This window comes from Pseudophryne corroboree, chromosome 3 (assembly GCF_028390025.1).
Source record: "Pseudophryne corroboree isolate aPseCor3 chromosome 3, aPseCor3.hap2, whole genome shotgun sequence".
Lineage (NCBI taxonomy): Eukaryota > Metazoa > Chordata > Amphibia > Anura > Myobatrachidae > Pseudophryne > Pseudophryne corroboree.
The window spans coordinates 373912870-373984958 of NC_086446.1; the positions used below are offsets into that span (position 1 = coordinate 373912870).

General features: G+C 45.8%; 1 protein-coding gene across 3 annotated transcripts; it reads left to right on the forward strand.

The window, feature by feature from the left end:
* Positions 1-207: 207 nt before the first annotated feature.
* Positions 208-34753, forward strand: HROB (homologous recombination factor with OB-fold). 3 transcript variants are annotated; one of them, XM_063959914.1, is made up of 10 exons: positions 208-323; positions 1559-1612; positions 2866-3726; positions 5021-5104; positions 5268-5408; positions 5892-6000; positions 6138-6223; positions 24760-24861; positions 33313-33652; positions 33811-34753. In XM_063959914.1, exons 1-10 carry the CDS (start codon positions 321-323, stop codon positions 33858-33860), a joined length of 1830 nt encoding a protein of 609 aa, XP_063815984.1. In that variant the 5' UTR covers positions 208-320; the 3' UTR covers positions 33861-34753. The 3 variants fall into 3 exon arrangements, with proteins under 3 accessions (XP_063815984.1, XP_063815983.1, XP_063815985.1); XM_063959913.1 differs by lacking the exon at positions 208-323 and adding an exon at positions 434-469; XM_063959915.1 differs by lacking the exons at positions 208-323; positions 24760-24861 and adding an exon at positions 434-469.
* Positions 34754-72089: the final 37336 nt, after the last annotated feature.

Genomic DNA, 72089 nt, shown 5'->3' on the forward strand with positions numbered 1-72089 from the left:
AAAATGGATTTAGGACGCCCAAGGAAATAAGGCACTTTTAAGAATGCATCTGGATGGAAAATATCAACCATCGAAGGTCTGGGACAACATAGAACGATCCAATCCAGCATAAGCTAACAGCATGTATCTACTACACACGTTAAAATAACTGGGCGTGGCGGCCACGGGGACAGCATTTTGATTGCACAGCTAGAGATGCGTGCGTTGCGTTCCAAACGCCGGAAATGTGCACTCGGGACTGCTGTCGTTGTCCCATCAGCAGATTGGATTGAACCGTCGGGTTGTGCGGTTTAAACCGTGGCGGTTTTTTCTCGCACTCCATGGTGATTTGTCTTGTTTTCCTATCCTTGTGGGGACATAGGTCATATTCCATTTATCTGTGGATACATGAGTCGTATGAGGTCTACTTTTGTGAAGTAGAAGAGCTAGCATAGCATAGCCTGCATTTATGCAGCCTTTCCTACATCATGTATCTGTATTTTAGATTACCCTTTACAATCATGCCCTCTAATGCTTTTTTATTACAACTGACCCACATCCTTTTAACTATGATTGAAATTTATGTTGTATGCTGTTCTTAATCTAAATTTTCTTTTGTGATATTCATCTCTAAACCATACCTCCCAACATGACCCTCTCCAGGAGGGACAGAATGCTCTGCTCCTGGACTTTTCTCTTAATTTATGATTGCTATCACCTGTGCTGAAACACCTTTCTCATCAAGTAACTAGTTCAACACAGGTGAGAGCAATCCTACATTAAGAGATAAGCCCAGGAACAGAGCATTCTGTCTCTCCTGGAGAGGGTCATGTTGGGAGGCATGCTAACCTAATAGTGCGTTATCCTTGTTCAGTACTGTTTTTTGACACTTGCTCCTTCCCTTCTGCACTAGGGGCCCCTTGCTCCTTCCATTTCCCACTGTTTTCTTTGAAAGAATTTTCTCATATACTTCCAACTGCAGTCACCAGATAAATCTATGAACACACGTAAAAAATGTTACTGCCTTTTTCATTGTATAATAATCTTCTTATCACACATAATTTCCAATTAAAATAACCAATGCAGTGGTTTATTTACCTGATTGCTTAAAATGTTTTTAGCGCAATTAACTGAAACTTAAGTGTATACATCAGTAGTAATTGCATTGCTGCCAGGTAGCATTTTTAAGTCATTGACTGACTGATGTGTCTTAACCCTACTGCGTTGCTTCAACACTTCTTGAGTGCCGTTTCATCATTCTGCTTTCTCATCCTGCCACCTCAGTCTTTATCGCATACTTGCCTGACCCTCTCCATGAGGGAGAAAATGCTCTGTTCCTGGACTTTCCTGGTAATGTATGATTGCCATCACCTGTGGTGAGCTAGTTAATTGATAAGAAAGGTGTTTCACCACAGGTGATGGCAATCATACATTACCAGGAAAGTCCAGGAACAGAGCATTTTCTCCCTCATGGAGAGGGTCAGGTAGGCAAGTATATCTTTATGTTGTCTACTCCCACAGCCTTTTTTCCTCAGTGCTATACATGTCTTTCTTACATGTTAAATATGTCTTTTACTAGGCTGTAGGTTTCCACAACCTCTTTTGCTCTGGATCGGAAGACTTGGATGATGAGGTAAGCATGTAATTTTTCTTTAGTCACTATGGTGGTCATTCCGAGTTGTTCGCTCGCTAGCTGCTTTTAGCAGCATTGCAAACGCTAGGCCGCCGCCCTCTGGGAGTGTATCTTAGCTTAGCAGAATAGCGAACGAAAGATTAGCAGAACTGCTACTAAATAATTCCTTGCAGTTTCTGAGTAGCTCCAGACGTTCTCCTAGATTGCGATCAGCTCGGTCCGTTTAGTTCCTGGTTTGACGTCACAAACACGCCCTGCGTTCGGCCAGCCACTCCCCTGTTTCTCCAGACACTCCTGCGTTTTTACCTGACACGCCTGCGTTTTTTAGCACACTCCCGAAAAACGCTCAGTTACCACCCAGAAACGCCCTTTTCCTGTCAATCATTCACCGATCAGCAGTGCGACTGAAAAGCGTCGCACGAACACCAGCAATTCTACTAAGTTTTGTGTTAACTTAGCGCATGCGCTCTGCGTACCATACGCATTTAGCAACAAATCGCAGCATAGCGAAAATCGGCAACGAGCGAACCACTCGGAATGACCATCTATACCTGGACTAGTGATTTTCTGTGTGATAAACAGGGAAGGCTTATCAGAAGGGGAAAAAAAAATGGTCTTACTGTGGTATCCGGTCTTTAGGTCGACATGGTCACTAGGTCGAAACATGAAAAGGTTGACATGAGGTTTTTTTTTTTTTTAAATGTTTTTTTTTTTTCTTTAAAAAAAAAAAAACTTTTTCATACTTTACGATCCACGTGGACTCCGATTAGGAAAAGTAACTTGCCCGAAGCATGCGAGGGGACACTGTGCACTAATCGGGGTTCCCGGTCACTTTACAAGAAATCACCAAAAAAACAACAACTTGTCAACCTTTTTCCATGTCGACCTAGTCACTGCCGACCCAACGATCCACACCCTTACTGTAGGGGAAAGGTTTAATAATGTGTTTGTCGATGGACAAAATACTGTCTGTCTGCTTGGGGAAAAGGCCAGGTAGAGAGAAAAGTCTCCCTGCTCCTGATAATCTCGTCTTTTGCCAGGTAGTCATTGTGTGTTGTCCTCCAGTGCTAGCGGAAGTGTGTAAAAGTGAGTTGACACAGATGTGCATATTCTAGAGGTCTGGGGATCTGTAAGAGAGCATGAATTCTGGACCCTGTTTTTAATATTTTTAAATCAAGTATTTTCAGTTTTAGATGGACTCCTCCTTTAAGAGGGATATTCAGTTAACTAATGTGGATTTCTTTTAATTGTAGGATTTTCTGTCTGTACTGGAGGGTACAGAGTCCAAGCTCTCTGTTCATGAACCTACAACTGACCAATTCAGATCCATCTCAAAAATCACTACTAAAAACTTAGAGGAAGCAGGAAACTATTCCCATGATACAAAACCCTTATCAGTGCAGGAAGCAACAAGTGCACCTTCTCTGGTCCAGGATGTGGATGATGAAGAATTGTTATCTGCTTTTAGTGAGTTGGAATCAGAGATATCAGAAGAGCAGTGCCAAGCTCCAGAACCTCAGCTGCTGTTGAGGCCTATATATCATACTTCACAAAGGAATAGCACAGACTCAAATAACTCTGCTTCCTTGCAACTGCGTCCATCTCGAAGTGGCTTCTTCCAAGATCTGGAAACTAGGCAGTGTACAAGGGGTATCCCTCAGCAGCCACCATATTACAATTGCAGCTCTAGCTCCCCCACAGCGTCTAGTTTCCAACTAAGTAGGGGGGGGAGTGTACAATGTCAGTCATCAGAGCCCACTGCCAAAAAACCCTGCTTAAGGCCTAATGTTGAAACACAGCCTGTTACGCCTGTGAGAATTGGAAATCGCCCCTACACATCTATTTCTACCTATCCACATTGCAATATGTCAGCCAGCGCATCAATGCCATCAAATTCATGGCAGAATCCAATCAACAATGCCCACCCAATGCCAAGAACTCCCCTGTCCTCTGCACGCCCACATCCACCCAGCACTCTACAGACTCCAGTGGTAACCAATCATCTTGTACAATTAATGACGGCAGCTAATAAGACTCCAAGGAAGTTGTCATGGGAGACGCCGTCGCCCAAAGAGAGGAGATTTCCCGGGCCAGCTGGCCTACTGCCGCATCAGGTAACCTTTTTATGGAAGGGCTGTGGCCCAGTGCTAACTCAGTGGTAGGACGTAAGCCAGGTGGAACATCACGTAAAAATGCACTGGTAGAGCGTAAGTTTTGGGAAAAGGTCTGTAAACATTAATAGTTTTGTACCTTTTTTGATTGCTAATATTACATCTCTCAAGGCATTTTATGAATACTGATGGGACGCAAAACATTGTCTTCCACTATCTGTAGGTGACAAGTTCACTTTAATGGAAATTCGTCATCCGATTACAGGTTTCTTCATTTGTGGTGTAAAAATAAGTATAATTAACTTTTTACATATTTAATTATTTTTTTTATAATGTATCCCCCTTTTGTGTTACCCTTCTGCCAAGTTTTTACTGGCATGACATTTACTGTGGGGCTCAGGGAGTTTTATTTTTACCGCTTTTCAAGCTATATTGCTGCAGCTCCGGGGGAACATACAGCAGTCTCCTGTGTGACAGAATAATAACGGACATCAGGTATTACCGTAGTTATCCTTCCCCTATCATAGGGCGCCATTGGAGCATAACCCATGGAACATGTATACAGTATTTAAGCATGTGTCTTTGTTCCACAATGCAACTCATTGGCTTGTTGCAAGAAGCAGAGGTTCTAAGATGAAATTATTTGAAGACTGGCATGCAAAAGACACTTATTCAGCAGGACAACACAACTAGCTGCACACTAAACATTATTACAATAACCAAGGCATCGCCATACTGAGACTTGCAGTTTGTCCTACAAGATCTGGAGTGTCACAGAGTGCATGGCATAGCTATAACCCTAAGTTGTCTGTTGTTGTAGGAGACTTCAGTCTGTTAGCATTGGTTTATATAGTTATTTAGACGTAGTGATATTAATAGACACCTGTTATCTGGCTTATAAAATTAGGTTTTTATTTTATTTTAGATAGAATCAGTTACAATTTAAGTTGTTTGGTGAATTCATGTTAAAAATAGGGACAGATGCTCTGTTTGCATTTTTATAATGAAGACCACCAGCCATGCAATCCAGGCTCCGGGTCTTCCTCTGCATAGTGATAAATCAAACTGAGCTAAGGGACTCTGAGTAGACCCACTATAAAGAGGCAGACAGCATGTAATGAGACGGTTGGATGTATACTGTGATGTTACTAACGTACCCTGCCATCTGCTGGTAAATGATGTACATGCAGGAACTGCTAATAAACTTCTTTATATGCTTTGTGATTGGGTGGTGTTATAGTATTACAGTATTTCTTACGTTGAATAATAAAACACTTTTGTGTTTATCTGTTCCCAGGGCAGTAACAGAGGACTTGATGACATCCTAGTTTCCACTCCTCACACTCCAAATCATGGGGCGCGAGCAAAGCTCCGAAGCAAGGTATGTTTCTTTTTCACAGACCTAGAATTTGTCTGCTTGTATGTTGTTCTTTGCTATGTTCAACCTCCAGCTTTCTCTCAATAACTCAACAGCGGGTCCTTATCCACTCCAATATTAGTTGCTGCTGTCTGAACCTCCATGAATCAGGTTATTATATTTGCAGGAAGGCACGTCCTCCCAGCAGCCATTGGCAGAAGAGTTTATCAAGGGTCCTTGGGCCACTATGAAAGCGGATTGTTTATTGGATGAGAATGACCCCGCCAGCTTCCTGAGGACATACAGTGTGGTCATGGTTTTGCGCAAGGTGAAAATAGCATTACTGACTCATGTGATCTACGGTGCTGATTCAAAGTTGTATGCAAGTTGGCAATTCATTTGTGCCCATATTAAGTGTTGCATGTGTCTTTGCAGCTCCAATGCCCATCACTCTCGGCGTGCATTTGCACCAGCAATATACCTGATGTAAGAGTTCCATCCGAGATCGGATGGATCTAGCTCTGCACTGAATGTCCCACAAGACACTTATCCTTACATTTTAATGTCCAGTTGTTGCTAGGTTACACCCACTCAGCTGCAAGTCGAGATGCAGTCAAGATGCGTACAATTCTGAGTTACCTGTAGTTGCTCCAGGTTGTGTTTGCTCAACTATGGAACATAGGCAGTGCAAAAAATGTCAAGGTCCATCCACAAAACAGACTTTAGTGCAACTCCTAAATGAGCCCATATGTGTCTTAAGACAAAGATTGATTTACAGTGCATCTTGCCTTTTTCCCTTCAATATTTACAGGCGGCTCTCAAGCAACTTCCGAAGAATAAAGTCCCACAAATGGCGGTTTCTCTCAAGAGCCTGACACCAGCTAATGGAGATGCTAGTGCTGTATTCAGAGACCCAACCGGTAATATGGAGAACTGCTTTCTTTGTTTCCCTCCAGGATCTCAGTCTGTTCATCTTCTGCTCATCTAAGCCTGGTACATCTCTCAGCTATGTCCCAGTCATCCCAAATAAAGTACAAATGTCTCTTCCTTTCTCTAGGGGACATTCAAGGCACTGTGCATCATATGTTATTAGAAGAGCGAGAGAGTGAGCTGAAGATTGGTAGTGTTCTCCTATTGCAGCAGGTACTGTGTTTATGTGACTATGCAGGACCTGTTCCTGCAAGGCTTGCAAATATTGCTTCCTTTCCTCTGCTAATGCAAAATATAGACGGTATATGTACAGTAAAACCATAAATTTATTTCTCTAACGTCCTAGTGGATGCTGGGGACTCCGAAAGGACCATGGGGAATAGCGGCTCCGCAGGAGACTGGGCACAAAGTAAAAGCTTAAGGACTACCTGGTGTGCACTGGCTCCTCCCCCTATGACCCTCCTCCAAGCCTCAGTTAAGATTTTGTGCCCGAACGAGAAGGGTGCACACTAGGTGGCTCTCCTGAGCTGCTTAGAGTAAAAGTTTAAATAGGTTTTTTATTTTCAGTGAGACCTGCTGGCAACAGGCTCACTGCATCGAGGGACTAAGGGGAGAAGAAGCGAACTCACCTGCGTGCAGAGTGGATTGGGCTTCTTAGGCTACTGGACATTAGCTCCAGAGGGACGATCACAGGCCCAGCCATGGATGGGTCCCGGAGCCGCGCCGCCGGCCCCCTTACAGATGCTGAAGCAAGAAGAGGTCCATAAATCGGCGGCAGAAGACGTCCTGTCTTCTATAAGGTAGCGCACAGCACTGCAGCTGTGCGCCATTGCTCTCAGCACACTTCACACTTCGGTCACTGAGGGTGCAGGGCGCTGGGGGGGGGCGCCCTGGGAAGCAATGAATTTACCTTATTTGGCAAAAAATACATCACATATAGCTCCTGGGCTATATGGATGTATTTAACCCCTGCCAGTTTTCCAGAAAAAAGCGGGAGAAGAGCCCGCCGTGAAGGGGGCGGGGCCTATCTCCTCAGCACACAGCGCCATTTTTCCCACACAGCTCCGCTGGTAGGAAGGCTCCCAGAATCTCCCCTGCATCCTGCAACTACAGAAACAGGGTAAAAAAGAGAGGGGGGCACTTATTTGGCAAAATAACAGATATAAGCAGCTATAAGGGATAGACACTTATTGTAAGGTTGTCCCTATACATATATAGCGCTCTGGTGTGTGCTGGCAAACTCTCCCTCTGCCTCCCCAAGGGGCTAAGTGGGTCCTGTCCTCTATCAGAGCATTCCCTGTGTGTGTGCTGGGTGTCGGTACGTGTGTGTCGACATGTATGAGGAGGAAAATGATGTGGAGGCGGAGCAATTGCCTATAATGGTGATGTCACCCCCTAGGGAGTCGACACCTGAATGGATGGCCGTAATTAAGGAATTACGTGACAGTGTCGGCACGTTACAGAAAACTGTTGACGACATGAGACAGCCGGCAGCTCAGTTAGTGCCTGTCCAGGCGTCTCAAACACCATCAGGGGCTATTAAACGCCCGTTACCTCAGTGGGTCGACACGGACACAGACACTGACTCCAGTGTCGACGGTGAAGAAACAAACGTATTTTCCAGTAGGGCCACACGTTACATGATCACGGCAATGAAGGAGGTTTTGCACATCTCTGATACTGCAAGTACCACAAAAAGGGGTATTATGTGGGGTGTGAAAAAACTACCCGTAGTTTTTCCTGAATCAGATGAATTGAATGAAGTGTGTGATGAAGCGTGGGTTACCCCCGACCAAAAACTGCTAATTTCTAAAAAATTATTGGCACTATATCCCTTCCCACCAGAGGTTAGGGCTCGTTGGGAAACACCCCCTAGGGTGGATAAGGCGCTCACACGCTTATCAAAACAAGTGGCGTTACCGTCTCCAGAAACGGCCGCCCTTAAGGAGCCAGCAGATAGGAAGCTGGAAAATATCCTTAAAAGTATATACACACATACTGGTGTTATACTGCGACCAGCAATCGCCTCAGCCTGGATGTGCAGTGCTGGGGTGGCTTGGTCGGATTCCCTGACTGAAAATATTGATACCCTGGACAGGGACAATATATTATTGACTATAGAGCATTTAAAGGATGCATTCCTATATATGCGAGATGCACAGAGAGACATTTGCACTCTGGCATCAAGAGTAAGTGCGATGTCCATTTCTGCCAGAAGAGGATTATGGACGCGACAGTGGTCAGGGGATGCGGATTCCAAACGGCATATGGAAGTATTGCCGTATAAAGGGGAGGAGTTATTTGGGGGCGGTCTATCGGACCTGGTGGCCACGGCAACGGCTGGGAAATCCACCTTTTTACCCCAAGTCACCTCGCAGCAGAAAAAGATACCGTCTTTTCAGGCTCAGTCCTTTCGTCCCCATAAGGGCAAGCGGGCAAAAGGCCACTCATATCTGCCCCGGGGCAGAGGAAGGGGAAAAAGACTGCAACAGACAGCTTCTTCCCACGAACAGAAGCCTTCCCCCGCTTCTGCCAAGTCCTCAGCATGACGCTGGGGCCTTACAAGCGGACTCAGGCACGGTGGGGGCCCGTCTCAAGAATTTCAGCGCGCAGTGGGCTCACTCGCAAGTGGACCCCTGGATCCTGCAGGTAGTATCTCAGGGGTACAAATTGGAATTCGAGACGTCTCCCCCTCGCCGGTTCCTGAAGTCTGCTTTACCAACGTCTACCCCCGATAGGGAGACGGTATTGGAAGCCATTCACAAGCTGTATTCCCAGCAAGTGATAATCAAGGTACCCCTCCTACAACAGGGAAAGGGGTATTACTCCACGCTGTTTGTGGTACCGAAGCCGGACGGCTCGGTGAGACCCATTTTAAATCTGAAAGCCTTGAACACTTACATAAAAAGGTTCAAGTTCAAGATGGAGTCACTCAGAGCAGTGATAGCGAACCTGGAAGAAGGGGACTACATGGTGTCTCTGGACATCAAGGATGCTTACCTCCATGTCCCAATTTGCCCTTCTCACCAAGGGTACCTCAGGTTTGTGGTACAGAACTGTCACTATCAGTTTCAGACGCTGCCGTTTGGATTGTCCACGGCACCCCGGGTCTTTACCAAGGTAATGGCCGAAATGATGATTCTTCTTCGAAGAAAAGGCGTCTTAATTATCCCTTACTTGGATGATCTCCTGATAAGGGCACGGTCCAGAGAACAGTTAGAGGTCGGAGTAGCACTATCTCAAATAGTACTACGACAGCACGGATGGATTCTAAATATTCCAAAATCGCAGCTGATTCCGACGACACGTCTGCTGTTCCTAGGGATGATTCTGGACACAGTACAGAAAAAGGTGTTTCTCCCGGAAGAGAAAGCCAGGGAGTTATCCGACCTAGTCAGGAAACTCCTAAGACCAGGCCAGGTGTCAGTGCATCAGTGCACAAGGGTCCTGGGAAAGATGGTGGCTTCTTACGAAGCGATTCCATTCGGCAGATTCCACGCAAGAACTTTTCAGTTGGATCTGCTAGACAAATGGTCCGGATCGCATCTTCAAATGCATCAGCGGATAACCCTGTCTCCAAGGACAAGGGTGTCTCTCCTGTGGTGGTTACAGAGTGCTCATCTCCTAGAGGGCCGCAGATTCGGCATTCAGGATTGGGTCCTGGTGACCACGGATGCCAGCCTGAGAGGCTGGGGAGCAGTCACACAGGGAAAAAATTTCCAGGGCTTGTGGTCAAGCATGGAAACGTCACATCACATAAATATCCTGGAACTAAGGGCCATTTACAATGCCCTAAGTCAGGCAAGGCCTCTGCTTCAGGGTCAGCCTGTATTGATCCAGTCGGACAACATCACGGCAGTCGCCCACGTAAACAGACAGAGCGGCACAAGAAGCAGGAGGGCAATGACGGAAGTGGCAAGGATTCTTCGCTGGGCGGAAAATCATGTGATAGCACTGTCAGCAGTGTTCATTCCGGGAGTGGACAACTGGGAAGCAGACTTCCTCAGCAGACACGATCTTCACCCGGGGGAGTGGGGACTTCACCCAGAAGTCTTCCACATGATTGTAAACCGTTGGGAAAAACCAAAGGTGGACATGATGGCGTCTCGCCTCAACAAAAAACTGGACAGATATTGCTCCAGGTCAAGGGACCCTCAGGCAATAGCTGTGGACGCTCTGGTAACACCGTGGGTGTACCGGTCAGTGTATGTGTTCCCTCCTCTTCCTCTCATACCAAAAGTACTGAGAATCATAAGAAGGAGAGGAGTAAAGACTATACTCGTGGCTCCGGATTGGCCAAGAAGGACTTGGTACCCGGAAATTCAAGAGATGCTCACGGAAGACCCGTGGCCTCTACCTCTAAGACAGGACCTGCTCCAGCAGGGACCATGTCTGTTCCAAGACTTACCGCGGCTGCGTTTGACGGCATGGCGGTTGAACGCCGGATCCTGAAGGAAAAAGGCATTCCGGATGAAGTCATCCCTACCCTGATCAAAGCCAGGAAGGATGTAACCGTACAACATTATCACCGTATTTGGCGTAAATATGTTGCGTGGTGCGAGGCCAGGAAGGCCCCTACGGAGGAATTTCAACTGGGTCGATTCCTGCATTTCCTGCAAACAGGACTGTCTATGGGCCTCAAATTAGGGTCCATTAAGGTTCAAATTTCGGCCCTGTCGATATTCTTCCAAAAAGAACTAGCTTCTGTTCCTGAAGTTCAGACGTTTGTCAAGCGAGTACTGCATATACAGCCTCCTTTTGTGCCTCCAGTGGCACCTTGGGATCTCAATGTAGTGTTGGGATTCCTAAAATCACATTGGTTTGAACCACTCACCACTGTGGACTTGAAATATCTCACATGGAAAGTGGTAATGCTGTTAGCCCTGGCTTCAGCCAGGCGTGTATCAGAATTGGCGGCTTTATCCTATAAAAGCCCTTACCTAATTTTTCATACGGACAGGGCAGAATTGAGGACTCGTCCTCAATTTCTCCCTAAGGTGGTTTCAGCATTTCACTTAAACCAACCTATTGTGGTGCCTGCGGCTACTAGGGACTTGGAGGATTCCAAGTTGCTGGACGTAGTCAGGGCCCTGAAAATATATGTTTCCAGGACGGCTGGAGTCAGAAAATCTGACTCGCTGTTTATCCTGTATGCACCCAACAAGCTGGGTGCTCCTGCTTCTAAGCAGACGATTGCTCGTTGGATTTGTAGTACAATTCAGCTTGCACATTCTGTGGCAGGCCTGCCACAGCCAAAATCTGTAAAAGCCCATTCTACACGGAAAGTGGGCTCATCTTGGGCGGCTGCCCGAGGGGTCTCGGCTTTACAACTTTGCCGAGCAGCTACTTGGTCAGGGGCAAACACGTTTGCTAAATTCTACAAATTTGATACCCTGGCTGAGGAGGACCTGGAGTTCTCTCATTCGGTGCTGCAGCGTCATCCGCACTCTCCCGCCCGTTTGGGAGCTTTGGTATAATCCCCATGGTCCTTTCGGAGTCCCCAGCATCCACTAGGACGTTAGAGAAAATAAGAATTTACTTACCGATAATTCTATTTCTCATAGTCCGTATTGGATGCTGGGCGCCCATCCCAAGTGCGGATTGTCTGCATTACTTGTACATAGTTATTGTTACAAAAATCGGGTTATTGTTGTTGTGAGCCATCTTTTCAGAGGCTCCTTCTGTTATCATGCTGTTAACTGGGTTCAGATCACAAGTTGTACGGTGTGATTGGTGTGGCTGGTATGAGTCTTACCCGGGATTCAAAATCCTTCCTTATTGTGTACGCTCGTCCGGGCACAGTATCCTAACTGAGGCTTGGAGGAGGGTCATAGGGGGAGGAGCCAGTGCACACCAGCTAGTCCTAAAGCTTTTACTTTGTGCCCAGTCTCCTGCGGAGCCGCTATTCCCCATGGTCCTTTCGGAGTCCCCAGCATCCACTACGGACTATGAGAAATAGAATTATCGGTAAGTAAATTCTTATTTTTCTTAAAAGTTTAAATTAAGCCAGTAGTTCCCAAATTTTCTTGAATCATAGCGCCCTAGAGTATCAGCATTTTTTTTTTTTCACAGCACCCCTAGGACAAAAGTTAATTATTGCTATATTTGGGGGTGTACAGTTGTGGTTCTGATTGTCCACATATTTTAGGATTGGCAGCCACTAGTGCTGCCTATAATTTAGACCATAAATAATTTGATTTGGTCCTGGACTACCAACCCGAGACACCCCAGGGTGCCTAGGCACACCGTTTAGGAACCACTTAATAAAGCATTGCATATAAACAAGGCCTGTTTTGCCTTTAGTATGAGATCCTAGTCCAACAATTCAACAATACTTCCATTGAAGTTACTGTACAGTTGGTAATCTTGTCTGATTGTACCAGCTCTATTTTACCTCTTCATAGCCTGGTCCAAGAGTGATAATTGATGAATAGATTTTTCTGCAGCGGGGTACATTGGTTTCCACAGGAAAACATCGGGGTGTAGAGATGGATCTTGATCCAGGCACCAACAGGCTAAAGCTTTAGACCAGGCATGTCCAAACTGCGGCCCTCCAGCTGTTGTGAAACTACATATCTCAGCATGTCCTGACACAGTTTTGTTGTCAGAGAATGCTAAAGCTGTGTCATGGCATGCTGGGATGTGTAGTTTCTCAACAGCTGGAGGGCCGCAGTTTGGACATGCCGGCTTTAGACTGTCCCAGGATGCATTGGGGCCTCCTCTATATCCCCGCCTCCATGCACTGTGAGCTCAGTTTCGAGTTGGTGCCTGCAGAAGCAGGTCACTTAACAGGGGCGCTGCACTGGGCAGCCCTGAAAAAGCTTTTAGAAGACTTCAAGGGCCGCAGCACTTACATGTCAGGGTGACGTTCTGTGCTGCGGCTCTGTCACCTCCCCAGTGGCGTGGCATACTCCCGCTGGCTCTGTTCCCGGGTACTTGCGGCGGAGACGCTCCGGCTCTAGGCACATGGTCGCAGACGCTCTCCAGGTTCGCGTGACTGCTACTGAAGGGAGGAGGTAAGAGAGTTCCCCAGGCGGGACCCGCCATTAAATTGCGTTCCGGTTGCAATCTAAGGAGATGGACTGCAACGCTGGCGTGGACACTGTAACAGAGCAGGGACCCCACTATATCCACCAGGGCATAGGCGTACAGGTCGGATATATAAATATCCTCTTTATTAAGACTCCATAGTACCAGGTGGTGAGGACCAGCATAGGGGAGAAGACGCTTGACCTGTAGCCCCTCCCCCAGCTCCGGGCACCATCTACTGCTGGTGTTCCTGCCCTGGAGCTGCCTCACACTCTCCCTCACTCCCTGACTGAGACGCTGGTCTCCTCTGTAAATCCGCCTGTACATCAGCACCATGATTTTACAGACACTTAAGTATTCTACATGTCATTATTAAGACCGCGTTAGTTAAGAACAAGTGTACCAGAATATATTGTACGAGTATTCTGATACATACATCTGGTCTCATACCGCACATTTGTTTTTATATATATATATATATATATATATATATATATATATATGTATATGTATATGTATATATGTATGTATATATGTTCTAGTGATAAATCAGTTGCGCCTTCAGTGTTTGTGAATAGAACGTTGTAAATCCTTAAGTGGTAATAAGAATATGCGTACCAGACATATGTAGAGTATTCGCTTTGTTAAAAAAGTCTTTGCATCTGGATGTTCTTTATTCGTACTGGCTCTCCATTCCCATCCGTCCAGGCATTGGTGTGGAGTTTGTACGTATATGCAGAAAACAGTGTGTCAATGTACTGCTCTTAGAGAAGTGACTTAGTGCTATTTTTGTGCAAAGTTAGCAATAAAGTGAGTATGTGCAAAGGAAAGTGCTGTGAGTGCTTGTTAAAAAGCATGTGAATAAAAAATGAGTTTTATTACTGGCAGTGTGCTGATTCCCTTTTTTCCTTAGGTAATGTGCTCAAATACCATTTCTTAGGGGTGCAGCACCATATAGCTCAGTGTTTTAAATGAAAGGTATATATTTATATGAGACACTTACATCTAGGGTTGCAGTAGATTAAAAGGATGCTGCCATCATTCCGTCATCAGACCTATATACCTTTAAAAAAGTCCCATATGGGAAGGAAAGGCCTCTGATAGTGCAGTATTATTTAAAAAGCATTTAATAATACATAAAACGACAAAAAGACATACAGATGGACTCGTACAATTTAAAAGTGCATTTAGGCTTATCTGTTATTTCCTTAGATAGGAGCGGAGTGCCGGTATGTGCCCAACGCGTTTCGTCCCTTAGATCATCTCTGGGGAAGTCCCAGAGATGATCTAAGGGACGAAACGCGTTGGGCACATACCGGCACTCCGCTCCTATCTAAGGAAATAACAGATAAGCCTAAATGCACTTTTAAATTGTACGAGTCCATCTGTATGTCTTTTTGTCGTTTTATGTATTATTAAATGCTTTTTAAATAATACTGCACTATCAGAGGCCTTTCCTTCCCATATGGGACTTTTTTAAAGGTATATAGGTCTGATGACGGAATGATGGCAGCATCCTTTTAATCTACTGCAACCCTAGATGTAAGTGTCTCATATAAATATATACCTTTCATTTAAACACTGAGCTATATGGTGCTGCACCCCTAAGAAATGGTATTTGAGCACATTACCTAAGGAAAAAAGGGAATCAGCACACTGCCAGTAATAAAACTCATTTTTTATTCACATGCTTTTTAACAAGCACTCACAGCACTTTCCTTTGCACATACTCACTTTATTGCTAACTTTGCACAAAAATAGCACTAAGTCACTTCTCTAAGAGCAGTACATTGACACACTGTTTTCTGCATATACGTACAAACTCCACACCAATGCCTGGACGGATGGGAATGGAGAGCCAGTACGAATAAAGAACATCCAGATGCAAAGACTTTTTTAACAAAGCGAATACTCTACATATGTCTGGTACGCATATTCTTATTACCACTTAAGGATTTACAACGTTCTATTCACAAACACTGAAGGCGCAACTGATTTATCACTAGAACAAATTTGAAAACTAAGTTCCTTTGGGAATTGGACATTTTGAAATCTGGTTGCGACACTATTTATTTTGGAGTGTTTTTAAATAATCTGTCTTGCACTAATAATTGTGTAATTTATGATCTCCCATCTTAGGGATATCTGGTTATATAGTATTCAGGTTGTAGCGCTGTTTTGCACCTTTTTGTACACAAAATATATATATATATATATATATATATATATATATATATATTATAAAACAAATCTATCTATATCCTTGCAAGGCAGTCGGCACTCCCAAACTCTTTATGACAACGTGCTCCGTGCCAGATCCAAAAGTAACATACAGCTCCAACAGATGAACGGCACTGGAGACAGGTAATTGCGGTAAAATTGTATTTTACCGCAATTACCTGTCTCCAGTGCCGTTCATCTTTTGGAGCTGTGTGTATATGTATGTATATATGTATGTATGTATATTGGTGCTTTACAAGTGTGTTTTACTGTGTAAAAAGCGCTGCATATCAGTGGGCATTCTGTGTTCACAGGCATTAGATACTGGCGCTGGGGTTGTGAACTGGCTGCTCCTAAACTGTGTCCCTCTGACAGATTTTACTGTGGGTCTGTCCCCTATAAGTCCCAGTGTGTGTGTGTGTGTGTGTGTGTGTGTGTGTGTGTGTGTGTGTGTGTGTGTGTGTGTGTTGTACACGTGTGTAAGACATGTCAGAGGCAGGGAGTTTCTCCCCGGAGGAAACCATTTTAGGGACACAGAAGTGTAATGTGGTGGCGCTGCCGGCACACCAAGAGCCTGCATGGATGAAAGAAATACGTGATAGTATGCATCATATCAATAGGAGATTAGATAAGTCTGAATCTCATGCTGAGTGCTGGAGAAAATCTGTGAAGGGTGTGATTTTTCAGGGCTCTGTTCTTCCATCCGCAGGCGACCCCTCTGGGTCACGTAAGAGACCTTTTGCGAATATTGTGAATACTGATACCGACACGGACACTTATTCTTGTGTCGACGATAGTGACTCCAGAGAAATAGATCATAAATTGGCAAAAAATATACAATATGTGATTGTGGCTATAAGGGAAGTTCTGGAAGTCACGGAAGGCGCTCCTGTACCTCAGGAGAATGCTTATTTCTATAAAGAAAAGAAATCTAAGGTCACTTTCCCTCCTTCCCACGAGCTTAATACACTCTTTGAAGGGATGTGGGTGAATCCCGAAAAGAAATTTTGTATTCCCAAGAGAATTCAGATAGCTTATCCTTTCCCGGTGGAGGACAGGAAAAAATGGGAGTCACCCCCTGTGTTAGACAGTGCACTGTCCAGGTTGACAAAGAAGGTAATTCTCCCTGCACCTGGCACGGCTTCACTAAAAGAGCCGGCAAACCGAAAGATGGAAACTACATTGAAATCCATTTATGTTGCCAATGGTACGCTGCTCAGGCCCACAATTGCTTGCGCGTGGGTGAGTCGCGCTATTGAAAAATGGTCAGAAAGCGTGTCATCAGAAATTGACACGATTGATAAAGATGAGATACTCCTTAAGTTAGGGAATATCAAAGACGCTGCCGCATACATGCTAGAAGCAATGAAAGATATTGGACTCTTGAGTTCACAAGCCGCTACCGTGGCAGTATCGGCTCGGCGGGCGTTGTGGATTCGCCAGTGGAACGCGGATGCAGATTCCAAAAGAAATATGGAGGCTCTCCCATATAAAGGTGAGGCCTTATTTGGCGATGGACTGGATGCGTTAGTCTCGGCGGCTACCGCAGGTAAGTCGACATTTTTGCCTTCTGCACCGGCAAAAAAGACATATCACCCGCACATGCAGTCCTTTCGGCCCAATAAATACAAAAAAGCGAGAGGTTTCCCCTTCTTTGTGGGTAGGGGAAAGGGAAAGAAGTCCACAGCAGCTTCAGGTTCCCAGGAGCAGAAGTCTACCCCCTACTTCTGCCAAATCTTCAGCATGACGCTGGGGCTTCTTTGCGGGAGGCCGCTCGGGTGGGGGCACGTCTCAAACTGTTCAGCCAAGGTTGGATTCTGTCTGGCCTGGTTTCCTGGGTGTTGCAAATAGTGTCCCAGGGATACAAGCTGGAGTTTCAAGACGTTCCCCATGCCGATTTTTCAAATCGACCATGCCAGCTTCTCTTCCAGAAAGGGAAGCAGTAACAGCGGCAATCCAAAACTTATGTTGGGATCAGGTCATAGTCCTGGTACCTGTGTCACATCAAGGGGAGGGGTTTTATTCAAGCCTTTTTGTAGTTCCGAAGCCGGTCGGCTCGGTCAGACCGATCCTAAACCTGAAAATCTGAATCTCTACGTGAAACGATTCAAGTTCAAAATGGAATCACTGAGGGCAGTGATTTCCAGTATGGAGGAGGGGGACTACATGGTGTCTGTAGACATAAAAGATGCTTACCTGCATGTTCCTATTTATCCTCCTCACCAGGCTTATCTGAGATTCGCGGTTCAGGATTGCCATTACCAATTCCAGACGTTACCTTTCGGTCTCCACGGCGCCGAGGGTATTCACCAAGGTGATGGCGGAGATGATGGTTCTCCTGCGTCAAAAAGGAGTCAATATAATTCCTTATCTAGACTATCTCCTGATAAAGGCGAGATCCAGGGAGCAGTTGTTACAAAACATCACACTCTCCCTGTCAATACTCCAACAACACGGTTGGATCATAAATGATCCAAAGTCACAGTTGGAACCAACGACAAGATTGTCTTTTCTCTGGATGATTCTGGACACAGAAGTTGAGAGTATTTCTCTTCCGATGGAAAAGGCTCTGGAAATCCAGAAAATGGTAAAACAGATATTGAAACCATCGAGTGTGTCGATCCATCAGTGCAATCGGTTGTTGGGGAAGAGGGTGGCGGCCTACGAGGCCATACAGTTTGGCAGGTTCCATGCCAGGGTATTCCAGTGGGACCTGTTGGACAAGTGGTCGGGATCCCACCTACACATGCACCGGAAGATAATCCTGTCGTCAAAAGCCAGGATTTCGCTCCTGTGGTGGCTACACAGTTCTCACCTACTAGAGGGACGCAGGTTCGGGATTCAGGACTGGGTCCTAGTAACCACGGATGCAGTCTCCGAGGCTGGGGAGCTGTCACTGAGGGGGAAAGCTACCAAGGAAAATGGTCAAGTCGGGAAGCGTGCCTTCACATAAACGTGCTGGAATTGAGAGCCTTTTTCAACGGCCTTTAAGCGGTACATCATCTTCAAGATCATCCCGTGCAGATCCAGTCGGACAATGTAACAGCGGTCGCGTACATAAACAGGCAGGGCGGAACGAAAAGCAGAGCGGCAATGGCAGAGGTGACGAAGATCCTCCTCTGGGCAGAAAGACATGTAAAGGCTCTGTCTGCAATTTTCATTCCAGGAGTGGACAACTGGGAAGCAGACTTCCTCAGCAGACACAATCTCCATCCAGGAGAGTGGGGCCTCCACCAAGAAGTCTTCGCAGAGGTGACAAGTCTTTGGGGAGTTCCTCAAGTAGACATGATGGCATCTCGTCTAAACAAGAAGCTTCAGAAATATTGTTCCAGGTCGAGAGACCCTCAAGCAGTAGCAGTGGATGCGCTAGTGGCCCAGTGGGTGTTTCAGTCGGTGTATGTCTTCCCTCCACTTCTGCTGATCCCAAAGGTGCTCAGGATCATAAGGAAAACAAGAGTTTGAGCAATCTTCATTGCCCCAGACTGGCCAAGGAGGGCTTGGTACCCAGATCTTCAGGAGTTGCTCATAGAAGATCCTCGTCCTCTTCACGAGGACCTGCTGCAGCAGGGCCGTGCGTGTATCAAGATTTACCGCGGCTAAGTTTGACGGCATGGCTGTTGAGCACCGGATCCTAGCCCGAAAGGGTATTCCCAAGGAAGTCATCCCCACCCTTATTCGGGCCAGGAAAGGAGTAACGTCGAAACATTACCACCGTATTTGGAGAAAATGTGTGTCTTGGTGTGAATCCAAGAAGGCTCCTACGGAAGAGTTTCAGATGAGACGTTTTCTCCATTTTCTGCAGGCTGGTGTGGAGGCGGGCCTCCGATTGGGGTCAGTCAAGGTCCAGATTTCGGCCTTGTCAGTGTTCTTCCAAAAACAATTGGCCTCTCTTCCAGAGGTTCAGACCTTCGTGAAAGGGGTTCTGCACATCCAGCCTCCATTTGTGCCTCCAGTGGCACCATGGGACCTTTAATGTGGTGTTGCAGTTTCTTCAATCGGATTGGTTTGAGCCTCTACAAGAGATAGAGTTGAAGTTTCTCACGTGGAAAGTGGTGATGCTTTTGGCATTGGCATCCGCACGGCGGGTGTCTGAGTTGGGGGCCTTGTCTCACAAGAGCCCTTACCTGATCTTCCATGAAGATAGGGCAGAGTTGAGAACTCGTCAACATTTTCTTCCAAAGGTGGTTTCAGCTTTCCACATAAACCAACCTATTGTGGTGCCAGTAGTTACTGACACGTTCACGGAGTCAAAGTCTCTAGATGTGGTTAGAGCTTTGAAGATTTATGTCACTAGAACAGCTCGAATACGGAAAACAGAGTCTTTGTTTGTCCTGTATGCTCCCAACAAGATTGGCTGTCCTGCTTCCAAGCAGACTATTGCGCGTTGGATCAGAAGTACGATTCAGCACGCTCATACTACGGCTGGATTGCCGTTACCGACGTCGGTGAAAGCCCATTCCACTAGGAAGGTGGGCTCATCCTGGGCATCTTCCCGGGGGGTCTCGACATTGCAACTTTGCCGAGCAGCTACTTGGTCGGGGTCAAACACATTTGCAAAATTCTACAAGTTTGACACCTTGGCAGATGAAGACCTCAAGTTCGGTCAATTGGTGCTTCAGGGTCATCCGCGCTCTCCCGCCCTTACTGGAGCTTTGGTATAAACCCCATGGTCATGAAGTGGACCCCAGCATCCTCTAGGACGTATGAGAAAACAGGATTTTGATACCTACCGGCAAATCCTTTTCTCCTAGTCCGTAGAGGATGCTGGGCGCCCGTCCCAGTGCGTACTTTACCTGCAGTTTTGTTTATTAGAGTTACACATGTTGTGTTTTATTAGTTTCAGCATGTTTGCTGTAATTGGTTCATGCCTGTTGGCGTGTGTTATGTTGAATGCCATGTTGTGCGGCATGGTTGAGGTGTGAGCTGGTATGTATCTCGCAATTAGTATTAAAGTAAATCCTTTCCTCGAAATGTCCGTCTCCCTGGGCACAGTTCCTATAACTGAGGTCGGGAGGAGGGGCATAGAGGGAGGAGTCAGTTCACACCCATTGAAAAGTCTTAAGAGTGCCCATGGCTCCTGTGGAACCGTCTATACCCCCCATGGTCATGAAGTGGACCCCAGCATCTTCTACAGACTAGGAGAAAAGGATATTTATATATACACATATTATCCAGTGCAGTTTTATTGTCTTACTAAAATAATTATCTACATTGTCACTGTGACTGTGTGTGCCTGTATCTGCTGTGTGGATTTCACTTTTCAGTGTCTCCCAGCTAGGTGCGTCAGGGTCACATATATAGTGCTTCACAGTATTTACCGTCGAGTGTATTCTACTGTGTACTTAGTCACCTAATACCGGATTTATTCGCTGGTGTTGTGTACTATGGGGGTAATTCCAAGTTGATCGCAGCAGGATTTTATTTAGCAGTTGGGCAAAACCATGTGCACTGCAGGGGAGGCAGATATAACATGTGCAGAAAGAGTTAGTAAGTTGGTGAGAGTGTCCAAGTTCCATATGGAAACACTGCGCTCAATTGTTCTGGCCATGGACCCCGGAGACTATATGGTATCCCTGGATATACAAAATGCATATCTGCATATTCCTATTGCCATATAGCATCAGCAGTATCTGTGGTGTGCTATTGGAAACCTCCACTGTCAATTCTAGACTCTGCCGTTTGGACTGGCAACGGCACCTCGGATCTTCACCAAGGTTATGGCCGTGATGACTGCTCATCTCCTTCGCCAGGGAGTCAGAATCCTGCCATATCTGGACGACTTGCTGATTCTGGCAAACTCCCAAGATGTCCTCCTCAGTCATCGGTAAACTTTCTACAAGCCCACGGGTGGCTAATCAACTGGAAGAAGTCCTCGCTGGTCCCTGCTCGGAGCATGGTGCACCTGGGGGCACTTCTGGACACACACACAGCCAACGATTGTTTCTGTCTCCAGAGAAGGTACTGAAACTTCAGGACAGGATCAGATGCTTCCTCTCTCTCTCAAGAGTGTCCATACACTCGGCGATGCAAGTACTAGGCCTCATGGTGTCTGCTTACGACATGGTGGAGTATGCTCAATTTCATTCCCGTCCTCTGCAGAGGTTAATTCTTTCCTAGTGGGATGGCCTGCCTCATCGGTTCAGGTCTCGCATGATCTCCTTAACTCCGGAGGATTGTCTGTCGCTGACCTGGTGGCTATAGGGCCAGCAGTTAAGCAGGGGCCGTCCCTTCTGGATCCCCAACTGGGTCCTGCTGATGACAGATGCCAGTCTAAGGGGTTGGGGCGCGGTGTTGGAGCAACACTCCTTCCAGGTTCGGTGGACCAAGGAGGTATCGCTTCTCCAGATAAACATTCTGGAATTGTGGGCAGTGTTCAATGCTTTGTCTCTCGCCCTGCCTCTGTTACAGAACAGGCCTGTTCAAGTACGGTCAGACAATGTCACCACGGTGGCATTCATAAACCATCAAGGAGGCACTCTAAGCCGCATGGCAATGGTGGAAGTGTCAAAAATCCTTTGTTGGGCAGAATGCCATCTGCCAGCAATATTGGCAGTATTCATTCCAGGAGTCCTCAACTGGGAAGCGTATTTCCTCAGTCGTCAGGACGTGCATGCCGGAGAGTGGAGTCTTCATCAGGAAGTCTTTCAACTCCTAGTGGACAAGTGAGGCCTACCAGATGTAGACCTGACGGCGTCTCGACACAATCACAAAGTTCTGGTCTACGGACCAAGAACCAGGGATCCTCAAGCAGCGTTTGTGGACGCACTAGCAATTCTATGGAACTTTCAGCTGCCCTACGTGTTCCCTCCAGTGTCACTCCTGCCCAGGGTACTGCGTAAGTTCAAACAAGGAGGAATTCTACTTCTAGTCGCTCCAGCGTGGCCCAGAAGGCATTAGTTCTAAGACCTACAGGGTCTATCGATAGTGTCCTCTTACACTTCCTCAACGCCCATACCTCCTCGTTCAGGGCCCTTGTGTCTACCCAGACCTGGCCAGACTAGCTGTGACGGCGTGGCTCTTGAAGCATCACTCCTGAAGACAAAATAATTCTCTGAGGCAGTTATCCAAACTATGTGGAAGGCCTGCAAACTGGCATCTGCACTGATTATTTTTTTTTATTTTTATATGGTCTGGCATTCTTACTTCACCTGGTGTGCTGCTAAGAATTACGATGCATACTCATTCAGAACTTCCAGGCAACTTGGGCAGTACGGATGGTGTAATGGTTAGCATTACTGCCTCACAGAACTGAGGTCATGGGTTCGATTCCCACCATGGCTCTAACTGTGTGGAGTTTGTATATTCTCCCTGTACTTGCGTGGGTTTCCTCCGGGTACTCCGATTTCCTCCCACAATCCAAAAATATACTGGTAGGTTAATTGGATACCAACAAAATTAACCCTGGAGTGAATGTGTGTGCGTGTAAATGTGGTAGGCAATTTTAGATTGTAAGCTCCACTGTGGCAGGGACTGATGTGAATGGCCAAATATTCTCTCTGTAAAGCACTGCGGAATATGTGTGCGCTATATAAATAACTGGTAATAAATAAATAAATAACTTCCAGACTTCTAGCTTTTCTGCAACAAAGCCTGGACTTAGGCCTTCGTCTGGCCTCCCTCAAGGTTCATATTTCTGCCTTGTCTGTGTGGTTTCAGAGAAAAATTGCGTCTATTCCTGACGTTCATACTTTCACTAAGGGTGTGTTACGGATTCAGCCTCTCTGTCCCTCTTGTGGCTCCATGGGATCTGTCTGTTGTCCTGAATGCTCTGCAAAATTCTCCATTTGAACCTCGAGTCGGTGAACCTTAAATGGCTTACGCTCAAGGTCTTGTTCCTACTGGCTATCGCCTCTGCTAGAAGGGTTTCAGACCTAGGCGCTTTGTCTTGTCGTCCACCCTTCCTGATATTTCACCGTGACCAGGCAGTTTTTAGAACTCGCCCGGGTTATTTACTTAAGGTGGTGTCATCCTTTCACCTTAATCAAGAGATTGTGGTTCCAGCTTTCATCTCTTCTGGTTTGTCCTTCAAAGAGCGGTCTTTGGATGTGGTCAAGCTCTCCATATATACGTGGAGAGGACTGCCTCTATCAGGAGGTCATATACCCTTTTTGTACTTTTTGGTTTTCCCAAACGTGGCTGACCTGCAAATAAGCAAACCTTGGCCAGATGGATTAGAATGGTGATTGCACAAGCCTATGCACAGGCTGGACTCCCAGCTCCTGCTGCTATTAAAGCCCATTCTACTCTGTCTGTTGGACCTTCTTGAGCGGCCCACCGAAGCGCGTCTGCTGAACAATTGTGCAAGGCGCCTACGTGGTCCTCAGTGAACACGTTCATTAGGTTTTCTGCCTTCAATACTTCCGCCTCCCAGGATGCTTCCTTTGGACGCCGGGTTCTCTTACCTGCTACGGCGCGTCCCCTCCCATGAGGAACTGCTTTAGGACATCCCCGATGTTTCCCTGTGGAAACCAATGTACCCTGCTGCAGAAAAGGAGATTTATGGTAGACTTACCATTGTTAAATCTTTCTGCAAGGTACATTGGTTCCACAGGGCGCCCACCCTGACGCTACTAGCTTCTTTGGGTTTGTATGGCATTAGCCGCTAGTCCCTTCTCCTGTCGTGAGAACGTGGTTCTATGTGACTAACATCTACCTGCTCTTTTACCTGCTCCTGCATTGGACTTGTTAACGAAACTGAGCTCACAGTGCCTGGAGGTGGGATTATAGAGGAGGCCCCAATGCATCCTGGGTCAGTCTAAAGCTTTAGCCTGTTGGTGCCTGGATCAAGATCCATCTCTACACCCTGATGTTTCCCTGGGGAACCAATGTACCTCGCAGAAACAGATTTAACAATGTAACCTGGCCACCCTCGACAAGTTTATTTTTCTTTACCTTCTGTGCATCATGCCTGAGTAAAACACTTTAAGTATCTGCATTAACAGGGCCACAAACAAGAGGGGTAATTCAGACCTGATCGCTAGGCTGCGTTTTCGCACAGTGGGCGATCAGGTCTAAACTGCGTATGCACTGCAATGCACAGGCGCGTCGCACGGGTACAAACTGGATCGCACAGGCGTTCGCAAGGAGATTGACAGGAAGAAGGCAACTGACCATTTTTTGGGAGTGGTTGGAAAAACGCTGGCGTGTCCAAGTGTTTGCAGGGCGGGTGTCTGACGTCAGTTCTGGTCCCGGACAGGCTGAAGTGTTCGCAGCATCTGAGTAAGTCCTGGGCTACTCAGAGACTGCACAAGATCGGTTTGTACAGCTCTGCTACACTTGCGTTCGCACACTTGCACAGCTAAAATACACTCCCCTGTGGGCGGCGACTATCTGACCGCCGCAGTGCAAAAATCGCTTGCTAGCAATCAGGTCTGAATTACCCCCATTGTCCTGTGTATGTTATAATCTACATTATTAATTAAACCGTTCACCCTTGTGAAAGATAAAAAGTTTATATTACTCACATTCAACTCGCACATTTTTGCTTAAATAATTTACAGGTTGGCGTTTTTTCACCATCCTATCGTAACCATTATCTCAATGTGACCCCGAGCAACCTCGTAAAAATCTACCCCCCTATAGAGGAAGGTGGGACATCTATGGTAAGAAATAAAATGAGGAGATGAAGAAATGACACGCGTTCTTTTTCACTTACTTACATCTATATATTTGGCTATGGCATGTTCTGAGATCAACTTGTGCAGGGTTAGTGAGGGAGCATGCCTTCCTATCCTAACGTCTCACTGTGGTGGACTGAAAGATGCGAGTCATAAACTGCTGGAAAGTTTGTCTGGGGTGAGGGTTAGAGAGGGAAGACCCCTTGACCTGGGTCCAATATGTTAGTTTCTTACAATATTAGAAACTAAGACAATACACCATGAGTGTTGTAAATGAATCTGCTTCTCTCGGAGTAGACTATAACAGGCCATTGAATTAACCACAGCCAGCTCTATTTGGGACTTATATAGGACTCTTTAATAAAATACATAAAAACAACAGGTTCTTTGTATACATACTCCTGTATGCTTTCATGTGGTGCTTGTATTACAGTCTGCCTGAGCTGCATTCACCTCTGTAATTTTAGAATTTCATGATCACCACTATGAAATAGGTTCCTGGATCCTGTTTTAGGCTAATAACTAGAGGCTTGGAGGCCCCTGGCAAACGCTCAAGGTGGGCTGCCTATTTGATTTCTTTAAACCCTTTCGTCTACATGTTTTATCTTATCCAAATTATTTCTGTATCATGCATATTAGAAATGTGTGAGGCGGCACAGCAAGATACTGTCGAAGCTTTGTAAGTGTATCGGCTCAGCTTAGCCAGCCTGCTAGTCATTATCCGTGATGGCTGCTGCCCCTGGGCTGCAGAACACACTACACATAGCGAGGGGGAGGGGCGGGGGTAGTTAAAACATATAAATATACCTTTTAATGTTACTTGTGTGACAGTTGCTGTACCAATGGGATCAGCAGGGACTTTGCTTCACTTTTCCTTTCTGTATGAGTCTGCCCCAGACTACCATTGGCTAGTTACACAGGAGGCTGGGCTTACACAGGAAGCATAAGCTGAGTGCAGCGGCTGCTGTGATACACCCAGCGCTGCTGATCCCTGCGGCCATCACATTGCTTTATTAGAAGTCACAACTCTGATTGAACTGAATAGTAACTTAATTTTACTGTGTACACATAAATGAATTACCAAGCCATCATATTTAGTGTCTGGCAAATGTCCGGGGGCCCACCACAAAATCAGTCTAGCTACCCTGTAGTTACATCAATGCCAATAGACAGCGTGCATAAATGGTGTTTCTCGCTGTTAGGATGCATGAACTCTCACGCCTTTGCAGAGGAAGGATTTCCTTCACTTTGAGGAAGTTGATACATAATTATAGAGTGAACCTAAGCAAGATTATATTATTAGGTTACATTGTGAATACATGATTGTTTATTAATGCCAATGATAAAGTGTTATTAATTATAAGGTTATAACCATTTTTCTGTGTGAGCTGATTTATCATTCCTACTAAATACATGATTTATTTGAGTTGTATTTATCTTTAACATTTAATTCCTTTTTGATAAGCATTTTAAAAATAATCCATTCTGAAGTATATAGGTATTATGCCATTTGATAAGTACATATCACTATGAATACAGAGTCGTATCATGCTTTCTCTTTCATCCACTAGGGGACACTGGAGTCCTATACAGTAGGGGTGTGAAGCCTTGAACCGGAGGTGTGGCACAATCTTAAATTAGCATTGTCTGCACAGCCGGCTCCTCCCCCTTCACATCCCTCATCCCCCAGTTTGAAAAATTGTGCTGGAGGCACAATACGTGGAGCACTTGAGCTCCTGACAAAAACTAACAGGGGGGCTGCGTAACCCTAATAAAGGGGGGATAAAGCTACTTCAGGTCAGAGAGACAAAGATCCCTATTGAAGGGACCTGCATCTCTCCACAGGAGATCCTCCAAAATAGTGAGTACTGGTCGTATAAATTAGACTAGGGTCTTTCAGTAGTAAAAGTTTTTTTTTTTTTGTCCTTTCTCTTCCTCTTATAGCTTGCTGTTAACTCCCCTTTATAGAACCTGATAGGAAAGGGCAGAGCAGACAGAGTATGGCCGGCGCGTGGGAGCCCTAGTGCGGCGCGGGAGCTCTCTCAGTGACTCACTGTCTTTCCCTGTCAGCAATAGCAGCAGGTATTTAAGCCCATCGCCGGAGGTGAACACAGGCGCCGCTACGGGAGACGGACCCGTCGCGCGCGCCAGCCGGCGGCTCCAGGGTGCGCTGCACATGGGGGAAGACTCGGTAAGAGAGAGAGCACAGGCGCCGCTACGGGAGACGGACCCGTCGCGACCCAGCCGGCGGGTCCGGAGCGCGCTGGGTAGCGGACACAAGGACCAGTTAAATGCAAAGGCACTAGATGTAAAATCAGTGCGGCACACACATATATATATATATATATATATATATATATATATATATATATATATATATATATATATTATTATTTTATTATAGGACATTTTACGTTTTGGCGCCAGGCTGAGGTGAGGGATGGGTCCTCCCCCTCCCCCACCAGTAGTGTACATAGGAAGTAGAAAAACTCCCCCTGCTGCACGGCCTGGATAGAACAGGCATTAAAATAGTAGAGAGAGTTAGGCAACAGCTCCCTCTGCTGGTGAAATGTATATTATACAATATGAGGATCTCCTGAAAAGTAATCAGACTTTACAAATTTATATTTTCAAGGGACGTCTGTTTCAAAGATCCCGGAGAAAATACACGGAAGCAAGCCAACTCTAACATCGTAGCTGATTTACAGTTGGGGTGTGAGGGTTGCAAGTCGGCTGGTGTTTTATTTTTTTATTTTTTGAACTGTTCCTTTTATAAAAGGGGACAGGTAATTCCAGCCGTATCCAATACCTTCGCTTCCGTCATCTCCCAGTCTTTCTCTTCCTAGTTTAAAGGGTGAAAGCGCTGCGTAATACCCTGATAAGGGGTTTTAAAATAACAAAAACAGCATGTCTAAGGCTACCAAGACCTCAAAGACCTGCTATGTTTGTACGAAATGTAACAAGAAGAGCACGCGGGTCGGCAGCTCCGGGGTGTGCGACTCCTGCTTAGACAAGGACGCTCTACCTGGGAGCAGTGCTCTGGCTAAGGCATGGGAGGACGACCTTGCTGATAGAATCTCCAAGGAAATGGCAGAATCCCGCAAACAGCAATCGGAATGGGCTGCGGGATTCTCAAAGACAATGGAGGAATTTCTCATCAAGTTAACGCCGCCCGCACACGCTGAGACGACTGTGCGCAAGGCTGTTAAAAGAACTCTTCCTATTATACCAGAATCGGAGGAGGAAGAGGGTTTTCTTCCGGATACGGAAGAAGGTGAGTTAATTGAACCCATCCTAGACGCCGATTTTCCTGAAGAAGACTCGGCGATCTCGGGTCTGGATTCCTTAATTGACGCAGTAAAGGACATCCTAAGCTTTAAGGAAGCGGAAATCCTGGAGCCGGAAGAATTCGATTTGTTCGAATCCCAGAAGCTGCGTTCAGAAGAGTTTCCCATTCCTAAATCCCTCCAATCTCAGATGGAAGAGGCTTGGAAACAACCTGACAAACGTTTTCAATTTCCGAAACGGTTTCAGGTAACTTACCCCTTACCTAGGGGTGTAATGGACAAGTGGGAATCTCCGCCGGTAGTGGATGCTTCCCTAGGAAGGTTGTCAAAGAAGACAATCTTGCCAATTCCTAACGTAACTACTTTAAAGGATGCGTCCGAACGTAAAGTTGAGACTGCGTTAAAATCAATATTTGTATCAGCAGGTGCAGCGCAGAGACCTGCGATCGTCTGTGCTTGGGTCAACAAGGCCATGGGTGCATGGTCCGGCCGTATAGTGCAAGCTATTGAGGAGGAAAATAGCTTAGAAGAGATTACACAGTTGGCGGAACACATTCGGGAATCTGCTACATACTTGTGTCAAGCTTCTAAGGATATTAGCAGAATAGCATCACGCATATCTGCATCGGCCATATCGGCTAGGAGGATTTTATGGCTCAGAGAATGGCAAGGAGACTCTGACACCAAAAAGGCGGTAGAATCCATTCCCTTTGGGGGTGAAATGCTGTTCGGACCAGAGCTGGACAAGTGGATTTCGCAGGCTACAGCTGGGAAGTCCACTTTTCTGCCTACGCCTTATACGAGAACCGCTCCACAAACTAGGAGAGGTTATTCGGGGCCATCGTTTACTTCATTTAGATCACAGTCCTTTCGAGCCCGAGGTAGGGGTTTCGGTACAAAAGCACGCGGGGGCAGAGGTAGAGGCCGCTCGCAGGCAGCAACAAGAAAGCAGGATAAACCTGCTGACAAGACCGTGGCATGACGGCCTCCCAGCTCACCTGGGGTCCCCCTTGGTGGGCGGCCGACTGGAAGGTTTTCAGGACATCTGGGCCAAAACCTCACCGGAGCTTTGGGTGAACAACTTAATCTCTCAGGGATACAAACTGGAATTTCAACAGAGGCCTCACAGTCAGTTTTTTACAACAGGATTGCCTCAGTGCCCTCAAAAAGCAAGGGCACTACGGGCAGCAATTCAAAAATTACTACAAGCAGAGGTCATTATTCCGGTTCCCGCTTCTCAGAGAGGAACGGGGTTCTATTCCAATCTTTTTGTCGTGCCAAACCCAGACGGGACGGTCAGACCAATTCTCAATTTAAAAGTTTTCAACCAGTTTTTAAGAGTCTACAGATTCAAGATGGAAACAATCCAATCAGTTATTGCAGGCTTAGAACCAAGCGAGTTCATGGTATCCATGGACATAAAGGATGCATATCTGCATATCCCAATCTGGACTCCTCACCAGGCTTACTTACGGTTCGCACTGGTGGCGGAGCACTACCAATTCCGGGCCTTGCCGTTCGGTCTAGCGTCAGCCCCAAGGATTTTCACAAAGATCATGGCGATCATGGTGGCAGGACTAAGACTGTTGGGGGTCACGATTATACCTTATCTGGACGATTTACTGATCAAAGCTCCATCTCAGAATCGACTGCTCAAGGATGTTCAGACATCCCATCAATTTCTAATTCAACATGGATGGATTGTCAATTTCAAAAAGTCCAACCTCATACCGACTCAACGGATCCAATTCCTCGGTCTCATCTTGGACACGGTCCTCTTACGTGTGTCCCTCCCAGAGAACTAGGTACAGGACCTACAGAGATTAGTGGCTCAGGTACTGAGGACGCAGACCGTTTCTCTGCACCTCTGTGTGCAACTTCTCGGGAAGATGGTGGCGTCGTTCGAAGCTCTCCAGTACGGCAGACTTCATTCACGACCATTCCAAATGAACCTCATTGCTCAGGGAGCAGGCTCACACTGGCTTCTCCATCGGAGAATTCGACTTCAACCACAAGTAAGGGTCTCCTTGATATGGTGGTCTTCACACAAGAACCTTACAGCCGGCAAGAAATGCGGCATTTGGGATTGGAAGATCTTGACGACGGACGCCAGTCTCAGAGGTTGGGGAGCCGTCCTAGACGACCGTCAGTTTCAGGGACGATGGACGCTACAGGAAAGCAAATTACCCATAAATATCCTCGAACTAAGAGCAGTCTACAATGCCCTTCTCTTAGCAGAAGACCTAGTCATGAATCAAAACATCAGGATTCAGTCAGACAATGTCACGACGACGGCTTACATAAACCGTCAAGGAGGAACAAAGAGCAGGATGGCGTTAAAGGGGGCCACAAAGATCTGGTTGTGGGCAGAAAGACGAGACATCATTCTCTCCGCAGTGTTCATTCCAGGTGTGGAGAACTGGGAAGCAGATTACCTCAGTCGCCAGGACATGCATCCGGGGGAGTGGTGCCTTCATCCACGGATTTTCAACATGATTGTGAGAAGATGGGGCCTACCTCAGGTGGACCTAATGGCGTCTCGACAAAACCATCAGCTGCCCAGATATGTGTCAAGAACTCGAGATCCAGCAGCAGAAGGAGTGGACGCATTGACACTTCTGTGGTGTTACAGAAAGGTTTACATATTTCCACCATTCCCACTCATACCCAGGGTTCTGAAAAGAGTAAAGCGGGAACGAGTGTGGGTTATTCTAATCGCTCCAGATTGGCCCCGCAGGAGTTGGTACACCGACCTGCGAGGGTTACTGGCGGAGGATCCTTGGAGGTTACCTCAGAGAGAGGACCTGCTATCTCAGGGACCGTTCCTGCACCCCGACCTAAACAGGCTGCGTTTGACGGCGTGGCTATTGAAACCTGGATCTTAAGAGACAGAGGGATCCCACGAACGGCCATTCCTACAATGATTGCCGCTAGGAAGCCGGTCACAGCCAGGCACTACTACAGGATTTGGAGACGGTACATGGCTTGGTGTCAGGAACGGGGATGGAACTCATCAAATTTCCATTTATCGCGACTTCTATTGTTCCTTCAGGCCGGTCTAGAGGGAGGACTCAGACTGGGCTCTTTTGAAGGTTCAGATTTCGTCTCTCTCCATCCTTTTCCAACAGCGGTTAGCATCCTTGCCAGAGATTCAAACCTTTTTACAAGGGGTTCTGAGGATTCAACCCCCTTTTCGTCCTCCCACGGCACCATGGGACTTAGGTTTGGTGTTAGAATATTTGAAGTCACCGACTTTTGAGCCATTGACAAGTACAGACCTGAAATATATTTCTTGGAAGGTCACGTTATTACTTGCCTTGGCTTCGGCTAGGCGGGTTTCCGAGTTGGGAGCCTTATCCTGTAAGAGCCCTTTCATGAGGATAGGGCGGAACTCCGTACAAGAGCAGACTTCCTTCCGAAGGTGGTGTCGGGGTTTCATGTAAACCAGCCAATAGTGGTCCCATCTTTCCAGGGTCTCACAGATGAGGACGTGTCATTGGATGTTGTCCGAGCTTTACGGGTATACGTACAGGTTACGTCATCTTTCAGAAAGTCGGACCATTTGTTTGTTCTTTATGATGGGCCAAAGAAGGGTTGGCCGGCCTCTAAGCAGTCTTTGTCCAGATGGATTAGACTTGCCATTCGGCAGGCTTATATTTCCTGTGGCAAAGAGGTGCCGGTTCAGACGGGTGCTCATACTACCCGATCAGTGGGTGCCTCGTGGGCGGCTGCCAGGGGTGCTTCCACTACTCAACTTTGCAGAGCGGCAACGTGGTCTTCAGCCCACACGTTCGCGAAATTTTACAAGTTTGATACTTTTGCGTCCGGAGAATCTAAGTTCGGACATTTAGTTTTGCAGGCCACCGACCGCACTCCCTCCCTGGGGGGAAACTTTGGGACGTCCCCTACTGTATAGGACTCCAGTGTCCCCTAGTGGATGAAAGAGAAAAGAGGATTTTGGTACTTACCGATAAATCCATTTCTCTGAATCCTCTAGGGGACACTGGACGCCCGCCTCGGTGCTGTCGACCTGCTGTGTTCAAAGTTCTTGTTATAAACAGTTCGTGCAAACAGCGTTAGTTATTCGGTTAAGAGTTCTTGGCCGCTGTTTGATATGTTGTTCGGTTCCTCGCCATGGACTATAGTGTCATGTCCTATTTTCTCAGTCAAATTTTTCAAACTGAGGGATGAGGGATGTGAAGGGGGAGGAGCCGGCTGTGCAGACAATGCTAATTTGAGATTGTGCCACACCTCCGGTTCAAGGCTTCACGCCCCTACTGTATAGGACTCCAGTGTCCCCTAGAGGATTCAGAGAAATGGATTTATCGGTAAGTACCAAAATCCTCTTTTTGCTGTTGGGTGTATATACAGGTTGAGTATCCCTTATCCAAAATGCTTGGGACCAGAGGTATTTTGGATATCAGATTTTTCCGTATTTTGGAATAATTGCATACTATAATGAGATATCATAGTGATGGGACCTAAATCTAAGCACAGAATGTATTTGTTTTATATACACCTTATACACACAGCCTGAAGGTAATTTTAGCCAATATTTTTTTATAACTTTGTGCATTAAACAAAGTGCGTCTACAGTCACACAGTTAATTTATGTTTCATATACACCTTATACACACAGCCTGAGGGTCATTTAATACAATATTTGTAATAACTTTGTGTATTAAACAAAGTTTGTGTACACTGAGCCATCAAAAAACAAAGATTTCACTATCCCACTCTCACTCAAAAAGTCCGTATTTCGGAATATTTGGATATGGGATACTCAACCTGTATATGTAAGCAAACTACCTTTGAGCACTACACTTGCTATCACTGAGTATGTTAAACTGTTATTAAAATGTTATAATTATTTGATTGTGTTATCATAGAACTGTGCAATAAAAACCTCTTCAAGATCAACCTGAATCACATACTGAGTGGTTTGTACAGTTTTGTAAATATTCTTATTTTCAGCTCTTAATAATATAGACCGGAGTAGAATAATTATTTTGACAAAATAATTAGATATGTATAGTATGCATTCTCTGAATGGGCTAGTATATTTAATTATGTTTGTAGGAGGAAGTTGATTGTGTAGCCATTAACTAGTACTAATTTTCTGTGAATTAATACTTCTGATCATGTGCAGGTGCCTGTCTCATTAATGCCACAAGAGGAAGTAGATGTAAACGGCAACCAAATCCAATCGCCACATCATCCTTCATCCAGCACGACGCAGCCCAGTGCCTCCCAGCCAGCAGCATTTCACACATTATCCAGCACCGTACAACCAAGATTCCCCCAACCAGCATCATCTTGCCCATCAGCCAGCACAACACAACAAAGAAACGCCCAACCAGCAGTATCTCATCCATCATCCCGCACAGCACAAGCAACATTCCTCCACGCAGTATCATCTTTCCCAGAATCCTGCACAGCACAACCAGTAAAACCCCATTCAGCGGCATCTTCCCCAGATTGGGATATGGGTGAGTGACATTTTTTTTTTTTCCAGCCACACTGTTCTTTTCAGCATTGTACAACAATTTCCTCCAAACTGCACCCATTCATAACCGTATCTGTTGATCCCCCACTTCTCTTTACCCTTCCACATGTTAACTGCAACATTTCTATATTTATTTTGCAGATGACCTTGACTGTTTGTTGTGTGACCTTCAAGAGGACTCTGGGCATTGACATGTCCATTTGGCACTTAAGACTCAATGTTCAGATATCGCACTATGCATTTTCCATAATCAGTGACTCTTCTATGCATCCCCTGTTATCACTAAGTGCTAGTAAGTGTATAAAACTACATGAGCATGGTTGGATTTTGAAACCTGTATATCCTATGCAGATGGGTAGCAGCTGAAGAAAATGTACTTTAGAATAATATCCACTCAAAGTCAAAAAAAAAAAAGTTTGAAAGATATAATTTTTTATTTTTTTTATTAACCTGGCACTAAACCTGATCCAGAATAAGACTATTGGGCCCTACACATTCGGCGACTCACCGTCAAGCTGCCCGACGGCCGATAGGGCAGACTGGCAACCTGGTGGTGGAGGGGGCGTGAAGAATCTTCACACACCCCGTCACCCGGCTCCATAGCAGTGCAAGCTAATATGGACGAGATTGTCCATATTGGCTTGCATGCATAAGCGACCTGGCACCAACGATGAACGAGCGCAGGGCCGCGCATCGTTGGTGCCTACACACTGAACTAAATGAGTGAGTTCTCGTTCACTAATCAATGAGAACGTTCATTTCGCTCCGTTATATCTTCAAGTGTGTAGTGCTTATTAGGCATTTCTCAATATCTTAGTAATAAATGTCTCATTCAAAGTACACTTGTTACTACTTGTTAATAAATTGCCTGTCACTAGCCCCTTTGAGTAACACTATCGAACTCTCCTGGTAAGTTATTCAGGAACCTGACCGCCTACATAGTGAAGAATCCTTTTCTGTTCTAGTGGTGAGAGTGTGAGGAAAGCTCATTTACCGAAACTTTGTACTGATATTTTGGATTTTGGTCTCTTTAATGTAAACCCGGCATTCCCCTAATGAATAAATTTGTCTACTTGTGCACCTCCTTAAGTTTTATCTTTTTGTAGATTTGAAAGTTTTTCTTTGAACATTGATGCATGCAATCCATACAGAGTGTCTACCTGATTTAAAGCGAGGTAATATACACAGAGACCCAATTTCTACTGTAAAACCAGTGTAAATTAAGTTTCAGTATTTAAAGGCATCATTTGGGTGTCCTGTGTCCTCCTATGTAAATGTCCAATCCTGAGACAAATAACTAAATGTGTGGCAGTTACAGTACTTGGCCCAGAGTGCAGCTATTCAGTGTACTGATAGTTGCCGTAAATGCTTTTGCATCCTTCATTTCCCAGACTAGATCAAATATAATGTGCAATGTTGTATCATTTTATATAAGCCTAGTTGCTTTCATTGACCTTTATTTACATTAAATTTAATTTTCCTGCCTATTTTCCAATTTGCAACTCCTTTTATAGTAATATACGTTATGGTAAGAACTTGAGTTCTTACCATATTTCTCCTAAGTCAACAGGATAACAATGAGATATGATGAAGCGACAGCGGATTTGCACCAATCGGTCAAAGCTTTTCCGGCCTCCCAGCATGCAACAGGCCCGTCCATATATCCCTGGCTCAGGCAAATCAGTTGTATTTCAAAGCTCAAGGCAGGAGCATCATAGATAGCCCTAATCAGGCGATAAGAACACACATGCACACCGTTCCGTACAAGAAGGAAGAGGTTAGTGAGTAAAAGGATCCGGTGCGTCAGGGTGGGATCCCTATGGATCCTGTGGACCTAGGAGAAATAACGTTATCAACAGTAAGTTCTTACCATAACGTATATTTCTCCGGCAGGTTCCACAGGTTATCCACAGGATAACAATGGGATTTCCCAAAGCAATTTAGTGGTGGGGACACTCCTCACTGGACAGGCGAATCCTTCGTCCGAATTCAGCGTCATGAGAGGCAAAGGTATCCAAGGCATAATGTCTAATGAAGGTGTTAATGGAAGACCATGTGGCTACCTTACATATCTGTTCTGCTGAAGCACCACGTTGTGCTGCCCATGATGGACCTACCTTTACGAGTAGAGTGAGCAGAGACATTAGCCGGAACGGGGAGATCAGCCTGAGAATGTTTCTGAAATCATCATACGAAGCCATCTTGCCAGCGTCTGCTTATTAGCAGGCTATCCTCTCTTGTGAAATTCGTAGAGAATGAAGGGAGAATCTGTCTTTCTTATGGCACTGGTACAATCCACATAGATCCTTAATGCACGGACGACGTCCAGCGATGCATCTCCCGCAGATAGGCCTGGTACCTGGAAAGCTGGGACTACAGTTTCTTCATTAAGATGGAATTTAGACACCACCTTCGGAAGATACCCAGATCTAGTTCTGAGAACTGCTTTATCTGGATAAAAGAATCAGAAATGGAGAATTACATGATAATGCCCGTAAATCTGATACTTTCTCCGGCTGGGTCCACAGGTCCTCCACAGGATAACATTAGGATATGCCGGAGCGACAGCAGAAATGGCACCAAATAGTCACAAGCTTTCTGGCCTCGGCCTCCCAGGATGCATCGGGCTCCTCCATATCATCCCGCCCACCGACTCAGTCAAATCATTTTTTTGTTTGGTGCGGCAGGAGCCGGGCTATGGTCACTGGGCTGCTGTAAAGGCAGCCCTAAGCTTTTATTATTTTTTATTTTTATAGTCCTACTATGTTTTGAGTGATCTTTCTTAACAGCGTCTTAAACGCATGCTAGAAAGAGTCGCTCCAACAACTCTTCACCGGGTCGCAACAACGGTTACCCCCGGGTATTAGTGCTGTCTCGACGAGCGTCTGTGTCGGACGTTCTAGCAGGTCCAGCAGACGTTACCAGGCTGTGGCCAGAGCATGGGGAGAAGGTAATGCATCGGTTCCGCTTACTAAGGGAATTCAGACACAGCCGCACTGTATTGGAGGAGACTACAAACAGTGGCTGACGCGCCGCCACTCTTAAGTGCTCCAGCGCTATGCTTTAGGGATCATAGGTGCCAGGACTAGGTTGAGGCCGCGATCCTTAGAGTTTGTCAGCAGGGGGAGTCAGATGCTCTCCTGGTTGCCCCTCCCCCCAGTTCATGACCAGTTTCTGTGCATCTCCCGTCCATGAACTGAGGACCTCACTTCCGTCTCAGACGCTACCACGAGGGTAGTCTGTTGCAGCTTAGAACGCTGCGGCTGTGTACACTATAGTTGCCACCGAGACCGGGTCGCAAACAGGAGCGTCTGCATACACTCATCGTTCACTGAGCGTCTGGGTCCGTTATTGAGCGTCTATCTCTCTCATCAGTTACCGGAGCGACAGTGTACACTAGTAGCGTCTGAATCCACTCAGCGTATTGATCGATCCTGGAAGTGGGGTTAGTCTCCCTGTATCCCACGCTAACTGAGTAAGGGTTATACAGTACTATCTACTTGTTAGTATGAATAGTTAAATCTGGTACACAATGTATATGAGGCCTGTATAATACTGTTGTTTTCTGCATAACATGTATGGCAAACTTGTGGTAATACCGGTTTAAAAACAGAAATGCAGTAATTGTAATCCTACATACTAGAGAAGTATTTGGTGGTTGATTATATTCTCATATGACTATGTCTAATATTTAACAAGTGACTGACTGCTAGTGTGATTGCTGACTTTATATGTTTGTCAAGTATTGTTTCTGAACCTCAAGTCAGGTGCACGGTTTGTGGTCAGATTTGATATCACTTCTATATCTATATGTGATTTTCAGTCAAGGAAGTGTTATATTGGTAAAGACGAATTATTAACCATGTCTGTGAGCTGCAAAAGTGACGAGGATACTTTGTCAGGGGCTCCTACACCCTTAACATGCTTATCTTGTAAGATAGGGATTTTGGATGGAATAGCCCAGTATCTTACTCATGAGGGGTTATGTGCAAACTGTTTTGCGTATTGGCAAACTAAAAAGCAGGTTCTGGTTCAGCAACCAGTAGAGCCACCATGGGGTGTGTTCGCACAGACTTTGTCTACAATAGCGGACAGATTAACACCCGCAGTTCCACCCCCGGGAATAGGTTACATTATTAACCCATATATGCAGCTCCCTCCTTATGGTTTGATGCCAACAGCTTCTACAAATAGCCAGGCTATTGATACCAGGGTAGATACTTCCATGTTAGAAACTGCACAAGATGACACAACAGATGAGGATACAGTGTATTCAAATACGCAGTATGATGATCAGTCGGAAGGTTTCAGCTCAGAGGATATAGCTGAGCTCATTGATGCCATGAAGGCTATTCTATGTCTGGAAGAACCAGCCAAAGCAGTGTCAAAATCTAAAGCACCTTTGTTTAAACGTCCAAACAGTTAGGACTGAGTTTCCAGAGTCAGAAGATCTGACGGAAATTATGGAAGTACCTTGGGCTACACCCAATAAGAAGTATAAGATTCCGAAAAAATGGGATCCTTACTATCCCTTTCCAGCTGCGCACTGTTCAAAGAGAGAAGTTCCTCCTAAAGTAGATGCACATGTTGTACGACTTGTGCGTAAATCTATTTTACCATTGCCGTCTACCTCACTGAATGATGTTACAGATAGAAGAGTAGATGGTTTCTTTAAAAAAAAAAAATCTCTCTCAGGGGCTGTTGTATGGCCAGCCATGGCTTCAGCCTGGATGGCGAGAGCAATGGTAGAATGGGTGGAGGAACTAGAAAATGGCCTCTCCGCACCTACCAGGGAGCAGGAGTCTCATATAGGCTATATAGAACAAGCTGCGCGATATTTGGAAGAAGCAGCAATTGATATGGGTACGATTGCTTCTAAAGCATCAGCCTTAACGGTAGCCGCTCGTAGAGCAATTTGGCTCTGTATTTGGAAAGTGGATGAATCCAAGAAAGCTCTTGAAGCATTGCCTTTCGCTGGTAATATTCTGTTCGGAAAGCAATTAACAGATATTCTGGAATCGGAAGCTGAATCCAAAAAGGTCAAATTTCCGGCTAGTTATAGCCCTAAACCGAAGGGGTCGAAATTTCGGCCATTTCGATGGCAGGGTAGATAAAAGGGAAAGGTGGATTCTAACCAACCCCAGTACAATAGATCAGCTAGGGGTAGGAAGCAGTGGGCCAATAGACGGCCATCTTCCAAACTAGAGCAGAAGCCATCGGTTTGAGGGTGCGGGCCTCCGCCTGGAGGATTCCAGGGTTGGGGGCCGACTCCTTCATTTTGCACACATATGGCAGCAGTCGACGACAGATGCTTGGGTGCAGAAGGTGGTATCTCTCGGGCATGGTTTCCCTTTCAAGAAGCAGCCTCCGCAAAGGTTTTTTTGCACCAGCCCGTCTCGTATAGAGTCGAAGGCCAGAGCTCTGCAAGAAGCAGTTCAAAAATTGCTTCAGTCTGGGGTAATTATCTTGGTACCCCTGACACAAAGGGGACGGGGATTTTACTCCAACCTATTTTTGATTCAGAAGCCAAATGGATCATTCCGACCAATTCTCAATCTCAAGAGGTTAAACGAATACATTTGGGTTCCAAAGTTTCACATGGAGACGTTACACTCCATAGTTTTGGCCATGGAACCAGGAGATTACATGGTATCTCTGGATGTACAGGATGCTTACTGCATGTGCCCATAGCACGGTCCCATCAGTGTTACCTCAGGTTTGCTATCCTCAAGCAACATTTTCAGTTTCAGGCTTTGCCCTTTGGGCTAGCGACAGCCCCCAGGGTATTTACCAAGATTATGGTGGTTATGGCATCTTATCTCCGCAAGCAGGGGATAAGAATTTTTCCATACCTCGACGATCTTTTAATCCTGGCTCAATCCCAGGAGTTACTCTTGGGCCATCTCCAACAGACAGTAGCTTGTCTACAAAGACACGGATGGCTCATAAATTGGAAAAAGTCGTCTTTGAGTCCATCAAAACGGATGGTTCACTTGGGGGCCATATTGGATTCAAGTCTACAAAGGATTATTTTACCGGGGAAGAAGATATCTAAGGTGCAGGTAATGACTCAGGAATTGTTGCACAGTCAGACAGTATCAGTCCATGCAGCAATGCAAGTGATGGGTCTGATGGTGTCAACATTCGACATGGTGGAATACGCACAATTCCACTCCAGACCCCTACAGCACCTCATTCTAACCAGATGGAATGGAAAACATCAGACAATAAAAAGACATGATAAAGCTTCCAGTAAGCGTAAAAAGGTCACTAGCCTGGTGGCTACAGACGGACCATCTAGACAAGGGGAGACCCTTTTGGATAGCAGATTGGCAAGTACTGACAACAAGGGTTGGGGAGCAGTGTTCGAAAATGTTTGGTTCCAGGGAAAATGGACCACAAGGGAAAGTTGCCTGCCAATAAATCTGTTGGAAATATGGGCCATATATATGGCTCTGGTTCAGGCAAAGGATATTCTGCAAGGAAGACTAGTCCAGATCCGTTCAGACAATGCAACAGCAGTAGCGTACCTCAACCATCAGGGAGGAACTCACAGCAAAAGACTGATGGAGGAAGTAACTCACATACTAAGATGGGCAGAGCTCCATCTTCCGGCATTGTCCGCAGTGTTTGTGCCAGGAGTGCTGAATTGGGAAGCGGACTTTCTCAGTCGACACACCATTCAGCAGACCAAGTAAGCATTACACCCGGAAGCATTTCAAACTCTGGTAAACAGATGGGGTCTGCCAGAGAGAGATCTCATGGCGTCCCGTTGGAACAACAAAGTTCCGGCATACGGGTCGAGAACAAAGGATCCCGGGGCGATCCTTGTAGACGCACTGTCAGTGAAATGGGAGTTTCATCTGGCATATCGGTTTCCTCCAATCTCCCTGTTACCCAGGGTGGTGAGGAAAATAAAGCAAGCAAAGGGAGCCATAATTCTAATAGCTCCAGCCTGGCCCAGAAGGCATTGGTACATAGATCTACAAAGGATGTCCGTGGAAGCTCCAATTCTGCTTCCTCAGTGTCCAGATCTACTAATGCAGGGGCCTTGTTATCACAGCCATCTGGAACGGCTGTCTTTGACGGTGTGGCTGTTGAAACCTCTATCCTAAAATCAAGAGGTTTTTCACAACAGGTAATTCAAACCATGCTTAGAGCAAGAAAGCCTTCTTCAGCTCATATTTATCATCGAATATGGCAGGCCTATATTCATTGGTGTAACAAAGGAGGTATGAATCCAAGATCTTTTAAAGTATCCAGGATTTTGGATTTCCTCCAAGCAGGAATGGATAAGGGTTTAAAGGTGGCTTTGAGAGTTCAAGTATCAGCATTAACTGTATGGTTTCAGAAAAAGATTGCTGAGCTACAGGATGTGCGTACTTTATTTCAGGGAATGCTGCACATTCAACCACTGTTTGTTCCTCCTGCAGTACCCTGGGATTTAAATCTGGTTCTTAAATTCCTTCAGGGGGCTTCGTTTGAACCGCTTAAGAGAGCAGATCTTAAATGGTTGACGGCTAAAGTTCTCTTTCTACTGACGATGGCGTCAGCTAGAAGAGTGTCAGATTTGGGAGCACTGTCGTGTAAGTCTCCTTTTCTGATCTTTTATCCAGATAACCAGATCTAGTTCTGAGAACTGCTTTATCTTCCGAAGGTGGTCTCAAAGTTTCACCTGAACGAAGAAATTGTAGTCCCGGCTTTTCAGGTATCGGGACTTTCTGCGGGAGAAGCGTCGCTGGACGTCGTCCGTGCTTTAAGAATTTACGTATATCGTACCAGGGCCATCAGAAAGACAGATTCTCTCTTCATTCTCTGGATTTCACAAAAGAGGATGGCCTGCTACTAAACAGACGCTAGCAAGATGGCTTCGAATGACTATCTCAGTCATTCGAAGCATATTCTCGTGCTGATCTCCCTGATCCGGCTAATGTCTCTGCGCACTCTACTCTGTCCTTCATGGGCAGCACAACATGGTGCTTCAGCAGAACAGATTTGTAAGGCAGCCACGTGGTCGTCCATTAACACATTCATTAGACATTATGCCTTGGATACTATTGCCTCTCATGACGCGGAATTTGGACGAAAGGTTCTCCTGGTTAATCAGGAGCGTCCCTACCACTAATAATGGCTTTGGGAATCCCAATGTTATCCTGTGGATAACCTGTGGACCCAGCCGGAGAAATACACTGTTATGGTAAGAACTTACCGTGATAACGGGATTTCTCCTATGTCCACAAGGATCCCACCCTGACACACCTGATTTGAGTATCTATACTATCACTAAATCTCTTCCCTCTTGTATGGAAGGGTGTGCATGTGTGTTCTTCTCGCTTGAATAGGGCGATGGGCGGGATTATATGGGGGAGCCCGATGCATCCGGGGAGGCCAGAAAGCTCGTGACTATTTGGTGCCATTTCCGCTGTCGCTCTGGCATATCCCAATGTTATCCTGTGGATACCTGTGGACATAGGAGAAATCCCGTTATCAACGGTAAGTTCTTACCATAACGGTGTATTTTCTAGCTGACGCCATAGCCAGTAGAAAGAACTTTAGCTGTCAACCATTTAAGGTCCACTTTATTAAGTGGTTCAAACGGGGCAACTTGAAGGGCTTTCAGGACAAGACTTAAGTCCCAGGGCACTGTAGGAGGAACAAAAGGAGGTTGAATGCGCAGCATTCCCTGGACAAAGTACGCACATCCTGTAAATTGGCAATTTTTCTTTTGGAACCATACAGTCAATGCCGACACTTGCACTCTCAAGGAGTGAGAGTGAGGTGGACCTTCAAACCTTTATCCATTCCTGCCTGAAAGAATGCTAAGACCCAGGAAACTCTGACAGACTTAGGGTCCATTTTCTGTTCACTGCACCAATGAATATAGGTCCATATTCGGTGATGCGAGCTGAGGAAGGTTTCCTTGCTCTGATCATAGTTTGAATTACCTGTTGTGAGAATCCTCTTGACTTCAGGATAAAGGTTTCAAGAGCCACGCCGTCAAAGACAGTCGATCCAGATGTCTGTGATAACAAGGACCCTGCATCAGTAGAGCTGGACGTTGAGGGAGCAGAAGTGGAACATCCATCGACATCCTCCGCAGATCTGAGTACCAATGTCTTCTGGACCAAGCCGGAGCTATTAGTATCATGGCACCTTTTCCTTGCTTTATCTTTCTGACCACCCTGGGTAATAGGATGACTGGAGGAAACACATAAACCAGATGAAAATCCTATCTCACCGACAGGGCATCCACAAAGATTGCTCTGGGATCCTTTGTTATTCACCGGTTTGCGAGCACTTTATTGTTCAGACGGGACGCCATGAGATCTATCTCTGGCAACCCCCACTTGTCTATTAGAGTCTGGAAGACCTCCGGGAGTAGAGCCCATTCGCTTGCCTGAATGGTGCGTTGACTGAGAAAGTCCTTTTCCCAGTTTAGTACCCCCGGAACGAACACTGCGGACAAGGTTGGATGATGAAGTTCTGCCCGCTTTAGTATGTGACTTCATTCATCGCTTTTCGGCTGTGAGTTCCTCCCTGATGATTGAGGTACGCTACTGCAGTCGCATTGCCCAAGCGGATCTGGACTGGCTTTCCCCGAAGAATGTCCTTTGCCTGAATCAGTGCCATGTATATGGCCCGAAGTTCCAATATATTTATTGGCAGGCAACTTTCTTCCCTGGTCCATTGCCCCTGAAAACACAACCTTCCTGACACGGCTCCCCAGCCCTGAAGACTGGCATCTATCATCAGAATTTCCCAATCTGATATCCAAAAGGGTCTCCCCTTGTCCAGATGGTATGTCTGTAGCCCCCAGACTTCCGACGTAAGAACCATAATCTGTGTTTTTATCGTCTGATGCAACCCATTCCATTTGGCAAGAATTAGACGCTGCAGAGGCCTCGAGTAGAATTGTGCATACGCCACCCTGTCGAATGTTGACACCATCAAACCCATCACGCGCATTGCTGCGTGAATGGATACCTTTTGACTGTGTAGCAAGTCCTGAATCCTTGACTGAACCTTGGATATCTTGTTCAGAGGTAAAATTACTCTCTGAAGCCTTGTATCCAGTACAGCCCCCAAGTGAGTCATCCTCAGTGACTGAACCAGAGACGATTTTGCCCAATTTATGAGCCACCCGTTGTTTTGCAGACATGTTATTGTCTGTTGCAGATGACATAAGAGCAATTCCTGTGTCTGTGCCAGGATTAAAAGATCGTCGAGGTATGGAAATATTCTTATCCCCTGCTGGCGGAGATAAGCTGTCATTACCACCATAATCTTGGTAAATACGCTGGTAGGGCCTGGAACTGAAAATGCTGTTGGAGGAGAGCGAACCTGAGATAGCACTGATGGGACAGTGCTATCGGAACATGCAGGTAAGCATAAAAACCCTGTCCTTGTTGTGCAGGAGGAACTGGAATGACTACTCCTGACTGAAGCAATTTCTGGACTGCCTCTAACAAAGCCTTTGAGGATGGTGCTTCTTGAAGGCAAACTCATAACCTAGAGATACCACTTCCTGCACCCAGGCATCTGTTGTAGACTGCTGCCAGATCTGTGCAAACTGAAGAAGTCTGCCCCCCACCCTGGGGTCCCCCAGGTGGAGGCCCGAACCATCAGGCTGATGGCTTATCTGTTTTCTCAACCAGTCCTCTGGCAGCCCAATGCTTTTTAGTCTTACCAGACTTGTTGTATTGGGGCTGCTTGCCATCTCTTTTTCCTTTTAGCTTTTCCTTTTAGATTTTCCTTGAGACTGAGAGGGCCAAAAAGCCGGAACTTTAGGTTTGAAATTGTATGTGGAAGGAAACTTGACCTTGGAGTCTGCTTCTGACTCCAGAATATCTGTCAATTCTTTGCCAAAAACAATATCTCCAGAAAAGGGCAAAGATTCCAAAACCTTCTTAGGTTCTGAATCCGCTTTCCACGTATGTAGCCAAACTGCTCTGCTAGCAGCTATTGTTGAAGCTGATGCCTTGGAGGCAATAGTAGCCGTATCCAGTGCTGCTTCTTCCAAGAACATTGCAGGCTGTTTTATATGTGCTATATGGGATTTTTGCTCTCTAGAAGCTATTGAAAAATCCCCCTCCAATGCATCAGCCCAGGCAGCCACTGCCTTTGCCATCCAAGCTGAAGCCATGACTGGCCTTATGACTGCCCCAGACAGGGAAAAAATGTTTTTTAGAAAACCATCCACTTCCTATCCGTGACAGCATTTAATGATGTTGAAGGCAAAGCTAATCGAATTACATGCGTATCTACTTTAGGAGCCACCTCCCTTTTTAAACAATCACCAGCTGGAAGAGGATACTTGGAATTCCATTTCTTAGGAATTCTAAACTTCTTATTGGGCGTAGCCCAAGCCTTTTCCATAATTTCCGTCAGCTGAGCTGACCCTGGAAACTCAGTCTTAACGGTTTTGGGACGTTTAAACACAGGTGCCTTAGTTTTTAACACTGGCTCTGCTGAATCCTCTAATGGCTTTCATAGCTTTAATTAACTCAGCTGTATCCACTGAGCTGAGACCCCCCTCCCCCTCCCTCCTCCTCCTCCTCTTCCCAAAGTAGAATTAATTGAACTTTTCATCTTCCGATGACTCCTCCTCCTCCAGAAGTAGAATTAATTGAACTTTTCATCTTCCGATGACTCCTCCTCCTCCTCTCGAAGTAGAATTAATTGAACTTTTCATCTTCCGATGACTCCTCATATGAATCATGTGTAGCCTGTGAGGGTGAAGATTTACTTACCACCGGCTTATCAGCTTGTTTCTTTTTAAAAGGCTGCTGCTGGAAGTGAAACACCATAGGTGGGGAGCTGCATGTACGGGTTAATAGTGTAACCTATAGCTGGTACAGGAGTTGGAGGAATTATCCGTTCAGCTATACTGGATAAAGTTTGTGCAAACATAGCCCAAGGTGGATCCATCTGCACCTGAATCTGCCTTGTATTTTTCAATAACCCCTGGTGAAAGCTAAAACAATTTGCACACAAACCATCTTGAACCATATCCTGAGAGGATAACAACACAGCTTTGCAAGACAAACATGATATGAGTGTTGGTGTTGCTGTGATTATTCCTTCCTCACCTTTGCTTCTCTTAGACATGATAAATAATCAACACTTTCACAGTGTACTACACAATTTGTGACTGTAATCACTTTAAGCTTCTTAAAGTGACATACAATCCGACCCTACCCATGCACCAGCATTGAGGATCAGAATAAATAAAACTGCCAGAAATATAGTAAAGTCGGCAATCACACTAGCAGTCAGTCGCATGTTATACGGTAGTATAATAAGCAATATGAGCACATCATCAACTACATTTTAAGTATGTAGGACAGGCTTTTTCAACCAGTGTGCCGTGGCACACTAGTGTGCCGCGACCAGTTGCAAGGTGTGCCGCGGAGCCAGAGCAGCTTCCTGCACCTTCAGAGCGAACTGCTGGCCCGGCTCTTCTTAGAGGATCATTCATGCTCCGGCCGTGACATATGCCTTGAAGACGCAGCGGTGTGATATCATAGGTCACGGACGCTGCGTCTCACCACCCAGCCAGCCCACCTGCCTGCATACACATCTTCCAGTTCCCGTCCGCATCCACAGCTTTCCTTGCCCACCCACATCCACACCTGCCCGACTGCCCGCTGCTCAGTATTTGCAGCACTCCACTATGAACAACCCCCACCACTGAGGGACAGAGAGGAGGACAGCTGACCGGTAGGGGCTAATATTTGTTATTTTATTTCTCCTGTGGGGAACAATAGGATTTATGTGGGGAGAATAAGGATTTATGGATTTATGGGGGGAATAATGTGAATAATTCATGTGGGGAGCAATAGGATTTATGTGGGGAGAAATGTGATTGATTTACAGTATGTGTGAGCAACGTGATTTATGTGGGGAACAATAGGATTTAGGTAGGGAGCAACATGATTTATGTGGGGAGCAATGTGATTGTTTTTCTGTGTAGGCCAATGTATGTGTGTTGTTCTTTTAACTGTGAGGTCCAATGTGTGTTTTTTGTTTTTTTTTCTGTGGAGAACTGATGGTGTGCCTTGGCAATTTTAAAATATTGTCCGGTGTGCCGCGAGTAAAAAAAGGTTGAAAATCACTGATGTAGGAGAACATATTACTGCATCATGTTTAAACAGATCTAACGTATTCAGACGCACTGCGAAAGAAACAGTAAATGTATACAGACTCATATGCAATAGGCACTTATCTAACTATTCGTACTCAAAAGGGTAGATAGAGATTTAGTGCTGTATTATCCATACTCAGTAGAGTGGGATACAGGAAGACTCGCCTCGCTTCCTGGACCGATCAATACATTAGCGAACGCTGAGTAGATCCAGACGCTACTAGTGTACACTGCAGATCCATGAACCTATAGTGAACACAGACGCTCAGTGAACACAGACGCACCAGTCACACAGCCGCCTATGCTGCGACTGGGTCCCCTTCGTGTACAGCGTCTGGGATGGAAGCGAGGAAACCGTTCATAGCGGGAGACTCGGCGGAAACTGGTCATGAACTGGGGGGGGGGGGGGGGGGTTGACCAGGAGAGCGTTTGACTCCCTACTGCTGACATCAACCCTAGGGATCGTGGCCTCATACTATTCCTGGAGCCTCTGATCCTTAAGGCCTAGTGCTGGTGCACCCGTGGTGGCAGCCGCGTCAGCGAACATTTGGCAGTCTCCCAAAACAGTGCGGCTGTGTCCATATTCCTCTACTAAGCGGAACTGATGCCTTGCCTTCTCCCCGTGCTCCGGCCACAGCCCGGTAACGTCTGCTGGACCTGCTAGTATATCCGACACAGACGCCCCCCCGAAACTGCACTATACTCGTGGGTAAGCGTTGTTGCGACCCGGCGGAGAGTTGTTGGAGCAACTCTTTCTAACATTCATATAAGACGCTGTTTAGAAAGATCACTCAAGAAAAAATAGTAAGACTATAAAAATAAAATTAAGAAAGCTTAGGGCTGCTAAAAAAACAGTAGCCCTCTGACCATGGTCCGGCTCTTGCCACACCAAACAAAAAACTGATTTGCCTGAGCCAGGAGGCGGGGATAAATGTGGTCGGGCCCGTTGCATGCTGGGAGGCCGAAAAAGCTTTGACCGATTGGTGCAAATCCGCTATCGCTTCATCATATCCCATTGTTATCCTGTGGATAACCTGTGGAACTATGCCGTTGAGTCTCATATCCAAAATGCTTGGGACCAGAAGTATTTTGGATTTTTTTTTATTTTTTATAAATCTGTTTTATTGAGATTTTACAGATTGACAAAGTAATAAGATATAAGGTGTAAAAGGTACAACAGGCAGGAAAGGCAGGTGGCATGCGAATGAAATGAGTAGCAGTAACAGTAATGACGAGCAATAAAATTGCATACAGTGTGGAGGCAACTAAAACAGGCCCAAAGTCAAAGAACAGAGATAAATGAAGGGTCATATTTTAAGACTCCGAGGGTGAGGCCTTTCATAGTTGCCTTGAAAAAACAGATAACAGATAATGCAATTCAGTACAATAATAAACCTGTTATATCAAACTAAACTAAACTTGGGGGGGGGGGGGGGGGATGGGGGTATTGCTAGTGTAGGTGTTCAACTATGATGATGGAGACTGTAGCGAGAGCTGTTGGAGCAGGTACCGTTCAGTCGACACAAATACAGTGGATATGTGAGCTTGCGTGGAAAAAGGGAGTGAGTCCATATACTTTTCCCATCTAGCATAGAATTTGACGACATCAGTTTCTATATTTACCAATGCAGATCTACCGTCAAAATACAATATGTGTAACATTTTCCTGTGTACTTCCGATAGTGAAGGCTTAGATTTGGAGACCCAGTGGGTGAGAATGATCTTTTTTGACACTGTGACCAGTATGGTCCGCAATGGTATATACCTATTACCTTGCGTACCCAAGTCCCATTGAGAGAAATTCGCACATAAACAAGCCAAAGGATTGGGTATGACTTGGGTGTGGAGCAGTGTGTTGATAAAGGAGAGTACCTTTCCCCAGAATTTTCTAATGTGACCACATTCCCAGAGTTGTGGTAGAAAGTTGCTGAGTGGTAGCCGCATTTAGGGCATTCCCCTGATATCGGGGGTTGTATCGGGCATGGTGGATTTGAGGGACATAAGCCCTTTGTAGGGTCCGGAGATGGACTTCCTGTAAATAAGCAGAGGACAGGGCCTTCATAGTGGAGCAATAATATGTGCTGAGAGCTGTGGAGTCAGTAAGGGAGGGAATATCTTTCTGCCATTGTGACAGTAACATGGACCATCTAGGGGACGAGGTTATGTTGGTGAGGAGATTGTACAGCATCCTAGTGCGAAAAGGCACACGTTCACACAAGGATATCACTGATTGTAGTGGATCTGAGGGGCTAGAGGGAGGTGAGGTGTGACCCATGGAATGGAGAATGGAGGTAAGATAGTGGCGAGCTTGCAAATACATATAGAAGTGTGATTGTGGGATGTCGTACTTGTCCTGAAGGTGAGAGAATAATACAAAATTTCCTCCCGGGTCATAGACCTTGGAGGAACATGACAGTCCTTTAGCCCTGCAGAGTTTGAAGGTAGAGTTTGTGAAATAAGGAGGGAACACCGGAAAACCCCAGAGAGGAATTTGCAGTGTGAACATGTGGTTCCTGTGGAACAATTTGTTTATTTTAAGCCACGCATAGTAGATATCATGGAATAGTGGGGAGCTGAGAATGTGAGGAGGGATAGATTTCGGGGTAGAATGAAGGAGTGCGCTGGGGGAAAAGGGAGAAAACATGGCCTCATCTAGAGCGGGGTCTGTTAAAGCGTGGCCATCCGGCAGCAGCCCAACGAAAAAGGGCAGACAAGGAGTATGAGAGGAAGTCAGGCAGGCCAACTCCCCCCGCAGTGCAGGGAGCAGCCAGTTTTTTTAAGGCTGTAAGGGGTCTCTTGCCTTTCCAGAGAAATTTGGTAAGGATCTTGCGGATGTAGACCAGGTCCCTCGCGGAAAGATGGATGGGTAACATCTGCATGACATAGTACAACCGTGGGAAAAACACACTTTGAAGAACCGCCACCCGGCCCAGAAGTGAGAGGGGCAAACGTTTCCAGGAGTCAAGGGTAGTGGTAAATTTATGTAGCATGGGTGTGAAGTTGGTCTCGTATAAGGTGGATAAGTCTGATGGGATTTGTCTTCCTAAGTAAGTGATCTTATCCAGAACAGTTTTAAACGTCAGCGTCAAAGTAGAGGCAGGTTGGGTGGTGGATGTGTTGGGGGTACCCAGGGGTCGTCTGCGAATAATGCCACCTTGAGTTCCACGTCTCCAATCCGGACTCCCTGGAATCTCCTAGATGCTCGCAAGATTATCGCCAGAGGTTCCAGAGCTATATCGAACACTAATGGAGACAGTGGGCATCCCTGCCTTGTACCTCTACCAATTGGGAAGGGAGCAGACAAAACACTGTTGCAGGATACCTGGGTTTGAGGATGTGTGTATAGGAGCTTAATCCATTCTATAAAAGCCGATGAGAAGCCAAAGCGTGCTAAGGAGTGGTATAGGTGGGGCCACTCAACCAGATCAAACGCCTTCTCCGCGTCTAGGGAAAGGATATAAGCAGGGTCAGAGGAGGGGGGGGATGCTTGGACCGCTGACAACACGCGTCTGAAATTAACTTCCGAGTGTCTGCCCCAGATAAAGCCCGTTTGATCTGGATGAATGATGTGGGGAAGGAGCAATTTTAAACGCTCAGCCAGAATTTTGGTCAGTAACTTATAGTCAAGATTAAGTAGGGAAATGGGACGGTAGGATCCCGGGAGGGTGAGGTCCCTGCCAGGTTTCGGTAAAACTTTAAGGATGGCCGAGTTGAAATGTAGGGGGAGAGTCTGTGATGTAAGCATAGAATTAAGGGCATGCATCAATGGGGTCTCAAGTTTTGGCAAGAGCAGCTTGTAAAAGTCGGCAGAGAAACCATCGGGTCCCGGGACTTTGTCTCGTTTGAAATGACCAATAGTCTGGCGGATCTCCTCCAGGGTAATCGGGATGTTAATGATTGACTAAGCTCCGAAGACAACTTAGGTGCCGGCAAGGAGTCCCAGGTATCCGGAGAAGCAGGATTACCGAGGGAGTCCGGGGGGAGGACGGGGAACCGTGGGGGAATAGAGATCTGTGTAAAAGGAGCGCATGACTGCAGCGAGCTCTGCATTGGTGGCAGTCAGTCTGCCCGAGTCTGTCATCAGTGGTCGTGTAGTCGGGGGGGGGGGGGGGGGGTGAGAGCCTCGCAAGAGGTTGGAAAGCAACCTACCCGTTTTGTTTCCAAATTTATGGAACCGATAATTAACATTGAACATATATTTATCTCCAAGTGTCAACAAGAATTCGTCAAAGTGTGTTTTTGCCAAGAGATAATTATGTTTAGTGGCATCATTTGGTGTGGACTTGAACTGCTGAAAGGCTGAGGTCAGGGCAGTCTGGAACTCCAAGTAGTGTGTTTTCTGCGCGTGCTGGCCACATAAGATATTATCTCCCCCCCCGTAATACTGATTTGGAGGATAACCAAAAGAGCATGGGGTCAGAGTCTGCATGTATTGCATTATCAGAGGCAAATGTTTCCCAGGCAGCTTCCAGTCTATTTCGGAATTTCAGCGATTTGGATAAGTAGGAGGGGAATTTCCATAGTCTGGGGGAATCCTGCTGTTCCGAAATTTGGATAGAGGACGTCACAAGGGCATGATCGGAGAGGGATATTGGAGCAATGAGAGCGTCCACTATGTTAGGAAAGAGGGTGTGAGATGTGAATATGTAATCAATTCGGGATAGGGTGTGGTGAGCTGAGGATAGGCAAGTATACTCCCTATCAGTGGGATGGAGAGCCCTCCAAACATCCACTAATGAGAGTCTATCTGTGAGTACGGGCATTCCCAGTTTTGGGAGGGTCAGGCCTCTAGGAGGAGTGGAAGACCTATCTAACAAAATGGACGTCACCAAATTAAAGTCTCCGCACAGTATGATAGAGGAAGAAAGGTGTGGGGTTAGCAAGGCAATAAGTGATTGGAGAAACCACCTGGTATAGGTAGATGGTGCGTACACATTACAAAGTGTCAGAGGCTGTCCAAAAATCTTAAGAGTCAGCAACACTGTTCTACCCGATGTGTCAGAACAAGTTGTCAAATCGTCATAGGGAATATGCTTTTTGATTAGGATGATTACACCTCTGGCCTTCGAGTTACAGGTTGAGTCTCCCTTATCCAAAATGCTTGGGACCAGAGGTATTTTGGATATCGGATTTTTCCGTATTTTGGAATAATTAGATACCACAATGAGATATCATGGTGATGGGACCTAAATCTAAGCACAGAATACGTTTGTTACATATACACCGTATACACAAAGCCTGAAGGTAATTTTAGCCAATATTTTTTATAACTTTGTGCATTAAACAAAGTGTGTGTACATTCACACAATTCATTTATGTTTCATATACACCTTATACACAAAGCCTGAAGGTCATTTAATACAATATTATTAATAACTTTGTGTATTAAACAAAGTTTGTGTACATTGAGCCATCAAAAAACAAAGGTTTCACTATCTCACTCAAAAAAGTCCGTATTTCGGAATATTTGGATATGGGATACTCAACCTGTATAGGAACTAGAACCTAGGACAGACCAGCCTAACGTGTTTAATTTTGCTACTTCAGCAGGAACTAGATGGGACTCTTGTAGGAATGCTATGTCAACGTTTTGTTTGTTGAGATAAATGAGGATCTTCCTACGTTTCGCTGGTGAGTTGAACACGCCCACATTCCACGAGCCTAGCGTCAGGGTAGGCATGGCACGGGATAGGGGGGTAAAGTGATATCATAGCTTTCAACACCTAAAAAATGCAATAGTACATAGGCTAATGCAGCGGAAGGGGGAAGGGTTGTGAGGAAAGAGGAGGAGGAAAGGGGGGGGGGGGAGGGAGACAGACAAAAAACATAACATGAAAGTCCTATAAAACGAGTCCAAAGAGTCAGTGATGTGCTCAATGAGGGTTCTATATGCCAGGAGGACTCAGGACTTCCCATAAGGCAAATTAGCATAGAAAGAAATATAAACCATATTAACATAACCAGTAGTGGAGTGTGAGGGAGGAGCTCCGGCCGCCCAACCACATCCACTGGGAGAGAGGAAAAAGTGGCTTTGCCCTGCACATATATAAAACATGCATGGTAAATAACGAGTGGTGGTGGCCTTATGGTATGCAGAAACAGAGAGGGATAAATGATTAAACATATGCTCCGCAATAATAAGAGAACCAGCATCCCTAATAACCTGGATAGTCTCATCTCAAAAATATGCTGGGTCCAACAATATTATAAACTAGGGAGCGGCAGGAGAAAACAGAACATGTTAATAAAGATAAGGAACAGTAACATAAAATATGGCGATACAGCATGAACCTGCGGAGGAGGAGTAATACATCACAACATAACATGACAAAGGCTTGTGAGACAACATATCGTTGGGAAACAGTGTCGCACAGCTATGGTAGGAAAAACCTTCAGGTGGATGAGGTAGGTGGTGGATCGCTGATGTCAGTATCCGGGGGTCGAGGGAGCTCGCTCAGAAAAGCTTGGGCGTCTGCTGGGGAGAGGAAGTCCTTGTAGGAGGAGCCATCATAGATACGTAAACGGGCTGGATAGAGCAAGCCAAACTTGCGGCCCTCTGCAACGAGTTGGGAGCAAATTGGTGAGAATGCTTTCCGGGCCCTCGTCAGTTCCACGGAGTAGTCCTGGAAAATAAAAAGCCTATGACCCTCCCATTGCAGGTCCTTGATACGTCGTGATGCAGACCAGAAAGCAGTCTTATGTAGAAAGTTTAGGCAGCGAAACAACGTGACTCTCGGGCGAGGCTTATTCGGGGTGGGGGCAGAGCCCACACGGTGCACCCTCTCAATCACCAGGTCTCGACAGTCTTGCTCAATTCCTAGGAGGGTGGGAAGCGTAATACGGACAAAATGGGCAAGTGCTGGTCCTTTGACTGATTCAAGGAGGCCCACAAGCCTGATCTTATTTCTCCTCAATCTGTTTTCGATATCATCGAGTTTGTTCCATATGTGGTAATTGTCTGAAGTCAGTGATTTCACAGCCTGCTGTAATTCATCAACATTATGCATGGCAGCTCCCAATTGATTTTCAGTGCGGGACACACGATTTTGCAGTTGCTGCAGTGTAATGTCAGACACAGCCTGAGTGAGGAGGGGGGTCATGGTGGACCGAATGGCGTCCGCATATGATACCGGAGCGTCGGCAGCGCGTTCCGACGGAGGCACCGTCACTGCTGCTACCTTCTTTGGTGCTGGGGAGACAGGATCAGGGCCAACCTCAGGGGTCATAGTCCCCGCCGCGCTGCGTTTTTGTTGACGTTGCGGATGCGCGCCGGCCGCGGCAACGGGAGTAACAAAGCGATCCATCAGGGTTGCGGGTGCGGGGGGATGCCGTGCAGGGCAAATGGAGGCCGTCAGTGGCCTTTAAAAAGCGATTGCGGACGGGTTGTGGCGGAGCTCCGGGATCTGCTGCCTCACGCCATCAACCCGGAACCGGAAGTCCGTATTTTGGATTTTAAAATGTTTCCGTACTTTGGAATACTTGCATACCATAATGAGATATCTTGGGGATGGGACACAAGTGTAAACACTGTCTACATTTGTTTCATATACATCTTATACACACAGCCTGAAGGTAATTTTATGCAATATTTGTAATAATGTTGTGCATGATTCAAAGTTTGTGTACAGTACACTGAATAATCAGAAAGCAAAGGTGTCACTATCACAGTCATGCTCAAAATTTTTGCGGAGATTTCTCATGTCGAATTTTCAGACATCAAAGATTCAACCTGTGCTATCCATTATTACCTTCTAATCTATATAGTTAGTCATCTGCAAAACTAGACCCCTTAGTCCTGAGTGGTGAACAAGGTTAATACATAGGTTTATTCTGTAACACAGTTGAAATATTTTCTGTTTTTAATTCTTTTTCATTTATTTTTTGAAAGATACATTTTCACTGTGTTTGATTTATACACCAACTAAAGAAGAGAGAATGTCAAACAACAAACTTGAGGCATCACATTGAGGGAAGTCTTAGCATAAGATTGGGACATAAATGTAGCTATAAAAACAGCATGTCATTAGACATGTTAGAGGCATATTGTTATCAAAGTAAAGGAATAGGAACAAAAATGGTAGCTGATATAGGTGATTATTGAGTATAGATATTATTTTGTGAGCCAGGTGTCATGCGGCAGAAGAAAAGTAAACTAAGCATTGATGGGAGTACCAACAGCATATGGAGATTACTGCCATTTTTTACAGATACATTAAAATTTTGGAATAGTATTCTCAGCGGTGTATGGAAATTTCTTTTGGCTTATAGGGGTAATTGTATGAAGCAGTGATAATAGTGGAGAAGTTGCCATAGGCAACTTCACTCTTATCACTGCTTCATACATTTACCCATAGTAACTGTCGGCAAAGCAGGAGTTCAAAGGCGCAATCTAAGTTCATGCTATGCACACATTGGCCAATGTTAGCGTGTTCAATGTATAATGTCTTTCTGAAAAGTGGCAAAATGTCCCAGTGCCATACATTCATGAGGTAAGAGTAATAAATAAGAAACAAGTATGCAAGAATGTAGGGTTAGTAAGAATTTGGAAAATGAGTATGTAAAATGTATCCCAAATTCAGACTGGAGATGGGTAAATCTTTTGATTGTACTTCCCTCATAATTGTCCAATATTGACCACTCTCCACCAAGTTCCAGCAATCTTTTTGACCCACGCAGTAGAGTATCATGATAAAGGCCTGGATTGACCAGCATTTTAGCAACTCTTTTCCAGAATATGACTGCCTGGCACAGAATGTGGAGCTTTAACACAGTTGCTTGCCCTTCCAGAATGATCTGCAAGGAGAAATGACCAGTATCAGATTGACCGGCTAGTAGCACATGTCGATCCCAACTGTAACCATCCCTATACCCTTAGATGGACCATCCGGTACAGTAAGTAATACAAACAAAATTGGGGCAGTGCGAGACCCCCAACTGCATGGTTCTAGTAGTTTTCATAGCTGAAGCCAGGGGAGGGAAGTGGCTATCATCCAAGTGAGATTCCTTGTTCTACAGTAAGTTGAGTTTTCTAGAAGACTGCATAGTACTGCAGAAACATTGCAGTGATTGGTTTGCTGCTAACACAGCATTGAGGTCCTGGGTTCAATTCCCTGCAAGACCTTAGATGTGTGGAGTTCGTATGTTTTCCCCATGTTTTCATGGTCACGAAGGGCCTGGTATGCGGATCTTCTTGAGATCCTGATCGAAGATCCGTGGACTCTGCCTCTTCGAGAGGATCTTCTGCAACAGGGCCCGTTCGTCTATCAAGACTTACTATGGCTACGTTTAACGGCATGGAAGTTGAACTGCTGATTCTAGCCAGGAAAAGGATTCCTGACAAGGTCATCCCAACTATGATCCAAGCCAGAAAGGGGGTAACGTCTAAACATTACCATCATATCTGGAAGAAATATGTCTCTTGGTGTGAGAGCAGACAATATTCTATGGTGGAATTTCATCTGGGACATTTCCTGCTTTTTCTGCAGTCGGGAGTGGATGTGGGCCTAGGCTCCATAAAAGTTCAGATTTCGGCCTTGTCTATTTTCTTTCAGAAACAATTGGCTTCTCTCCCTGAAGTCCAGATGTCTTGAAAGGTGTTATGCACATCCAACCTCCCTTTGTGCCTCCCACGGCACCTTGGGATCTCAATTTTGGTGCTGCAGTTCCTCAAATCGGACTGGTTTGAACTGTTACAGGAGGTAGATGTAAAGTATCTTACATGGAAGACCATCACACTGTTGGCCTTGGCTTCAGCAAGACGTGTGTCGGAGCTGGAGGCGTTGTCTCACAAGAGCCCCTACTTAATTTTCCATGAGGACAGAGCTGAACTCAGGACTCGTCAGCAATTTCTTCCTAATGTGGTATCTGTTGTGGTTCCGGCTGTTACGGACGCCTCGGCTACTTCAAAGTCTTTGGATGTTGTAAGGGCTTTCAAGGTTTATGTGAAGAGAACAGCTCGTCGCAAAAAATCAGTCTTGCTGTTCGTTCTTTATGATCCCAATAAAATTAGGTGTCCTGCTTCATAACAGTCCATTGCGCGCTGGATCAGGCTCACTATCCAGCATGCTTATTCCATGGCAGGTTTGCTGATTATGAAATCTGTTCAAGACCACTCTACTAGGTCGGTGGGTTCCTCTTGGGCGGCTACCTGGGGTGTCTCGGCTTTACAGCTCTGCCGAGCAGCTACTTGGTCAGGTTCGAACACGTTTGCTTAGTTTTACAAGTTTGATAGTTTGGCCTCTGAGGACCTTCAGTTTGGTCAATCAGTTCTGCAAGAACCTCAGCACTCTCCAACCGGATTGGAAGTTTTGGTACTTCCCCATGGTACTAAATGGATTCCCAGTATCCCCTAGTACGCAAGAGAAAATAGGATTTTAATTACCTACCAGTAAATCCTTTTCTCTTAGTCCGTAGGGGATACTGGGTGCTGCAGGTGCTTTATTCTTCCTGTACTGTTACTTGGTTAAGTAATGTTGTTTGGTTCAGCTTTTGCTGTTCCTGTTTGCAAGTTTGGTTAGCATGGCTTTCCTCTTGTTGTTGTGCTGGTTCAGATTCTCACCACTTTCCTATTCTGTATCCTTCTCTCAAAGTATGTCCGTCTCCTCGGGCACAGTTTCCTAGACTGAGTCTGGTAGGTGGGGCATAGAGGGAGGAGCCAGCACACGCAATCAAACTTCTATAGTGCCCATGGCTCCTGGTGGACCCGTCTATACCCATGGGGGGTGTCATAATCCAGATTCCAGGGTCGCTGGAAGAGTCTTTGCTACCGATTAAATGTGTTGGAACTTTGGGTAGTGAAAACTTTGACTGACTGTGGTATTTTAAAAGGAAAGGTTAGACCAGTGGTTCCCAACTCCAGCCAGTCCCCATCAGCTCATGTTTTAAGGATTTCAGTCTGTAAAAGCGGGTGAGTCAGTTTCTAAGCCAGAAAAATAAATTGACTCACCTGTGCATGATTAGAGAAATTCATAAAACATGACCTGTTGGAGGTTCTTGACTGAAGTTGAGAACTACTGAGTTAGACAATTCAACAGCCATGGCTTACCTGAGCCATCAAGGAGGCACAAGGAGTGCTTGAACTTGGTTAGGATTATGAGGTAGATCGAGACAAATCTTCAGATTGCAATTTTCATCCCAAGAGTACACCGTTGGAAGGTGGACTATCTCAGCCGACAAGACTTGCATCCATGGGAATAGTGCTTGCATATTTCAGGATCTGGTAGGCAGGTGGGGGACATTGACTTGAATTACAACATAAAGAACTATTGTACCACAAACAGAGATCTGGTTGGCGGTCCCTTGGGTGTTTCCTCTTACACATTTCTCATGGTAACTGTGTTACCAAGAGTGCTCAAAAAGATAAAGATCTTGGGTAATTTTTGTAGCTCCGGGTTGGCCCAGGAGATCCTGGTGTTCGGATCTGTTGAGCATATTGGTAGCTCCTCTGTGATGTCTTCCTCTGAGAGAAGATCTATTAAGTGTCCCTTTCACCACACAGCTTTACCATAGCTGGTTTTAACATTATAGCTGCTGACATGACAACCTTTTAAAAGCAAAAGTTTCTGTCACGTATGCAAATGGGAGTTTATTTTTAGTGATACAGAACTTGGTCGGATCTGTGTTACTTTTACATAAGGGGTTTCGGGGCATGAACTGGGCGGTGGAGGTGCGATCACAGATAACCGCCCAGACTTGTCATGGTAGGGGATTGTTGTTGTTGTAGTGTCATGGGCGTGTATTAAAAGCCCCTGTGTAATTGTGATTTGTGCATACAGGGACGTATCACTCACATGGGGCTAGTACTGATACTAATAATTATTGCAGCAGCTGTCATAAAATCAATTGGCGGCATGGGTTTCCAACTGCACGTGCAATAACCTCCACATTAGTATAAGGTAGTAAATCTGACTTCTGCAGATTCCCATCAACTACAGCAGGCTTTTTCAACCAGTGTGCCGCGACCAGTTGCGAGGAGTGCCGCGGAGCCAGAGCAGCTTCCTGCACCTTCAGAGTAAACTTTTGGCGCGGGCTCTGCTTAGAGGATCAGTCGTGCTCCGGCCGTAACGTATGCCTTGAAGACGCAGCGGTGTGGTATCATAGGTCACGGCCGCCACATCTCACCACCCAGCAAGCCCACCCACCTGCGCACACATCTTCCAGTTCCTGCCTGCATACACAGCATTCCTTGCCCACCCATATTGACCCCTGCCGCCCGCTCGCTGCTCGGTATTCGCAGCACTCCACTATGAACAATCCCCGCCACTGAGGGCCAGAGAGGAGGACCGCTGACTGGTAGGGGCTAATATTTGTTTTGTTTTTTTCTCCTGTGGTGAACAATAGAATTTATGTGGGGAGAATATGGATTTATGGAGGAACAATGTGAATAATTCGTGTGTGGAGCAATAGGATTTATGTAGGGAGCAATATGATTTATGTGGGGAGCAATGTGATTGTTTTATTTTTCTGTGTAGGCCAATGTATGTGTGGATTTTTATTTATTTTTTTACTATGGGGGCCAATGTGTGTTTTTTTTTGTTTGTTTTTTCTGTGGGGAAGTGATGGTGTGCCTTGGCAAATTTTAAAAATTATTCGGTGTACCGCGAGTAAAAATAAAAAGGTTGAAAATCACTGAACTACAGCCACTTTATGCTTGTGTCTCACAATCCGCTCCACTGTGGTTATAACAATTCTGAATGCAAGTAAGCTGATTTCAGGCACGATCTATCATTTTGTATGTAAATCGGTGTGAGAAGAAAGGAGTTGTACATCATCTTTTAGTCTGGAGAGATTTCCTAGAATGGGGGAAGGGTTGCGCCTAAGATCTGTAAGGGAGCAGGTGTATGTGATGACTGTTGTGTGGGTTTTTTTTTTTTTTTTTTTTTTCCTAATAAAAACGAGCAGATATTCCTGAGACCAGTGCTTGTCAGATAATGTCAGTTATTCGCTAGGCTTATGTAGTTTACCTGTTCCAGATAACCTGAAGGCACATTCCAGGAGTTTGGTGGGGACTCTTTGGATGTAGAGGCATGGGGCCTAATGCAGACCTGATCGCAGCAGCAAAATTGTTCTCTAATGGGCAAAACCATGTGCACTGCAGGTGGGCAAATATAACGTGCAGAGAGAGTTAGATTTATTTAGATGAAAATCTGAAGCTGAAATCTGAATTGCAGTGTAAACAAATGCAGCCAGTATTTACCCTGCACAGAAACAATATAACCCACCCAAATCTAACTCACTCTGTACATGTTAAACCTGCTGCATCCCCCCCCCCGCCCCCTTCCTCCCCTGCAGTGCACATGGTTTTCCCGTTAGAGAACAATTTTGCTGCTGCAATCAGGTCTGAATTAGGCCTATGGTTTCTTGATGGAACAGTTGTGCAGAATGGCTATGAGGTTTTGTGCACAATTTCATGAAGTTTTGGAAGTTGTGCTCTAGTGCAAGAAATCCATGCAAATCAGAATCAGACACCTTATCCAATAAAATATTTGCTTTTAAGGTTGTGGTGTCAGCAGCTCCCGCCCTTATGGACAGCACTAGGAAGTCCCCAAAATACTGGCATCTCTTTCCAGCACTTCAGTTTTTCCTTCTTTCTGTTATTGTTGTGGAAAGGTTTTCTTCTATGCATCGTGGACCTTATTTAGCTTCATTAGCTGTTTTGCTCAGATTGGGCCAGGCTACCCAGCATGCAAATGGCCGGCAGCGATCTCATCACTGATTTTTCGATGCCCCCCTGACTCCGCAGCCTGGCTGCGAAGGCAGGTGAAGAGAGTTACAGCGGCCACGTGTGACGTCGGACTACCCCGCACCTACCTCCATTTCTGACAACCAACACCCTCCCCCCGCAACACCGATTTGCCGCCCTGGACCGCCCCACGAACGCCTCTCTCCGGTCAGTCAGGCATAGGTGTTCTCATAACTGAGATGCATTGCATCATGCGCGGGCCCTGCACGTGCGCACTGTGGGGGCAAGCGGGGAGATGCGATTGCATCTCGGTAGCGTCTGCTGCTGAATAACCCCCATTATGTGCTGCTTTCCTTCTGTGGGGCTTTAGATGGGTTATATAGTCAATGAGGTATATTGAGAGTCTGAGTCAAAGCTCCAAATTTAAACGCACACAGGCTTCTCTCTCCACTCACTATATCCCAAGGTTCCCAGCATCCCCAAATATTGCAATTCACCATGATACTAAAAAAAAGGATTGAAATTACCTTTTCTCGTAGTCCATAAGGGATCTATGTCAAGAGAACAGCTCGGATCAGAAAGACGGATTACTTGTTCGTGCTTTATGATGGCAGAAAAAGGGATGCCCTGCTTCAAAGCAGTCCATTGCTCGTTGGCTTACGCTTACTATCCAGCAGGCATATATGTCGGCAGCCTTACCTGTTCCACAGTCTCTGAAGGCCCACTCTACAAGATCGGTGGGGTCTTCCTGGGTGGTTGCCCGTGGAGTCTCAGCCTTGCAACTATGCCGAGCTGCTACCTGGTCGGGGAAGAACACCTTTGTGAAGTTCTACAGGTTTGATACCCTGGCCAAAGAGGATTCCCAGTTTGGGCAGGCGATGCTGCAGACGCCTCTCCGCACATTCCCTCCCGTTCTGGAAGCTTTCGGACGTCCTCATCAGACTAGATTTCCCCAATACCCCGTATGGATGCTAGTGAAAAAAGGATTTAATTACCTACCGGTAAATTTTCTTGTAGCCCATAAGGGATATTGGGAGCCTGCCTCAGTGCGTTTACTTTTCTGCAGGTTGTCTTTTATATGGTTACCTGTTCAGCTGTTGCTGTTTTGTTACCAGCTGTTGCTGGTCGTTTTTATGTTAGTGGTGTGTAAATGTCACCACTCGTTGTTATGTTTCTTCTCTCAAGTATGTCCTTTCTCCTTCGGACACTGTTTTACCTATAACTGCCTGTGGGAGGGGGCGTAGAGGGGAGGAGCCAGCACATCCAGTTGAAAAAATGTAAAGTTCACAGGCTCCATTTTGACCCCGTCTATACCCCATCGTACTAGATTCCCCCAATATCCCTTATGGATGCTAGAGAAAGTTCATTTTTGAAAGGAAAAATCAAATATTTGTTAATAGCGCCTAAGGACAGATACTTTTAATAATACAGAACATTTGTTTGTGATTCTCACAGGATCACGGAAGAAAGAGAAGAAAAGTAAATACCTCAATTCACGAGCTGGGAAAGGTTATGCCCCTTCCAAACACACCTTTTCTCGATGGATAAGAGACGAATTCATATAGCATAAAAGAAACATGGGGATATGGTGTCGAGAAACACTTAAGATCACAATTAACATGCGGCCGTGGAAACCTCTTGGGCAAAATAGGCTCTGCAAAGACGCACGTACAGTAGGCTGGACATCTATCCATTATTCTTCAGTCTCTATCATTTGGGTGTATTATGTTCCAATGACTTTTTGAAATTTGTTCTCCACAACCACTGACTGTTGTTCCAACCAAACATGGAAAATTGGCAGAATTATTTTATTTATTTTTTAGTTTTAAAATAATTTCATTTGCTGTTTTCCCTATTAGTCCTTTTTTACTCATGTATGTAATATGTAGAATATATATATATATATATATATATATATATATAGTGAACAAAGGGACCAGATTAACAATTTATTTCCTTCCATGGTGTATTTTCTTGTAATATCAGTATGTACGGATGCTCAGATTTAGTACCTGGTTCACTGATCCCTAATAAAAGTTCAGTTCCAATATAACTTAACGGCCTGGAAAAGGATAAAGAAAAAAAAGTAAAAAAAAAACGTATATAAAGTAGTGTGCTGTGTTCAAATACACAGTAAGTTGGCTAAAAATGTTATCTGAAAAGTATCTTATATACCAGTGAACACTTTTACAAATGATACAGCAGAAAGCAAACATGCAGTGATCAGAGTCAATCACCCATGTTTAAAAAAAAAAAAAAAGTGTTTGGGGATGTGCAGTGTGTTTTTATTATAGGAAACAGTGGTCTGTTTATGTAACCTTCAGAATGAACTGACACATACTGTACAATGTTCCCATGATCAATTCCCTTTGGTAGGATTATGGTGGAGGTGTATGGGGGTGACAGCCTGAAGTCCATTGTTCCAGCCTTTTGTTCCTCACTTGATTTAAAGAGGAGACCGTAGCATAGTGCAACAATAGAGAGCACTATGTCTATGCGGTACCCACCTCCATCCTTCCCCTTCAATGCTGTGAACGCTTCAGCAGCTTTTCCAATAGCCGCGTGTGAAGTTTGGGAGGGGGTCAGCACAGTCACTCACCCCTAGGCTTTGTGCATAGAGTAAACTGATAATGCTATTGCACTGGTGACTGAGGTTCATTTAGGCTGCCCGGACTACAGGTAACAAAAACAAAAAATAACTGCCAAGTGCCATAGAGGATGTGGGAAAGGGATTTCTGAGAATGCTTCCCAGTGGAGCACGCAGGGATATTTCTGAGTACCTAGAACTCCGGCACCCCCCCCCCCCCCCCCCCCACCACCACCACCAGTCACATAACTACAGCCCGTTCCTGCCTATAGAGGCATATAGCGATTTATGGCCCAGCATGAGTACATGTGAGCGAGGGGTTAATACAGTGTAGACAAGAAAAAACACATACATCCTACATTATAACAGTAATGCTGAATATGTTTGTCTTTTGCTGGTCAATTACAGTGCACTGGGAGAATGTTTTCTTTTGTTAATATTAACCCTTTCCTTACATGCACCTGTGATAGGCCAATACATTTCCAGAGGGACACAGACACTTCCCGCAAGCTGTGACACTGCAAAACTCCTATACTACTCTTGCAGGGCTTGAAGATACAACTAATAGAGGCACTACAGAACAGGAGGATATGGGGGCATCTACTAACTATAGGAACCGGAAACTTGCATCTCCAAAGAGGACTGCACTTTTCTTGAGAGATTCCATTATTAGAGGAATACATCTGGGAAATGCAAATGAAGTAGAGAAACAAGTAAGGTGCTTTCCTGGAGCCACAGCTCCAAGGGATAAAGAGCGCATGGAAAGAATTGTGAAGGCAGCAAGAAAAGATGGGGAGGTGGATGTCATTGTCCACCTAGGGACAAATGACCTGGCTAATGCTGAACTCATGGCCATAAAAGATGAATTTAGGAAGTTAGGGACTGCTCTGAAGCAGGTGGCAACCACTGTATCTTTTTCAGAAGTATTGCCAGTACACAGAGGGGAAGACCGAACTCATTGCATCAGAAACTTCAATGTTTGGCTAAGGACATGGTGCAATGAGGAGAAATTTGGATTTATAGGCCATAGTCACACCATCTGGCAAGATAGGAGCTTATACAAAAGTGATGGCCTGCACCCATCTTCAAGGTGAACGAGAATACTAACTGAACAGTTTGGATGCTTCACCAAGAACTATTTAAATTAACAGAGGGGGGCAGTGAACCAAACAGGAAAAAAGCAATCTGCTCCCCCAACACAGAGGTATTGTTTCTGCAGGCAAAGGGAATAGGAAGCATAACAACAGATAAAGACGATAATTCAAATCAAAACCAAATAAACATAGCCAGGGAGAAGAACATAGCTAGGAACAGGAAAAACACAAACAAAACTCTAAAAGCTATGTGTGCAAATGCTAAGAGCTTAGGAAATAAAATCCCAGAACTAATTGTAATAATGACAAGGGATGATCTAGATATTGTGGCAATTACAGAGTCATGGTGCAATGAAAATCATGACTGGGTCATAGCTATACTGGGATATACTTTATTTAGGAAAGACAGAATGGAAAAATCAGAAGTGGGGTAGCAATGTATGTAAAAAAAAAAAAAAAGCATAAATACTACCTTAATACAAAGTATTGAAGAAAAAACTGAGGCCCTTTGGGTGACCATAGAAACGGGAGCAGTCGATTCTTCGTATTGGCGTCATATACAGTCCTCCAGGTCAGGCAGAGGAACTGGACAAGAACCTATTGCAGGACATAACTAAAATGGCATTAAAAGGAGAGGTAATAATCATGGGAGACTTTAATATTCCTTATGTAAACTGGGAGGTGTCTGTTGCTAGTTCCACTAGAAGTAGGGACATTTTAAATTCCCTTCAGGGAGCATCCCTCCACCAATTGGTGAGGGAGCCCACTCAGAAAAACGTAATATTAGACTTAATACTTACAAATGGAGACAGAATATCGGACGTAAAAGTGGGTAAAACCTGGAATCCAGTGACCATCAAGCAGCATGGTTCAGCATAAAGACAGAGACTGAATCATCCCATACAAAAACAAGGGGCTTGGATTTTAGGAAGGTTGATTTTGTAGGGATGGGAAAATGTGTAAGCAATTCTTTGACAGAGTGGAGGAACTTGGAAGCAGTGCAGGAGGAGTGGTGGGAAACATTATGAAGTGCAATATTAAAGGCAACAGACCTTTTGTATCAAAAGTGTTAGGAAAAACGCAAGGAAAAGGAAGCCAGTGTGGTTTGAGAAAGAAGTAGCAAATATTGTGAAAGCAAAAAAGATGGCTTTTAGGAAATATAAGCAGAGACAAAATAATAAAGACAAAGAGATATATCTTGTTAGACAGAAGGAGACTAAGAAGATAATCAGATGTGCAAAGGCACAAGCTGAGGAGAAAATATCCCAGTCAGTGGGTAAAGGAGGCAAAACCTTTTTTTAGGTATTTAAGCGAAAGGAGAAAAACAAAAGGCGAAATAATAAAACTAAAGACAGAGAGTGGGAGACTTGTTGAGGGAGACAATGTAATAGCAAATCATCTTAATAATTATTTTTGCTCAGTATTCACTACTTCAGGGGAAGGGGCCACAGTTAAATTGCAGGGATATTCAGGAAAATGAAACAAGTACATTTACAGAGGAGAAGGTGCTAACAGAACGCTCAAAGCTGAAAGTGGACAAATCGATGGGGCCAGATGGGATACATCCAATGATTCTTAAATAATTTAAGGAGGTGCTGGTAGCACCATTAACAGAATTATTCAACTAGTCATTAGCTACAGGAGTAATTCCAGAGGACTGGAAAAGAGCGAACATTGGGGGTCATTCCGAGTTGATTGCTAGCTGCCGATGTTCGCTGCGTATCGATCATTTAAAAAAATGGCAAAACTACGCATGCGTATGGTCTGCAATGCGCACGTGTGGCGTACGGGTACAAAGAGCATAGCTGTTTTGCACTGCTTCTAGCGACGATTCCTTTCGCACAGCCGTTTGCAAGGAGATTGACAGGAAGTGGGAGTTTATGGGTGTCAACTGACCGTTTTCTGGATGTGTTTGGAAAAACGCAGGCGTGTCCATGCGTTTGCAGAGCGGGTATCTGACGTCAATTCCGGGACTTTCGTTGCAGCAATCATCGCACAGATTAAGTAACTACAGGGCTGGTCTTGTTTTGCACAAAATGTTTTTGTACCGCTCGGCTGCACAGGCGTTCGCACTCTTGCAAAGCGATAATACACTCCCCCATGGGCGGCGACTATGCGTTTGCACGGCTGCTAAAAGTAGCTAGCAAGCGATCAACTCGGAATGAGGGCCATAGTCCCACTGCACAAAAGTAAAAGCAAGGAAGAGGAGAAACAACTACAGACCAGTGAGTCTTACATCAGTAGTAGGGAAATAGATGGAAACACTCTTAAAAGAAAGAGTTGTAGATTATCTCAAATCCAGCAATTTACAGGATCCCAAATAGCATGGATTCACTGGGGGGAGATTATGTCAAACAAATCTTATTGACTTTTTTGACTGACTAAAGTGATGGATAATGGTGGAGCGTAGATATAGCTTATGTAGACTTTAGTAAGGCTTGACACTGTTCCACATCGCAGACTGTGCAGCAGCCGCCTCGCTGAGAGCCGCCCAGCGCCACTGACAGTGTGGTGACAGCAAGACGGACGGGAAATCCCCACTGTCAGTGTCAGCGGCGCCGGGCGGCTCTCAGCAAGGCGGCTGCTGCACAGGATGTATCACACAGGGTGGCAGGGGAGAAGGACGCCGGTTGGCGTAAGGTATATGTTAGCGCTTATTTAAGAATTTATTTTTTAAAAATCAATAACAGCCCTGACACTAACTTACAAGGCATATATTCAATAGCTTTCGAATCCTTTCCCACGGTAAGGACCCCACAGCACTCTCTATTCAATGCCGGGCCGCGTGTATTCCAACAAGTCGGATTTCCCGACTTGTCGGAAATAAACTGCCGGTAATGAATAGGTCGGGATCTCTTCCAACCTCAATCAGTCGGAAGCTGCCATCTTTCCGACAAGACGGCAGCTTCCAACTCTTATTGAATACACCCCTTAGAGTTTGATAGGAGTCTGGCCATAGTCCCCATTATAATAATAATAATGGGGACTGTGATCTACAGCGCTAAGTAGCCCTTTGTATGAGATTTCTGTGAAATCCCATGATAGGCTGTTAGTACATAGCAGGGAAACATAAAACTATGCAGAAGCTGCAGTTTCTACATAATTTTATGGTAAAAAAATCTGAATGTTTTTGGTTTTCATGTCTAATATATGGTTATAAACTGGACTTGAATACTCAAAATTGCCTTTTAACTCATTTTCCTTTTTTGAACCATTGGGTGAAACTGAATATCATATATATCCACTGGTATGGTCCCTTTTAGCATACAGTTATTAAGTTTTTTTGTTTTTGAATTGCATGTGACTGTAGGATACCCCATTTGTATACTGTGGGGTGTATTCAATAAGAGTCGGAAGCTGCCGTCTTGTCGGAAAGATGGCAGCTTCCGACTGAGGTCGGAAGGAGTTCCGACCTATTCATTACTGGCAGTTTTTTTTCCGACAAGTCGGGATATCCGACTTGTCGGAATACACGTGGATAGGTGGCTTCAGCCGCTGAGCCGCGTGTACTGTTGGAAGCGGGGCCAAACCCGACAGGTTTTAGCCCTGTTTCCAACAATGTCAATCCGACTTTTAAAAAGTCGGATTGACACTGTCAGGACTGGGCCAAACCTGTCGGATTTGGCCCGGCATTGAATAGAGTGCTGTCGGGTCCTTTCTGTGACACTTACAGTTGGGATTTCTCGTCCGCCTCGCTCTCACCACAGTGTCAGTGGCACCGGGCAGCTCTCAGCGAGGTGGCTGCTGCACAGGATGTATCACACAGGGCGGCAGAGGAGAAGGAAGCTGGTTGGCGTGAGGTATAGATTAGGTCTTATTTAAGAAATTGTCTTTTTCATAAATCAATAACAGCCCTGACACTTTTATGTGACAGCAGCTGCACGGACGCCGGCAAAATCTGATGGTCAGATTAGGCTCAAATCCGACAGTTGGATTTGGCCACTCTATTGTATAGCTCTTGTCGGATCCATTCAGACAAATGCATGTCAGAATGGATTCGACACTGATTGAATACACTCCTGTGTATGGGACAAAGTTGTTGAAAAATATATTTCTCTAACGTCCTAGAGGATGCTGGGACTCCGTAAGGACCATGGGGATAGACGGGCTCCGCAGGAGACATGGGCACTTTAAGAAAGACTTTAGGCTCTGGGTGTGCACTGGCTCCTCCCTCTATGCCCCTCCTCCAGACCTCAGTTTTGATACTGTGCCCAGAGGAGATGGGTGCACTGCAGGGAGCTCTCCTGAGTTTCCTGTAAGAAAGTATTTTGGTTAGGTTTTTTATTTTCAGGGAGCCTGCTGGCAACAGACTCCCTGCATCGAGGGACTGAGGAGAGAGACACAGCCCTACTTCTCTGAGTTTCAAGGTCCTGTTTCTTAGGCTACTGGACACCATTAGCTCCAGGGGGATTGGTACGCAGGTTTCATCCTCGCCGTCCGTCCCAGAGCTGCGCCGCCGTCCTCCTCGCAGAGCCAGAAGATAGAAGCCGGGTGAGTATGAGAAGAAAGAAGACTTCAGAGGCGGCAGAAGACGTCTGATCTTCATAGAGGTAACGCACAGCGGTGAAGCTGTGCGCCATTGCTCCCGTTCACCTCACACACTCCGGTCACTGTAAGGGTGCAGGGCGCAGGGGGGGCGCCCTGGGCAGCAGTATAAACCTCTCCTATGGCAAAAGCATATATATATATATATATATATATATATATATACACATGTACAGCTGGGCACTGTACATGTATATAAAGAGCCCCCGCCATGTTTTGATAGATTTTGAGCGGGACAGAAGCCCGCGACCGAGGGGGCGGGGCTTCTTCCTCAGCACTCACCAGCGCCATTTTCTCCACAGCACAGCGCTGAGAGGAAGCTCCCCGGACTCTTCCCTGCTTACTGACGGTGACAGTGTGTTTTTCAAGAGGGGGGGCACATAATTGGCGTGTATAAAGTTATAACAGCGCTACTCGGTAAAACATTCTGTGTTTTTTCCTGGGCCATATAGCGCTGGGGTGTGTGCTGGCATACTCTCTCTCTGTCTCTCCAAAGGGCCTGGTGGGGAACCTGTCTTCAGAAAAGAGCTTCCCTATGTGTGTGGGGTGTGTCGGTACGCGTGTGTCGACATGTATGAGGTTGAAGGCTCACCTAAGGAGGAGGGGGAGTGTATGAATGCAAGGTCTCCGTCGGCAGCGCCGACACCTGACTGGATGGATATGTGGAATGTCTTAAGTGCTAATGTGAATTTATTGCACAAAAGATTAGACAAAGCTGAGGCTAGGGAACAGTCAGGAAGTCAAACCATGCCTGTCCCAATGTCGCCGAGTCCTTCGGGGTCTCAGAAGCGCACACTATCCCAAATAGTTGACACAGATACCGACACGGATTCAGACTCCAGTATCGACTACGATGATGCAAAATTACAGCCAAAAGTGGCTAAGGGTATTCGATATATGATTATTGCAATAAAAGAGGTTTTGCATATCAAAGAGGAACCCCCTGTCCCTGACATGAGGGTACACATGTATAAAGAGAAAAAGCCTGAGGTCACCTTTCCATCCTCGTATGAGCTGAACGAATTATGCGAAAAGGCTTGGGAAACCCCAGACAAGAGACTACAGGTTCCCAAAAGGATTCTTATGGCGTATCCTTTCCCGCAAAAGGATAGGATACGATGGAAATTCTCTCCTAAGGTGGACAAGGCATTGACACGCTTATCAAAAAAGATAGCGCTGCCATCCCAAGATACGGCTACGCTCAAGGATGCTGCTGATCGCAAGCAGGAGGTTACCATGAAGTCCATTTACACACATTCTGGTACAATACTTAGACCGGCAATGGCGTCGGCCTGGGTTTGTAGTGCTGTGGCTGCATGGACTGATTCCTTATCAGCGGAGATTGAGACCCTAGATAAGGATACCATTTTAATGACCCTAGGGCATATAAAAGATGCTGTATTATATATGAGGGATGCTCAAAGAGATGTTTGTTTACTAAGTTCCAGAATAAACGCTATGTCTGTTTCCGCTAGGCGAGTCTTATGGACCCGACAGTGGACGGGGGATGCCGACTCGAAGAGGCATATGGAGTTTTTGCCTTACAAAGGTGAGGAGTTATTTGGAGAAGGCCTCTCGGACCTCGTCTCCACAACTACGGCAGGTAAATCGAATTTCTTGCCTTATGTTCCCTCACAGCCTAAGAAAGCGCCTCATTATCAAATGCAGTCCTTTCGTTTGAATAAAACCAAAAAAGTACGTGGATCGTCCTTTCTTGCCAGAGGTAAGGGCAGAGGAAAAAAGCTGCACACAGCTAGTTCCCAGGAACAGAAGTCCTCCCCGGCCTCTGCAAAATCCACCGCATGACGCTGGGGCTCCCCTGAGGGAGTCCGCTCCAGTGGGGGCACGTCTTCGACTTTTCTGCCACATCTGGGTTCTCTCACAGGTGGATCCCTGGGCAATAGAAATTCTCAGGGATACAAGCTGGAATTCGAAGAGGTCCCCCCTCGGCTCTGCCAGCTTCTCCCTCAGAGAGGGAGTTAGTGTTAAATGCAATTCAAAAATTATATCTTCAACAGGTGGTGGTCAAGGTTCCCCTACTGCAACAGGGGAGGGGATATTACTCAACCCTGTTTGTGGTCCCGAAACCGGACGGTTCGGTCAGACCCATTTTGAATTTAAAATCCCTGAACCTATACTTGAAAAAGTTCAAGTTCAAGATGGAGTCGCTCAGAGCGGTCATCGCCAGCCTGGAAGGGGGGGATTTTATGGTTTCCCTAGACATAAAGGATGTGTACCTTCATGTTCCAATATTTCCACCTCATCAGGTGTTCCTGAGATTTGCTGTACAGGATTGTCATTACCAATTTCAGACGTTGCCGTTTGGGCTTTCCACGGCCCCGAGGATTTTCACCAAGGTACTGGCGGAAATGATGGTGCTCCTGCGCAAGCGAGGTGTCACAATTATCCCATACTTGGACGATCTCCTCATAAAAGCGAGATCTCGGGAGAAGTTACTGAGACAGCGTGTCACTTTCATTGAAGGTGTTACAGCAACACGGCTGGATTCTCAATATCCCGAAGTCGCAGCTGGTTCCTACGACGCGTCTGACCTTCTTGGGCTTGATTCTGGACACAGACCAGAAAAGGGTTTTCTTCCGACGGAAAAAGCTCAGGAACTCATGACTCTGGTCAGGAACCTATTGAAGCCAAAACAGGTGTCAGTGCATCACTGCACTCGAGTCCTGGGGAAAATGGTGGCATCATACGAAGCCATTCCCTTCGGCAGGTTCCATGCGAGAACCTTCCAATGGGACCTACTGGACATATGCATCGGCGGATCACCCTGTCCCCCAGAGCCAGGGTATCACTCCTGTGGGGGCTGCAGAGTGCTCACCTCCTAGAGGGCCGCTGGTTCGGCATTCAGGACTGGATCCTGGTGACCACGGACGCAAGCCTCCGAGGTTGGGGAGCAGTCACACAGGGAAGAAATTTCCAAGGTCTTTGGTCAAGTCTTAGAGACTTGTCTCCACATCAACGTCCTGGAGTTGAGGGCCATATACAACGCCCTACGTCAAGCGGAGGCATTACTTCGCGACAAACCAGTTCTGATTCAGTCAGACAATGTCACCGCAGTGGCTCATGTAAACCGCCAAGGCGGCACAAGGAGCAGGGTGGCAATGGCGGAAGTCACCAGGATTCTTCGCTGGGCGGAGAATCATGTCAGCGCACTGTCAGCAGTGTTCATTCTGGGAGTGGACAATTGGGAAGCAGACTTCCTCAGCAGACACAATCTGCATCCGGGAGAGTGGGGGCTTCATCAGGAAGTCTTCGAGCAGATCGCAAGTCGGTGGGGACTGCCCCAAATAGACATGATGGCATCCCGTCTCAACAAAAAGCTAAAAAGGTATTGCGCCAGGTCAAGAGATC

What these genes read in the sequence shown, in the direction of transcription:
- HROB (XM_063959913.1), top strand. Translation starts at nt 449, where the DNA reads ATGCAGCCTTTCCTACATCAT. An exon ending in GTGTTCTCCTATTGCAGCAG is followed by an intron (nt 6,224 to 24,759) that starts GTACTGTGTTTA and finishes AATAATTTACAG; the next exon opens with GTTGGCGTTTTTTCACCATC. An exon ending in AGGAAGGTGGGACATCTATG is followed by an intron (nt 24,862 to 33,312) that starts GTAAGAAATAAA and finishes GATCATGTGCAG; the next exon opens with GTGCCTGTCTCATTAATGCC.